This window comes from Polypterus senegalus, chromosome 7 (genome assembly GCF_016835505.1).
Source record: "Polypterus senegalus isolate Bchr_013 chromosome 7, ASM1683550v1, whole genome shotgun sequence".
NCBI classification, from domain to species: Eukaryota; Metazoa; Chordata; class Cladistia; order Polypteriformes; family Polypteridae; genus Polypterus; species Polypterus senegalus.
The window spans coordinates 130,338,031-130,410,119 of NC_053160.1; positions in this window are offsets into that span (position 1 = coordinate 130,338,031).

The window sequence follows — 72,089 nt, forward strand, 5'->3', positions numbered from 1 at the left end:
CTCCCGGGGGGAGAGGAGAGGTGGCCCACGGACACTGAAAGAGAGACCCGTGTGGAGGGTGATTGGTGCTGGGAGAACTGTGTGCTGTCTAGGACTTTTGGTCAAAATAAACGTGTGTGGCATTCGACATCCAGTGTCTGTCTGTCTGTGGTCGGGCTGTTTATCACTATATATATACTGTATATATATATATATATATATATATATATATATATATATATATATATATATAGTCACGCTTGGGTTAGCGATTTACACAGAAACACAGGAGATTGTAGAGGCAGGAATTTTATTCAAAAACATGAACATATGTCTCTTTTAAAAGTTTAAACATGCTCCTTGCCAAGACAGAGATGACAATTCCGTCTCTCAATTAAAAGAATGAAAACATATCTTCCTCTTCATAGGGGTGCGCATCAGGAGCGGGACCCCCAACAGGAGGAGAGAGAGAGAGAGAGAGACAAGCAATCAACCAACAAGGACAGGTGCGGTTCAGACTTTTAAATATGTGAAGCGCCACGCGAAAAGCCTATAAGGCAACAGAGCAGCCGCAAGTAAGGGAGCAATGTGAAGGTAGTCTATCAGCGTTTTTAAGAGGGGTTTTTTGAAGAGTGTCCGTTTCTTCTAGGGGTGCGTTCATCCCCCCTGCTCACATGGGGATGGGGATGATGAGACATTGGCAATGTTTAAACTGAACTTCAAAGAATGTTTATATATATATATATATATACTGTGTATATGTATATATATATATATATATATATACTCAGCAAAAAAAGAAACATCCTCTGACTTTCAACTGTTTTTACTTTCAGTAAACTTAATGTGTAAATATTTGTATGAACACTAAAAGAGTCAACACCATAAGACATAAACTAAAAATGTTTCACAATGTGTCCCTGAATGAAGGGAGGCTCAAAATCCAAAGTACCAGTCAGTATCTGGTGTGGCCACCAGCTGCTTGAAGTACTGCAGTGCATCTCCTCCTCATGGACTGGACCAGATTTGTCAGTTCTTGCTGTGAGATGTTACCCCACTTTTCCACCAAGGCACCTGCAAGTTCCTGGACATTTCTGGGGGGAATGGCCCTAGCCCTCCCCCTGCGATCCAACAGGTCCCAGACGTGCTCAATTCCTTCGACGATGAACACGAATCTGTCCATCACCCCTGGTGAGACAAAACCGTGACTCATCAGTGAAGAGCACTTTTTGCCACTCCTGTCTGGTCCAGCGAAGGTGGGTTTGTGCCCATAGGCAGCGGCGTTGCTGGTGATGTCTGGTAAGGACCTGCCTTACAACAGGCCTACAAGCCCTCAGTCCAGCCTCTCTCAGCCTATTGCGGACAGTTTGAGAACTGATGGAGGGATTGTGTGTTCCTGGTGTGACTCGGGCAGTTGTTGTGGCCATCCTGTACCTGTCACGCAGGTGTGATATTCGGATGTACTGTGCAGGTGTTGTTACACATGGTCTTCCACTGCGAGGATGATCAGCTGTCCTTCCTGTCTCCCTGTGGCGCTGTCTTAGGCGTCTCACAGTGCGGACATGGCAATTTATTGCCCTAGCCACATCAGCAGTCCTCATGCCTCCCTGCAGCATGCCTAATGCACATTCACGCAGATGAGCAGGGACCCTGGGCATCTTTCTTTGGGTGTTTTTCACAGTCGGTAGACAAGTCTCTTTAGTGTCCTGCGTTTTTAGAACTGTGACCTTAAATGCCTACTTTCTGTAAGCTGTTAAGGTCTTAACGACCATTCCACAGGTGCATGTTAATTAATTGATTATGGTTAATTGAACATGCATGGAAAAAATTGTTTAAACCCTTTACAATGAAGATCTGTAAATTTATTTGGATTTTTAAAACATTATTGTTGAAATACACAGTCCTGAAAAAGGGACGTTTCTTTTTTTGCTGAGTATATATATATATATACATACATACATACACAGATTGAGCCAAAATACAGTACCACATATCTGAGGGTCATTGCTCAGGGTGTGGGTTGTTGTGGGGGTCCTTTGATACACAATCTCTTGTAGTTTTCAATCGTCAACATGCCTTGGTCCAGTGTGCACCATGCTTTCACTGTCAAACTGTTCTTCAAAAACAACAAATCCATCATCGCTACACAACGCACCTTTTGAACGCACTTCAGTATTTCTCCTAATGGTGACGTCCCAAATCGGAAAACAATTCTTCAATGGGTGGCTAAATTTAGACAGACGAGTACAACATGGAACAGAAAATCTCCAGGCTGTCCTCGGACTTAACGGACACTTGAAAACGTCCAAGCTGTAAGGGCATCAATTTTGCAGTCTGCTAGACGTTCAGCACACAAACATGCTTCTGCCTTAGGCATTTCCAACACATCTTTGAGGAGGAGTTTCCATGAGGACTTTAATTACCATCCATACAAAATGATGGTAGTGCAGGAACTCACTGAGAGAGACTGGGAGAGCCGTAGAGTTGTGTACGAACATTTTGCCATTGTCATGTGCAGCAATGAGGCTGAAGCCAACCCTCAGGAATTTCATCAGAGACCCCTTGCACAGTCAGCGTGTTACACGTTGGTGTGCCGTTTCAGAATTTGGCATTGCAGGCCCCTACTTTTTTAAGGAGTGGGTTGCAACGGTCACCATCATTTCAGAACATTAAATTGAAATGCTAGAGAACTTTTTGCAGCCCAGCTGGAAGAAATGGATGTGGCGGAGGCCTGGTTTCAACAGGATGGAGCAACAGCTCATACGGTGTGGATATCCAAGCAAGTTTTGTGGGAGATGTTTCCGGAGAAGCTGCTCTCCCTGCACGGTGATGTCAGGTGACCTTCATGTTCGCCTGATCTCACTCTGTGCGATTCCTTCTTGTGGGGCTATCTCAGGTTGAAGGTATACACACACCAACCTCTAAACCTTGAAGCCATCAAGGATGCTATTTACCACAAATTTGTTGCTATTCCCCTTGAAATGGCTGAACGAGTCCTGCGAGCATTCAGAAATCATCTCGAAGAGTGTATCACTAATGATGGCCACCACCTTGAAGACATAATTTTTTTTAAAACACAGTGAAATACCCTTTTTTGTGTCATAATGACTAGTGATAAGCGAGCATGCTCGGCTGAACATATGTTCGGCTCGAGCATCACAATGCTCGGAGCATGGCGCTACTTGAATGAACACCATATGTGCTCGTGCACCATGCTCGAGTCTCCTCCTCGCACGTTTCGCGTGTTGGAGACAGCCAATCAAGGGGCAGGTAAGTACTACCCTCACTGTAATGCCAGTAGCCATGTCAGGTGCTGGCATTACAGTGATTGGCTGGCCGGAACATGTCATCGGGTGCTAAACACCATGCACTTGCATATAATGTTTTAGAGCGTCAGCTCACCTGCAGGCACTCCCATATCATGTTTTAGAGCAGTGAAAGGCAACCTTTTTTGAGCTGCGGCACACTAAGTCCAAAAATTTTCTTTCACGGCGCACCTGAGGGACTGCCTATAAATAAAGTCGTGACGACACAATCTATGGAAAATCGCCAATAAAAACAGTTAATTTTACAAGTTTGAAAGACATTTTATTAATAAAGGAATCAAAGGATAAATCTTAAATTTAATTAATGTGAACGTTGAGATTGTTTTTCATCACATATGAGATTGATGCTAGGATCAATTTTCGAAAGACAGACGCGCATTTCCTTGTCGATCATTTGAAGTCTCTTGCGTTTCTTAGACTTCATTTCCGTAAGTGTTCCGTTATCTGTTTTTCCAACATACATTTTTTTTTAAACATTATCTTTTTAATCAACCAAAAGTTCAAAAACACTAGCAATTTTAAATATTTTACAAAGGTTTTCGCGGCGCCCCTAGAAAATTCCACGGCGCAGCGGTTGCCTGACAATGTAAGAGCATCAGCTCACCTGTAGGCACTGGCATATAATGTTTTAGAGCGTCATTTTTCCTGTAAAAATTTTTTTTGGGGGGGTTTCGGCGTGTTTTTGTCTGTCTGTAAAAGTGGTGTACAACTTGGACAAACTGGTTCCCAGAAGCGACCTGGGAGTCCAAGATGCATACAGACATCGTCCCCATGCTGTTCCCGGTCCATTTGGGTGGTGTTTCTGTCACTTTCTGACCTTTTCCAATGGACCAGGCACCCTCCCCTCTTCAGAGCAGGGGGTGCCTGGTTGACTCCCATTGACTTACATTATACTCGGGTGCTCGGTAGAGCACACGAACATCACGATTTTTCAGACCGAACACCCGAACACTTTGGTGCTCGCTCATCACTAATAATGACATTCATTTTATCTTGTAGTGTTTTTGTAGAATAAATGTTTAAAATGTGGTACTTCTTTTTGGCTCACCCTGTATGTGTGTGTGTGTATGTAGCAAGACTAGTGAGTAATGTTTAAATGTCTGGGTATCCTGGTTAATCTCCACACATACCTTTTCTACTGATGTAATATATACATAATTCAGTCAAGGATCCAAGCTCATTCAGGATTGTGTGTGGTTAAGAATGTTCTAAAAAATGTGATTAATTTGCTTCCATGTTTAGTACAGCAGTTTCTTGACTGGAATTGTTAGATCTGAACTGAAATCAAAAGAATAGTCATTGAATAGCCGATGTACTTCACATGTTAGTTGCAATAGTAATAACAAAACACCGTGTTATCCCATTCATCATTCTTAATTGTCATTAGTGATAGTAACATCTACATTTATATTTCTAAATGTAAGCTTACATATATTGTGATTTTGGTCTTGGCTTTCTTTGATTTGTTTACTTATTCCTATTCTAATTCAGAACTTTGTCTTTCTTGTACTATATTTATCTATTAGTTGATGTTTAATGTTTGATATTACTTTGTATTCAGTGTAATTCACGGGGTCTTGTGTCTGTGCTTTCATTATTATTGCATTTTGAAGAGTTGTGAGGGACTTTGAGAAAAGAGCTATATAAATAAATGTACTATTATTTATTACTAATATTATTTTACTTTGATCCAATGCTTTGCTTGAATTTGCTCTCTGCAGAGTAGGATGTTTAGCATATAAAAAAAACATATGTTCATAGTCCTTGCCTTTGACACACATACTGGATGGATTTAATATTCTTTTATTATAAAGTATTATATGGGCCTCATTGAGACTTCATCTCAACAACGATATATTGGTATTTGCTTTTTTGATTATTATGGTTTTTAAGTGAGTGATTCTTTTTTTAAGCAGACTATGTGGAAAAGTATTCTTAAACAATGCCATTCAGGTATAATGCTATCCCACAATCAAAGAAAAAAAGTGTCCATTTGTTGCTGGTATTTTAATATACTGAAATTTAATATTTATTCTTCATAGCACCTCTCATAATGAATAGTAGTGCAACTAGCCTGAATCTTGCAGGGTACACTACCAACAGAATAGATTGCAGTATCTAATGCAGTGTTTACTAAAATTCTTTTCTTGGGATATAAACAGAACAAAATGTTTTTGTGCATATTTCACAGACCTTGCCTTTTCTGTTCAGGATTGTGACATTCTTGGAACCTATATTTAGATTAATATACTTACTAGCTGTAAGCAAAAAAAGACACTGGAACTGCAATAGAATGACTTCCAACTCTAGAAAACATTCTTTCAGTATTTTTCATAAAAAATTTAAATACTGCATATCATTTAAGGGGATGTTTTGTACAGAGTTGGTTTTTGCCTTTTACTTCTGCTGGTGCTCCGGTACACCCCTAAACTGTACAATATTTACAGCTTGTTCAGCTTTGTATGTGGAACTAGTAATTAGATTGTTTTACAATTCCTGAGTATCAGGTTCTATTTCTTAAGATGTCTGATTTGTGGAAGATTTTTAATGACAAAAACATGAGGACGGGTTTTATAAAAGTGACTGAAGAACCCCTAATTTGTTTTACATGATGTATAAGCTGTATCAAACCCAGAGGTGGAAAACAGTGACAGTTTAGGACATACTCTATTGTGGAATTTTTAAGGTTTTATTAATCTGCTCCTTCACTTCCTCTCACTAAGAAAAGATTCCATCTGGTATGTACCTGTATCTAAAGCTTATCTGTTTTTCTTCTACTCCACCTTACGCTACTCATATTCACACATAATTGATTGCACTCTCTCACTTTCTCTGTTGTCAATTTGTCCTTTCCGCACTCTTCCTGTCTCCAGTCCAAAATCAACTCTGAAGCTGTTAGTGGCATTTCCTTTTAAAATATCCAAAACGATACAACATGGTGCTTGAACCCTGGAAAAGATTGTTACAGTAGGCTGACTCAATCCTTATCTTCGGAAAAAGGTGTGTTAGAGGTTATCCAAGTGTAGATAAACACAACGTCTACCTATCAGTCTGTCATATGCTAGAAAAACTTTACACTTGTTTTGGTCTTCATAACGCTTATAAAACATCAGTAGATAGGTTATTCATCTGTGTGCAGTATGACATACTGACATGATGGAAAATTACTTAATATGAAGGATTCATTGGTCTTATACTAAATATGTAACCTCAGTTCAGCCATCTCAGACCAATACAAAGTGTAGTTTTATTAGTAGGTCACATTGCATAGATGAATAAGCACACAGTTGATGCTTTGTAAGTGTTACGAAGACCCAAAGAAGTGTATGTTAATGTCTTGTTACATTATAGTAAATGATTAATAGATGCATTTTTGCACTACCTGAACTAAACTGTTACCGTTACTTATAAATTGCTTTCTTTTTGCATAACATTTAACATTTTAGACTGTGGTTTACACTGCAGGTTAATTTAAATACATTAAGGTGTTTGTTCCTAAAGTACTTGTAATTATCATCACATATTAAAGCAAATGTGTTAATATGTAAATCAATTGAATCATCCCTGGGCTTAATCTTACCTGTCCTGAATATCTGCCCCCCTTTCATTATGAGGCTGCCCCCAAACTTATATAAAAGAGTACTATGAACTTAAAGTACACCATTTGTCTCACCTTTGTTAGATCAAACAAGAAAATCAGTGATTTTTACTACGTACCAAATCAGGCATTATCAATATCAAGTGCATATAATATTTTTGATGTTTATTAGGAGATTCTGTTCTTTTTTACATTTATGATATTCTAACTTTGTAAGAATAAGAAATAATGTAATAAAAAAGGCAAGAACTGCAGTGCCAACAGCCTTGCCAGGTGCACAATTTGATGTTGGATTTGGAGGTGGCTCAGCAGAAGGTGCCTCTTACACTCCAGTATCTGGATGACCAAAGACTGGCACTGTACACAAATAAAGTAGGGTGTGAAAATGGAACAGCTGCTCACCATGAGCTTTTCTTTCTGTTCTGCAGCAGTAGACTGGCTTCCACTGGCAGACTCTAAAATAGAGGGTGCAGGAGAGTTTGGGTGGGGATTCTGTACCCTTACTGTTTGCAAAGAGGTGAATAGCAGATATTGTTTGTTTCATTCACTTGAATGATGACGTTACAGATTAAGTCTGAATTTCAGTAGCCATTTGCAAAAGCTGTGTGCTTTATCTAGGGTTGTGGCATATCCTCATGGAACAGCAACAAAAAATGGAGTATTAGGAAAAAGTCTTTGGTTTTACCAAAATGGGGAATATCATGGGGAATTTGAATAAAGAAGGCAATTAAGAGAAGGTAAACTAAAGATTACATCAATAAAGCAAGTATATACTAGGCTAAGGTCGAATAGGTATTGGTCCACTTCATGGCATATCCAAGCTTCCTCCATCTTTCTTCGATTGAATGTCAGTGGATCTCGTTGCACTTTACAGGAAGCAACCACATCCCCCATCACCACTGTTCAATATCATATACTAGTATTAACGTGCTTCAGTCTTCAAAGACAGACCGCCCCCTCCCTGGTCTTAGAAGCCATATAGAACTAATTTACTTTCCAGGTGACCACCCGTGATTTGGTTCCACTGTAATATTGTTTGTAAATTTATTTTAAAGAGGCAAATTTCTCAGAGCGGGTGCCATTAGGCAATGTGGCCTAGGGGCGACATATACTCTTGAGCCAGCCCTGTAGTAGTCTTTAAGTGAATATGTTTCAGCTGTGATTGATGCAGATACACAATCTTTGCTTTGTCTCCAGTTAAGTCCCATTCATATTGACTATATGCCCTTGGTTTCTAAGAACTGGAAGGCACTGTAAAATCAGTATAAAGATGATTGACAGAAAATATGTAAGTAAGAATAAAGAAATGTTATAAAGTACAACTTTTCTATTACTATAATGCACCATTATGATTAAATGTTGCATTTTGTCTCCCACAATATATGACAGTAGCCCATTTCTGTTGTTGGTGATTTGACATTAACTTCACTGAAGGCTTTGTAGGCATGTACACCATGCAGATGTACAGTATGGACTTTATAGTATGGAGGGAAAATTCAGAAAGTAGGGTGCTACTACTGCTGAGGGACTGACTTTTGTCTAGTTAGTTATACTGCAGTATTGACAATTTTGCCATTTGATTAAACTAAGCCTGGTATTGTATAAACAATGCTTAAGTAATTCTATTAATACTAGGGTGTAGTACCATGTTAGCAATTACGAATGTACTGAGAAGTCAAGCAAAATGACACCTTTTACTGGCTAACTAAAAAGGTTACAATATGCAAGCTTTCGAGGCAACTCGGGCCCCTTCTCAGGCAAGATGTAAGGGTCATTTTGCTTGACTTCTCAAGTAATTCTATTAATAAATTGTGAATTTAAAAATGTGTGAACATCTTCGTTTTAATCTTTTAGTGTGGGTATTTTGAAATATCCTGTTCTGTATGTGGCTGGCAACTCTTGCAATTGCATATGAAAGTAAACTAGTTATAGTTGTAAATCAGAAGAAATTTATAACCATTAATTCTATAAGTTTAAAGCTTAACTATACTGCTTAAAAAAATTATAGGAACACTTTTTAATCAGAGCATAGCATTACGTCAGTGAAATGTCTGGGATATTGATCTGGTAAGTTAAGTAGCAGAGGGGGTTGTTAATCAGTTTCAGCTGCTTTGCTGTTAATGAAATTAACAACAGGTACACTAAAGGGGCAACAATGAGATGGCCCCCAAAACAGGAATTGGTTTTACAGGTGGAGATCACTGACATTTTTCCCTCATCTTCTTTTCTGACTGTTTTTACACTAGTTTTGTATTTGGCTACGGTCAGTGTTCCTACTGATAGCATGAGATGATACCTGGACCCTACAGAGGTTGCACAGATAGTACAACTTCTCCAGGATGACACATCAATACGTGCCATTGCCAGAAGGTTTGCTGTGTCATCCAGCACAGTCTCAAGGGCATGTAGGAGATTCCAGGACACAGGCAGTTACTCTAGGAGAGATGGACAGGGCAGTAGAAGGTCCTTATCCCATAAGCAGGACCGGTATCTGCTCCTTTGGGTACGGAGGAACAGGATGAGCACTGCCAGAGCCCTACAAAATGACCTCCAGCAAGCCACTGGTGTCAATGTCTCTTACCAAACAATTAGAAACAGACTTCATGAGGGTGGCCTGAAGGCCTGACATCCTCTAGTGGGCCCTGTGCTCACTGCCCAGCATCATGGAACTTGATTGGCATTTGCTATAGAATACCAGAATTGGCAGGTCCACCACTGGCACCCTGTGCTTTTCACAGATGAGAACAGGTTAACCCTGAGCACATGTGACAGACGTGAAAGGGTCTGAAGAAGCCATGGAGAATGTTATGCTGCCTGTAACATCGTTCAGCATAACCGGTTTGGTGGTGGATCAGTAATGGTCTGGGGAGGCATATCCATGGAGGGACGCACAGACCTCTACAGGCTAGACAATGGTACCTTGACTGCCATTAGGTATCAGGTGCAGTGGGTCCTAGGTTCCTCCTGGTGCACGATAATCCCTGGCCTCATGTGGCAAGAGTATGCAGGCAGTTCATGGAGGATGAGGGAATTGATACCATTGACTGGCCCCGCCTGACCTAAATCCAATAGAACAACTCTGGGACATTATGTTTCGGTCCAACCCGATGCCGCCAGGTTGCACCTCAGACTGTCCAGGAGCTCATTGACGCCCTGGTCCAGATCCAGGAGGAGATTCCCCAGGACACCATAAATCGTTTCATTAGGAGCATGCCTGGACGTTGTCAGGCATGCATACAAGCACATGGGGGCCATACAAACTACTGAGTACAATTTTTAGTTGCTGCAATTAAATTTCTGCAAAATGGACTAGCCTGCCGCATCATTTTTTCACTTTGATTTTGAGGTGTTTTTGAATTCAGCCCTCTTTGGATTGATAATCTTCATTTCCATCAAACGATATGGCATCCTTTTCTTCCTAACACATTACCCTGTCCATATCAGTATACAGTAGATATCCAGTATGAATTTTTCCAATTGAGGTCTGATGTGTTTTCAAAGTATTCCTTTAATCTTTTTGAGCAATTTGTAATTGTACATCTAATACTATTGATTTGGCTAGACTCAAGTGGCTGTTTAAAATGTCTATTTATTTTAAACAATAAGAGCTAAATTATTTTGATATACTTTTTTGAAATGTTCAATAATTAGTTTAAAAATCTACATTATTTGTTCTATGAATTCCAATCAAATGGTTTGTTTTTGAAGTCCTTGAAAATGACAGAAGTATTAAATACACAGTTGAAAATTAAGGCAAATATACTTTTCTATGAAAATTAGCTTACAATTTAGAAGAAACAAGTTTCATTGTTACTAACACTCTGTAAATACAGCATATACAGTAGAGACAGCCCTTGAAATTCAGTGATAATTTCATACTTGTGTTTCCTTGCGCAGGCATGTCATTTTCATTAACCTTGACTACATTATTAATTTATTGTAGGGCACTCCAGAACATTGCTTGAAAAAATTAATAAGATGTCCTATTATGTGCCAGTATTTTCAGCAATATCTAATGCTAGGATAGTCTTCTTTGCATTACTGTAAAAACCCCAAAAAGAGAAAAAAAATCCGAAAATTACCTTATAATGCCACTACAGCAAATTATTTCCTTAGTCTGTAAGTGCTACAGTTTAAAATTAACAATCAAGGATTTAGAGACACAATTAGATTATCATTTCCAGCCCATTATTATTAGGGTCATTACTGTAATGAAAGAGCTCTAGTGGAGTAGTTTTCATTTTCTTCTTCAAAGAAAAGTGGAACTAGAATATGAACTTATTAGTGCCACCTACTAAAACATTTACTGCTAATGCTGATCAAAATTATGTGCTCCAATTTCAAGTAAGAGTATTGTCTTAAATATTTCATACTTTTCATTAAGTGGCTCAGACAAATTCTCTTCCATTTGTGGCAGGCAACTCTTGTAATCAGATATTAATATATGGTATACTGCTTATACTTGTAAATCAGAAGACTTTTGTAAACATTAAATCTATAATAGCCAAATTTATAAAAATACAACTTTTCATTTTTCAACAAGAACTTTGAAAATAAGTTGCATTTTTCTTTAGTATGATAAAATGGTGCTGTGGAAAATTTGTGGGCATGCATTCTTTTATCTACTGTATCTAAGGTATACATTTCAAGTTTAAAAAACTGATTTGCAGGGGCTTCATTTATAAAACGTTTGTGTGGATTTGAGCTTGAAAATATACATATGGCAAAATAACAGGAAAATGCATGCACCAAGAAAAATTAGATTTATAAAACCTGGTGTATGCACTTTTCTACACAATTTACCCCAATACAGTAAATCAAAGTCACCTTATGTGCATACATACATAGAACACCACCCTGAAACATCCATATATGGAGCATGCAAATCACCTTCACACATATGCAATCCTGTGCTTGCACATGTAATGACGTGATTGCTGTTACAGTGAATAGTACAGGCTATTTGAAAAACTGAGTTCAGTCAGTTAACTTACCAATAAGCAAACCATCACATTTGTCAAAGCTACTGGGCCTCAAAATAGACGAATCAGGGGTTGACCCAAGCCACTAAGCCACAATATTTGTCAGTCTCATCTTGGCATCACAGATGACTTGTGTGTTAATGGAATATCCATGCTCATTGTTAACTAAAGCAACTTTATTCTTGCTAGGTTCTCTAACTGCAATATGAGTGCAGTAATTTGCCTTGATTACATTAGGAGAACTGGACACTTCTGCAAATTACCTTTTTATGTTGGCAAAAACATGTTATCTTTTATGTATGTGCACCCTCATCATATGAAAAGTGGATGCAGCTCTTTGCCAATTGGTTAATTGCCTTCAGTATACAGGGCATAATGAAGTGAAGCTTGGCTGAGATATTTCTGACCTGTCAGCCAGTTCCCTCTGAAGTGACAACAGGTAGCCAATATAAACAGATGAATAACCACAAAAGGTTTCAGTACAAGTATGCAGCATTGGCCCTTTTAAAAGAGAATGAAAATACAGTCTATATAATATTGATCAATTTTGAGGTGTAATATTTTTGGTATGACAACACACACAACAGTTTGGTGGTAATTATTATTATACGGGTGAGTTGTCATTTAGCTGGTTTGGCTGCATTTCACTACTTGACAAAGGGTGTTTTTATTTCCCAGTTCCCAAATCTTGAGTATGAATGGCTATAATATTTATGAAGTTTTCTTTTATAGTTCCCATTTATGTGAAACGTTGCACAGGCAAGCATTATAAATGAGGCACCAGGAGGGGACTCCCCATGAATACCTTACTGTACTGGTTTCAATTGAGAAGAAAAGTTGTACCTCTTGTGAAACTTGCAGAAAGAGGGTTGTCCCCATGAAAATATAATTAACTAATTTGATGAGCAAGGAGCAGTTATCAGGGCCCTCATGTATAAACGATGCGTATGTACAAAAATGTTGCGTACTTCCGTTTTCACGCTCAAATCGCAATGTATAAAACCTAAACGTGGCGTAAAGCCACGCATATTTTCATGCCAGCTAAATGCTTGGCATACACAAGTTCTCCGCTCGGTTTTGAAAACTGGCAGAACCCAGCGTCAGAGCAGTGCTTTTGTTCAAGTGTTGTTTCCCTTTCTTTTTTAGATGCACATCCCTGACGCGGCTTTATAAATACACTGAAATTAACCAAATATTATTTATTAATTTAAGGCATCTGATTGTAATTAACCTGTAACAATACAATGGTCCACGGAATGGCCAAACTATTCCAGATAAGATAGCTGCTTTAGCATTGCTCCTCTCAGTTCATCACTTAGACTATCCCACTGTATCTTAGTGTGGACAAGGTGTCGCAGCGCTAGCTAGTTCAGGGATTGTTCCTGCCTCACGCTGTATTCTTGCTGGGGCTGATGCGACACTGGAGGTATAGATGGATAGAATAATTAAACATATACTACGAAGATATTTCAATGTTAAAAGTTTTGGAGAATCTGTATTGTAAGCTTACAGATGGCTTATCATCTATTGCAGACCTGATTGTATGGTAATTGGTAACTTGGAGAAAGAAAAGGAAGGACAGGAATTGGAGGTTAGTACATTTGAAAGAGACAGTACTGCTGCAATAAATTATTTCATTGAAGGTCGCGCATGGTGCAGCAAGCATCTTGCGTGAGGCAGTCTCTGGACAGGGCACCAGCTCGTCACTATAACTGCGCCTCTGTGTTGCCATGTTTAATAACATGCTTTAACTCCTATCATCATGAAAATGATATCAAATATACATCTCAGTATTTTAATTATTCAGAGAGCTATAATATCATGAATGTAATGGATTCTGTGTCCAGTCGGAGGAAGAGAAAGCCCGTTTAAGAAGCATTTAGTGATTCTCACACACACAGAGCACATAGAAGAACACATACAAAACAAAGCATTTAACGTGCTACTTTAGTTACGATGGTATTTGAGAAGCTAGTTAATTAAACAATTTAAAGATGAAGTTTATGATGTTCTACTTTAATGACTAAACTAAATTACATAATTTAAAGTGAAAATTTCGAGATTAAAGTGACACTTCAAGCTTTTTTCTCACTGTGTCCCTGTTTTTTTTTCTTTTCTCTGTACCCTAATAAGCTTTCATATGACACTCAGACGGTGGGCTATGACTCGCCTTTTCACGGTGACTTTGATATCTGACAACTTCTTTTTTATTTCGGGCACTGTGCGACTTTGTGAACTTGAGCTTTCGAGTTTCTCCTACACTCTATGTCACTCAATCAGTTTCCTTTTGTTGTTTATACCACTGTTTAAACCAACAAATAGTAAGTTTTCATTGCCTCCACTTGGTATTCCCTGAAATTCTATTTTCCCCCGTGCTTTTGCCATTGTCTTTTCACAGAACGCTGATCTTAAGGGCTATTTATATTGATTTGCATATTCAAAGAGGCATAATTCTGGGAAGAGACGGGGACCGAGATTTATGGAGCGGAAGAATGTGGAAGTTGGTGAAAGCACAGATTTATGCATCTGGATTTTTTTGTGCGTATGCACATTTCCGCTTTTATTTTTCCGGCATGTTTTAGTATGAATTCTATGCACAGCGTTATGCAAAGAAGCCCCAGGAGAATAATGGAACTTCCAAGATGGTCATCTCGGGATGTCTGTTTGTCAAATTATGTTGCCTTTGCACTGGATTAAAAAACATTTCTTATTTACAGTAAATTAAAATTAATATAAATTATGATAAACATTCATGAATATACTACACACTACTTTTCTCACGGGGAGCTTTTACAGAGGAAATATGTGTGCTTGTAATTTATCAATGTCAGGATTAAATTCTGTTTTTATTTCATTTTTCACTATTCCTTGTTTCTTTTCATGTGTCATTATTCTGAGTTTTTTTTCCTATGGGCAATTTCTGCCATTCATTTTTATAATAATAATAATAATAATAGATTTTATTTGTAACGCACTTTTCATTGATAAGATCTCAAAGTGCTACAACAAAAGCAATAACCACAAAATTTTAAAGTTTAAAAGAATAGATTAAATCAACAATCACAGCAATTATATGCTTTCCTAAATAAAAAAGTCTTCAAATTTGCTTTAAAAATGTCCAGGTTTTGTGTATTTCTCAGTTCAACAGGGAGCTGATTCCAGAGCTGTGGTGCAGCAGAGCAAAAAGCTCGACCCCCCATAGTACGGAGCTTAGTAAGGGGAGTATGAAGCTGCATGCTGCCAGATGATCTGAGGATCCGATTGGAAGTTTTTAAGTGAATCAAATCCTGAAGGTAAGAAGGTGCCTGGCCGTAGATACATCTGTGGGTCAGTAGAAGAATTTTGTACTCAATCCGGAAGGAAACAGGGAGCCAATGAAGTGATTTGAGGATGGGAGTAATATGTTCAAATTTCCTTACTCTTAGTAGGATTCTTGCAGCACTATTTTGGATATATTGAAGCTTTTGTATGTCCTTGGTATGAATTCCCGCAAAAAGTCCATTGCAGTAGTCCAGCCTTGAGGAGATAAAGGCATGGACAAGTTTCTCTGCATCTGGGATGGTTAATAGGGGGCGAAGTTTGGAAATTTTTAGTAAATGGTAAAACGATGCCTTACACACATGTTTTATATGGTCACTGAAGGTCAACTGTGGATCAAACCGAACCCCAGATTAGTGACTGCAGAAGAAAGAGTAATGACCTGGCTGTCAAAAGTGAACTGGAGTATTGGAAAAGAACGAATCTGGTGGGGGGTGCCAACAAGGAGTCCCTCAGTTTTATTGCTATTCAGCTGTAGAAAGTTGGTGTTCATCCAAGCCTTTATCTCCTCCAGGCATGTAGTAAGATGTAATATGGCCTCTGAAGGGTTTGGGGCAGTTTTAATGTAAAGCTGCGTGTCGTCGGCATAACAATGAAAAGACAGTCCGTGTTTGGCAATGACATGCCCAAGAGGTAACATATAAATAGTGAAAAGAATAGGACCAAGAACTGACCCCTGCGGGACCCCACATAAAACAGTTGACAATCTGGAGGAGCAATCTCCCAACGAGACCTGTTCAGTCCTGCCAGACAGGTAGGACTGGAACCACCGTAGTGCAGTTCCCGAGAGTCCAGCTGTGTGATGAACACGATCCAGGAGGATGGAATGATCAACTGTATCGAAGGCGCTGACAAGTCCAGAAGAATAAGCAGGGATGGTGAGCCTGCATCAGCTGCCATCAGTAAATCATTTGTCACCCTGAGCAGTGCTGTTTCCGTGCTGTGGGTTGAACGAAAGCCTGACTGGAACTTTTCAAACAGGTTATTACATGTAAGATGACTCTGGAGTTGAAGGGCAACTGTCTTTTCTATAATCTTTGACAAAAACGTCAGGTTTGAGATGGGCCTGTAGTTTGCAAGAACCTCAGGATTTAATGAGGACTTCTTCAGCAGTGGGCGAATGACAGCTGCTTTGAGAGATGGTGGCATATGGCCTGTTTGTAGCGAGAGATTGACTAACTTTGTAATAGTTGGACTGACAATGGGGATAAATGACTTAAGCAGAACTGTCGGAATAGGATCCAATGTGCAGGATGATGGTTTCATTCCTTGCACAATTCCACCAATGTAGCTGCTGGAAACCTCCGTGAAATGTGTGAAAGATGACACATTCCCAGCTGATGGATTTGAAGCAGGCATAGGCGGAACATGTGGTCCAGGCATTAAGGAGCGAATGTTATAGATTTTTGATCTAAAGAAGTCAATAAAGCTGTTACAATGCTCCTTAGTAACTGGCGTTGAGAAAGATGGCTGCTGTGGTTCCATAAGTTGATTCATTGTAGCAAACAACTGCTTTGAGTTTCCTATATTTTTATTTATCTGATTTGAATAAAATTGGCCTTGAAAATTGGCCTTGCGCATCTTTTAGGGACTTGGAATAGGCCTTTTGATGGTCACGAAATGCAAGCTTATGGACAGTGAGTCCAGTCTTCCTATAGATGCGCTCCAAAGCACGTCCTGCCCTCTTGATTTGGCGTAGCTCTGGTGTATACCAGGGAGCAGAGCGTACAAACATGACTTCACGTGTCCTGATAGGGGCATGGAGGTCAAACACACTGCTCAATGATGTATTATAATGATCAACTAGCTCATCCACCGTTGTAACCGTTGGACAGGGAATTTGTTTGAGGTCTGCAGCCATAGAGGTTAAGTCAATTTGTTTCCAATTCCGGAAAGATATTTGGCGTTTAGGTCTTGTGACAGGCAGTAAAAATGTGAAGGCCATAGAGACCACCTTGTGGTCAGACACACCCAGATCATAGACTTCTAAGCTTTTTAAAAGAGCTGAGTCAGTGATGACAAGATCTAGCGTGTGCCCCCTGGTGTGTGTTGGGGCCTTTACATGCTGCTGGAGACCTAAACAATCGAGCACATTCAGAAATTCTGTTGAGAGATGGCAAGAAGGATTGTCCACATGAATATTAACATCACCAACAATGACAATGTTAGCTGACAATGAACAAAGTGATGTAAGCAAATCTTGAATTTCCGAAAGAAATGAGGAGTGTGATTTGGGAGGGTGATATATAAGCAGCACTGTCATTGAAAGGGGGGGTTTGCATTTAAAGGCTAAGCATTCCATGGAGGAAAAATCAGGTAGTGGAAGAGGAGAAAGTTGCAGATCAGCTCGATGGATAACAGCCAAACCTCCTCCCCGCCCAGAGCCACGGGCTTTCTCCAGGTAACAATATCCCTGGGGACAGGCTTCATTAAGCACTGAATAATCATCAGGTTTGTGCCAAGTTTCAACCAGGCACATAAAATCCAGCTTTTTGTCCAGAATATGATCACAAATAAGGAGGGATTTATTAGTGAGAGATTGAGTATTAAATAGTTCCATTGTAGTGGATGGCAGTTCTTTAGATGCGAGTCTCTTTAAACTCCTCAAGACACTGTGATCCACTCCGTGATTTCCATTTCGCCCAGCACTAGAGGCTCTCAGAGGAAGGAAGGGTGGGTAGCTGCTACATAGTCCAGATGCGCCAGTGCTCAGATGACGTCCCGCTGGTGCGCGATGTACAGCCGACGACCAGACGGAGGGAATCGAAGCGGCATCACGCTGGCGGTAGAAAAACTTTCTGCGGGAACATCTATGGATGTAGCAAGGCCGACGTAGAAGTCCGAGCTTTTCAATGGTTTGAAGACAAGGCGGAGGTAGCCACCGATTGAAGCTCAGCAGCTGAGAGATAGAGTATTTTAAAATGCTCCCAGACGTCATTTCACAGCTCCAGCAGTGGCTATCCAGCTGATATTTGCCGTCTTGGCCCAAACCGGTTGTGTGGCAAGGTAGTAAGGTTAACCAGCCTGTCGAACACCGAAACACAGCCGCGGATTTAAAGCAATTTTAAGACAAACACTAACTCAGTAATACCAACAAACACCACTAAATCAGAGGCAGAGAAGCGGCGAACAAACAACGCCTGCGTCCTCTCTGTCTGTTGATTTTGGAGAGTAAGACTCACCATAGATATATTATAAATAGATTTTTATAATAGGTTTCATTCTGAATTAGTTAAAATTTTTCACTTCTTATTTTTAGTTGTTGTATTGTACCATTTTGTTTTTTATCAATGCTCCTATTTTGTGGTCTGTTGTTAACAGTTACTAACCAGGTTGTGTGGAAACCATCAAGTGTGTAATGAGTGATGTTACTATTGCATCAGTATAAATGTTAGCATCATGCATTTCCAGGTTCTCCAAGGTTGTGGACTCCAACCAATGTATTTATGTGTTTATATACTTCATTCTAAGGTTACTAATTTCTGCCAATGAATTATGACTTTTGACTTTGGTTAGCATTTCAGAATATTGATGAAAGATTTTGATCACTCAGTTTTGGCCTAAGCCTGTCACACAATTATGTTTCCCCTCTCATGATCCATTATTACCTTTGCTGGTATTTTCTTGAGTTTGTCACTGTTTTAGAATGATACTAATAGTGCAAGTAAATACACTGTCACCTACAGTACCTCAGGGATTGGTGAGTCTCCAGTATAACTACATTTGTACCGGTCTCATTGTATCTGATGGTATTTACTGCAGACAGACAATAAACAAAACACAGAAACAAAGGGATGCAGAAGAGTAATGAACTTAAAAAACAAAAAAATAAACAAAATATGTTGGAGAGACAATGTGAAGGGGACCAAGCAATAAAGGTGCTGCATAAAAAGTATATGCTGAAAAATGAATCACATTTGTGATTACTTGCAAAAATTAGTTTTTAAATATTCTAGCTGAGTATTAGGAAATAATGTGCTCAATAAGCTCTGCATCTACAATTACTTAGTAATTTTGCATTCATTTTTATGCAACAGACGGAATAAACTTTAAACTAGTAATATTAAAAGTAGGCAATATACAAAAAGGGGATTCCAATAAAAATATATTATTAAAAATAACAAAATTAAACTGATAATGTTCTGCAGCAAACTTTATATTAACTAATTAAAAAATTACTAATCTGATACTTGCATGTAAGGGTACGAGGGAGTGCCCTTTCTGGGCAGGGTGTTTTTGGAGGATATTTTTGCTATACTTATTACTTGCCTATGCAAAACAACTGAATTAGTAAAGCTTTATGTGAAAACTGTCCCATGCTTTTAATCTTTAGCATAAACTGCTACCTGTAAATTGGTGGAGCTCAGTCATTCTGTCTGGAGTTTGTACATTCTCTTTTTTTGCATTGATGTTTCTCCAGGTATTCTTGTTTTCTTCTCATATCCCAAACACACATGCAGTCTATGTTAACTGCCATCTCTAAATTGGTCAGAATATTAACAGATGTGATGGTGCTGTGTGGTGCTGTCAGTCATCCCAGCTTGCAATGGTTCTTCCCTATGATATATCTAGTAGTTTTGAGATAGGCTTCCCTGCAACAGTGAACTTGAACCACATTAAATGGGTTTAAATCAGATGAATAACTTAATTTATTGAAATCCACCTCTACAAAAAAATATTTATTTTATATTTCATACGAAGCTTGTTATGTTCATATTACAGTATATGCATTCCAATTTATATTTTCTGAATACATTTTTAAATGTTCTGAGCACATTTATTGCTTAAAAATATGAATTTGTTGAAGAACATATTTTCCCAAAATTACATATCTGTTTGACTCTTCAGCTAAGTAATGAATTATTTGCTTTTCACCATTGAATAAAGATATTCAAAACATACAATATGTTTTAGATGATTAATCTGGATTTTGTGATGCATCTTACTTATACGGGCTAATTTAGAGTTTTTAATGAGCCCAATATGTAGGTATATATGCTGTGCAATCAATGAAGCAGAGAAGAAAAATTGCACAATTCACATAATTACTAGACTTGTCTGTTTCAGATGGTTTACTGGGACTCTGTGGTAGAAGAATGAACCATTGCACCATCATGCCACCCTAGATAAAAATAGGAAAGACTTTTGGTTACATTTTTTAAATTCTAATTTATTCAAAAACAGTTAAAAAGGCATTGCAATTGTAAAATTATGATCTCCGGCACTGGGGAACATTCATGTCTCATTATTTAGAGATGAACAAAAAAAACAAAACATTGTAATGCAACTTCCTTTTTATTTCATTGTATTAGTAAGTATTTGTCCTGTAAGCTTAATTGAATTGTGTTGTAAACGTCGTTCCTTTGTAAGTCACTTTTTAGTTATGTGTTCAAACATAAGATAAATCTTTAACAGTTTAAATACTGTAGTCTTTAAGTACAAAAAAAATATTCTGATGGCCAGCACTCTTGGTGCATTTATAGTGCTGATGCTTTGCAGTAAGAAGACCAGAGTTTGCATCCTAGGTCCTCCCTGCTTTGAGCTTGCATTTCTCGCCATGTCTACCTGGGTTTCCTCTGGGTGCTCCGGTTTCATCCCACTGACTAAAGACATGCAGGTTAGGTGAATTTGCAATAGCATATGGTTGTGGTGTGTGTTTACCCTGCAATGTCCATAGTTTGTTCCTTCCTTGTGCCATATGCTACCTGGGCTAGGCTCCTGCGACCCTGTTCAGGACTGAGTAGGTTAGAAAATGATTGACTCACATATACAGTAGTGTGCCTTTTTCTTATTGTAACTTCAGACTGAAATTAACCAAATGGTTTTATCCGCAAGGAAAGAGAACATAGTGTCAAGCTGCTAAAAAGAATTATTTAAAGTGGAACCTTAAAACATGCATCACTAAGGCATGTAATGGCATGAAGGCCTTCCAGACTGCCTTTTGCCTGTTCCTGCTCCATCTTCCCTAAACGGAATAAAGCAGAACAAGAAAATGGAGGGTGGGTAAAGATAAGCAACATTTGTTTTGGTTCTAGCTGATTTTGTGCACAATTTTTAAAAAGCAAAAGTCCCCGGCCCCACTCCATACAAACACCACCTGTTTTTTGCGCATTGCCATGTAATCAAGTGGCTTGTTTTTTTTTTTGTTTGCTTTCTCTGGCCTTCTCTTCTTCATGTCACACCATGTATTTATATTGACTGGAGTCTATAGTTCTCAAAATTCACTTTCTGTAAACCTATCAGAACTCATGTTCCTTAGAAGGAACCTTTCCCCTCAGTAGTATAATCATTTTTGTCAAGGAACCCTTAATTCCAAAAACTGCTTTTTTACTGCTCATAGAAAGGTGACACAGATCAGTTATGGCATATACAGTATCAAATTTTGCTGTGTTTAATAATTGAGTCTTTTATCCCAAGCTACAGAGTTATTTATATTTAATTAAAACATACATTTTTCATTTACATAAAAAGGAAATTTTCATGGTTCAATAATCGACTTTAAAAAATCCATCCATTTATTAGACCATGTTTTCATGACAGTTCTATGAAGATCCAAAGTATATCATGGCAGGATCAGGTGCTACACAGGAACTAACCTTGGAAAGGACATTAGTTTATCAGAGTATATGCATGCATACAACCTACAGTATATACTGTCCATCCATCCTTCCATTATCCAACCCGCTGTATCCTAACTACAGGGTCACGGGGGTCTGCTAGAGCCAATCCCATCTCATACAGGGCGCAAGGCAGGAAACAAACCCGGGCAGGGCGCCAGCCACCACAGAACGTGGACGCACACATACACACACACGGGGCAATTTAGAATCGCCAATGCACCTAACCTGCATGTCTTTGGACTGTGGGAGGAAACCTATGCAGACACGGGGAGAACATGCAAACTCCACACAGGGAAGACCCAGGAAGTGAATTCCGGGTCTCCTAACTGTGAGGCAGCAGTGCTACCCACTGCCGTCCAGTATATACTCTTCTATATATTATTACAATATTTATTATTTGGGCATAGAGTGCATTTTAAAAGGTTTAATGTAGCTTAACAAGGATTCTGTTGGCTTTTCTATGTTAGGTAATATTATTGGTTCAACAGAGTTGACTAGACTCAGTACTAGTTAAATGAGACTTGAATTTTGGAGATCTACGATCTTACAATCCAAATTTCTGATAGTCAGGCAACTTTTGCTACAAATCCTATCCAGTAGCCACTGGAACTCAGGAAGCTCTAACAATATTAGAGTGGATTTATCAGATTTAAATTGTAGGACATAAATGATAATAAGCCTCTCTTACTGTTGAATCTTACTTTTAGAAGTCTCTTTTCTTGCATGATAATTTATCGCTGTTTGGGTATTACTTTTCATGCATTTGTCTGTAACTTAGTTTGAAGATCAGAAACATTTCAAATATACAGTTGCAAGTAAAATTAATTTTGATTTGACAGAGGATAGTTACCTAGAATTAAATTTATTATTTGAGCGAGGGTATTCAATTTGGTTTATTCTTGAGTATCACTCTTCACTGAATATAGCCTCAAAGCACTTTGCATTTCTGTGGCAAAGTAGGAAAACTACCTTCTTCTAAGAATGATCTTGCTGGTAAAGAAAGGATATCTCCATTATTAAACGACTGGTAACCAGGATATGGATTTTATATAGGATCAGCATTCATATTGTCCTTCTGAGATGTGCAAGATGTCACATGAGGTGAGGTTTGTCATTTTAACATTCAAATACAAAAAACAATGTTTTGTTCTAACATACTTTGGAAGTGGCATTAACTGATGCTGCTGTGTCTTGCAGAAAGTATTGATTAATAGTCCCCTTTTGATAATAAATATTGTGCCCACCCCATTCTAAATTTTGCTACATTTGTATGTCCCAGTTACTTCCTTCCTTAATTACAAATATTTTATTTACTACTGCCTCTGTTTCAAATCACATGTGTGTTCACTTATATTTATATTTTCTATTGTGTTCTTTATGCCCTGTTCATTGGAGGTTTAATTTCTCTCTCTTCCAAAATGTATCTTTTTAGACAAATGAAAACAATTAATTTCTAACATTGCTTGCTTTGTAAAGGATCATAATTTTGTTTGGAGGCCTGAAGATTTCCTAACTTGAATTATACCCAGGTTCCAATGAATAAAAAAGAGGTAAAAAAAATGCTGAAGAAAAAAAAATATTTTAGACCTGCTTTTATAATTATATGCATAATTTCCACTTTCAATTTTGTTTTGTTAAAATTTAGAATGTGCCAAATCTTGTTTTGTTTATTACAGTATATGCTGTCATTTTGATTCTCAAGGAGGCCAACTGTCAGGAACCATTTGTTTATATATGCTACCCTTTTTGCTGCTATGGGACAGCCGAAGTGTATGGTGCATGATGTTAGTCTAGAAGGTATACAGGTCTGCACTGTGCACTCCAATGGTTGCCCAAGATTGTGGATACAGTGTTCAGTTTTCTTTTCTTTTTTCCAGCAGCATAAAAGACTAGAGGATTAAAATAATCATTGAGGATGGGGTTGTCATCATAGATAATTTAAATTAAAAAGTTCTATGATAGCATAGTAAAAATAAATGTCTGTAGCCAGCCAGATTTTCATTTATAAGCGACCCAGATGCACTCTGTTTTACATGATGATTTATTTATTTTGCTTGGAGAATGTCAGGACATCACCCAGGCTTGTCTGGCTCACCACCCATCCCTAAAGAAACGTTGAATAAGACTAATATAAATTAGTTATAAAATATACATATGGTGTAATATATGAGTGTACTCAAGAACTTAGATAACTGTTTTGAAGGTTGAATTATTTTTAATTTTATTTAGATCATCAAAATACACACATCATATTATTGTCATTTAAACATTTTTGTAACAATGAGTGATATTTAAAAATAATAGCAAGAATAGAGTGTAAAGTCATATACTAGTTGAGAACATAAAATACATGGATTTTTCTTAGCATTTTACAATGTCGTAGAATGTAGTTAAAAACAAGCCTAACTAAGCTTGTAATGGATGAAATGACTTTTATAGACACCATTACATCAATTGGTGTACTATTGTTAATTATTGGGTTTGGAGGATGTAAGGCTGATTTTAGCTGATATTTCTTAAACAGAGCTTGAATGAGAGTTTAAATCTAAGTTGAGATCTCAAGCTGAAATTGTTGACTGAAACAGTACTGACTGTGATAAATTATTATGGGTTATTATGGCACACTGCCAATAAATTATAGTGTCATTGAAATACTAAACCTATATCATCTGCAGATGATGCAGCCTTGAGGTTGTTTTTAACGTAATGTAATGACTCTACATGTTTATTCACTCTATTATTAACAACACAGCAAACCTTATGAGTTGTCCTCTTTCATTTATTTTTAGATAGGTCAATTGAGTTTGTTTTCTTTGCTTGCATTTTCATTTTTAAGGTTACAACAAACTTGAAGCTGCAGCAGAAATTAGTTGGTTTTATGGAGATTTGCACAAGCCGCATATGTGACTGTGACATCCCACTTGTGTGCAACTGTGCTGCTGCTTCAATAATCTGAACAGGGGATTTGTTTTGCTGTCAAGAGTGGTTTTAGATGAGAACAAGAGGGAAATTTACAAAGTTTACAAGTGATAAAAGCTTCTTTCACAAGCAAATGAATCATAATCAAGGCTGCATTGAATTTTCCTCTGTTTCTATTTATTTATTTTAACAGTTCATATAATTTAGGGTGTTATGGTCATTTAAAGATATGTTTTAGGATTTTATTTATTACGTTTATTTTATTTATGAAGTTTTTGGGCGGTAGTAGTAACACAATTTCAAATAATATGAGCGAGTCCGGCACGACTCCGATCTGAGTCCAACTCAGAGGTTGCTGAGACAAACTCATAGGAAGAACATGTTTTGTGTGACTCTGACAACCTCTGAGGTCGGCAGAACATGCTCGTACAGGAAATAAGTGCGTTGGCTGGTTTATGGGTTGTTTTATTTTATTACTTTTTAATATTAGTTTTAGGTTATTTTAATAAAACTAAGGGAGATATAGAATTTGCTGGGCCTCTGTCATCAGGAAGGGAGGGGGATGCCTGTAAGACATCACACACTCTGTTAAAACCTTCTCTGTGTCGTGAGCCTTAAATCTGATGAAACACCAATTGAAAGAAGGATACCCACCCAGTGACCTCATTGATTTTCCTGTGAGGCAGATGGTCAGCCAAGTCACAAAGTCATTTTAAGTAATGGCAGTATGGAAGGCTTGCTTTGTACACTTATAGTTCTGTTAGGATAAGGTGGGGTGGTTCCTCTGAGCCACCTGTTTGGTGCAATGCACTATGTGATAAAAAAAGACGGACAAATCTGAAAATTTTGCAACACTTTTTAAATAGGAGTTTTTGAAATTTTAAAATTCTTACAGCATGCTGTATTCAAGATATATGACCTAAACTGAACACACTGTCACACTCACCTTTCCTTGAAGAATAAATATGTTTCATGCAGACAGACACTGATACATGATGAAAAACTACTGTGTTAAATATTACTAAAACATGAAATATAGTGCCAAAGTAATATCTAAATTTAATCGATTAGATGTTGATACCTTTGTTGTTTGAAACACTCTCTTTGAGATAGTTAAATCGAACTTAGACAAATCACTTCAACGCATTAAAGTCCTGATTTTTTTTTTTATTGTAGTGTACATCAAGTTTTTTTTTACCAGCTGAGAGCATCTGGGAGATGGAAGTAACATTCATCTTTTATTAAGGGCAGATGCATATGAAAAGGTTCTTTTTTTTCCAGCTCCACCGGCTAAGTTGGATTAATTGCTTCCTAATTGGCATAAGTTAGCACTGGAGCACTAACAAAGTATGGAGTTGCAGAGAAACAGCTAGTTGTTTTTTTTTTGTTGTTTATAAAAAAGCATAAAAGACTTTTGAAAACTACTGCTGAATTCAAAAAAGCAATTCCGACACCTCTATCGTCATCAAATACTGAAATAAAAGATTAATGAGCAAACAATTAAAAGAGGCTACAAAAAGATGGTTCTTAAGCAGATCACCTGCAACGTGATGTAATGTGTGGATTGTTATTCAAGATTCTTTGAAAACAGAAAAACCTGACTGCTATATCTGTGCAGTTGAAAAGCACCTACAGAGACTTAGAGAATTTCAGGAGTCGCAGGTAGACCAATCTCTGAAATACCCATCTGAATTAAAGACAACAGCAAGACGACTATGAACAAAACAGACCAAACTTTGGAACAGGTATACTCCTCTACAAAAGCCCACAAAAATGAGTACTTTTCTAATACAAATTATAGTGAAAGTGGAGCAGAAAAAGGAAGTATTGGTTGTAGAAGATTTCATGCTTTGAAACACTGCCAGCTCTATCAGTAGAAAAAATCATGAGTCAACAGTGGTATGTTGCACAACACCAGCAAAAGAGTAGACCAGCAACTGGTGAGGGCTGGTAAAGACCCTCTTGTTCAATTGCAGGTTGCAACAAATTACACTGGAAACCACATGAATATGCCTTGTAGATAAAAAAAAAAAAATAGAGAACTTGAAAAGAAACCAAAACTCCAAACTAAGCTGGTTATTTTCCAAAATGAATCTGTAAAGAGACTACACTTCTTGGATAGTAGCTGCTTAGAGTTACACTGCTCAATAAATTGAATTTTTTTTATAGGAGTCTTTTGCTTACTTCTTAGTTACCGTATATGTTTGCTGCATTTTAGCTTGTTCCTTCTGAGAACTTCTTATTTAGGGGAATGACAATGACATAATTTCTCTATAATACTACATTGCTCAGTTCTGAACACTGTGCCAAATACAAATAACTAGAAATTGGGAAAAATGTTTATAAATAAATACCACAAACAAGTCTGCATTGCTGATGATTATTTATACTTTAACTATGAAAAATGTTTTCTTCCAAAGTGAATTTACTGTACCTGCAAAGTTTAATTTATAACTCGGTGTCCTTAAATTTGATTAAGCAATATGAGCAAAAGAGGACAGTTTTACAGCACTTCAAACACCAACTGATTCAATGAGTCCCTAAATGTATAAAACATAGAGACATATTCCATAAAATGAGGTATAAGGAAGCAATGTACAAAAACAAAAGGAAGAAAGGGTACACAATTCTGAAGTGTGTATGGGTCTATTTAAATAGTTTTTGATCCCTGTCTGCTAAGTTGAGTGCCTTGGTCACTTAAATAAAGCAATCAGTATCCTTCTCTGCTCCCACCTTTCTCTTTTAGATCTTTTAGATTCTCTTCCATCTCCCAGTGTAGTATTTTGTTCCTTCTCTCCTCCAGAATCTGCACCTCGTAAGCCACTGTGATTGGACTAGATTTATACTCAACAAGCTTCATTTCTGGTTTAGTTGCAGCAATACTTCTAGGATAAAGAGCAGCCTTGTTCTCTTAAATTTTTATTCAACTTTAAATGTTCAGGGGCCTCATGTGTAAATGGTGCGTACGCACAAAAATGTTTCCTACACCCATTTCCACGTTCACATTGTGATGTATAAAAACTAAGCTTGGCGTAAAGCCACGCACATACTCACAACAGCTCAAACCTTTGTGTACGCAGGTTTTTAGCTTGGTTTTGCAAACTGCCAGAACCCAACATCAAAGCAGTGCTACTGTTCTTGCATGGTTTCCCTTTATTTTTTAGATTCACATCCCTGACGTGGCTTTATCAAATACACTGAAATTAACCGCATATCATTTTTTAGTTTTGTAACCAACCTGTAAACATATAATGGTGCACTGAATGGCCAAGCTATTCCAAATACTATAGCTGCTTTAGCACTGTTACTCTCAGTGCACCACTCAGAGTATTTTAACCAACTCTATCTGAGTTTGGAATCACAGCTATACAGCAGCTGATCAGAAAGCTCTATGGCAGATTGTGTAAAGAGCGGAGAGAATTATGGGATACAACTTCTAGCACACGCTGCCTCAGCCATGCGCACAGTCATGTAGGATCCTCGCGGTTTCAAAAACAGTTTCATCCCAGTAGAACTGTTTGCACTTATAGGTACAATTACCTCACAGTAAACTTGCATTACAGTTGTAATATTACACAACCTGAGCCACTTATGCTTTCATATTGTATATTTTTCATTGTTTTTTACCGTATTATTATTATTGTTGTTATTATTTTATTATTTCATATTAAAATAAGTTTATGGAGGATTTGCATAGTGAATTTCATTGTAACATACAATAACAACTAAGGAATTTAATTCAATACAAGAGAGCACGAATTTACAGATGACAACGACTGGCTTCTAAGTCAATTTAGATTTCCAAGCGTTATATTGATGGAGCTCTTGACATCTTTTTTTAAGATAAAATGCAGCAAAGTATATATATTACATTATACAGATACATTTTTAACAATTTAAACAACGTATACTGTTAATAATTAAATGTGTGGACATGGTGGACAGTGGTAGCAATGAACTGGCACCCCATTCAAGGATTGTTCCTGCCTCGTGCTGTATGCTTGCTGAGACTGGTGCAATCCTGGAAGGATAGATGGATGGAATAATTAAACATGTACTACAAAGATATTTCAGTGTTCCTTAAACGTTTTGAAGAATTGGTGTTCTAGGCTTACAGATCTCTTGACATTTATTAAAGAGCGTATTGTGTGGCGATTGGTTACTTGGCGAAAGAAAAGGAATGACAGGAATTGGAGGTTTGTACATTTCAAAGAGACAGTACTGCTACATTAATTATTTTTTTATCGAGGGTCGTGCGTGGCGCAGCTAGCATCTTGTGGGAGGCAGGAACAATCTCTGTATGGGACACCAGCTTGTCACTACCATTGCGCCAACGTGCCTCCATGTTTTATACATGCTTTAATTCCTATCATCATGAAAATGATATCAAGTATGCATCTTACTATTTAAATTGTACAGAGAGCTGTAATATTATGAATGTAATGTATTCTGCACATAGTGGTTCACACACATAGAGTACATAGGAGAACACATAGAATATGAAATATTTAATGTGCTACTTTAGTTACGATGGGATTTGAGAAACTAGTACATGATTTTAAGATGAGATTTATGACATTCTACTTTAATGACAAAATTAACTACATGAATAAAGTGGAAATTTCAAGATTAAAGTTGACATTTAATTTTTTTTCCACTGTGACCCTATTATTTTTTTTGTTTTCTCTCTACCCTAATATGCTTCCATATGACACTCAGACAGTGAGCTACAACTCGCCTTTTCACAGTGACTTTAATATCTGACAACTTCTTTTTTTATTTCGAGCACTATGTGAATTTCTAATCTTGAACTTTCGAGTTTGTGTATTTCACTTGATCAGCTTTCTTTTGTTGTTCCGCATACCTCCGCATGGAGGTATGTAGCTAAGCTCAGTGTGTGCAAAATGTGCAGTGCAGTGGTGCATATTTTTTTATAAATTTTAGAGCATTTTATTTATTTTTTTGTTACAATTAAAAAGTGTGTTTTTATACCGTTTTCCATTTTTTTCTACCAAATTAAAATTTGGGTTAAAGATCATTCCAGAATAAAGCTCAAGAAACAAAATCAACTTTTCGCGCTTTAACACTTGCGAAATCTTTAATTAATGCCAAGTAATCAAGCGATTGGACAACGTCTCGCTCGATGGACATTAATGTTAGAGCATTCAATCGTTCTTTTAACATGGTTGTCCTGAGGTAATTCATGATTATCTTTAGCTTAGAAAAGCTGCGTTCCCCTGCAGCAACAGTAACTGGTATGGTCAAGGCGATACTTAGCGCTATTGCGACGTTTGGAACAGAATCTTGCAAGCTGTTCTGGTATATAAACTGCAATGTTTCAAAAGCAGAAGCATTAGGAGGCACCAGATTTGCCAAAATACGCAATTCAGAGAACAAGTCCTAAGCATCAATATCGGAACCAGTCATTTCATCTGTTAATATCACATTGAGAATCTGACAGGATTTAATCAAATCCGCATCACTTAGAGATTTTATTCTATCATAATTATAAAGAAAACCAAAGTACAGTGATACCTTGAGATGCGAGTTTAATTCGTTCAGTGACCGAGCTCGTAATTCAAAATGCTCGTATCTCAAATCAATTTTCCCCATTGAAATTAATTGAAATGAGATTAATTCGTGCCAGCCCCCAAAAAACCACTTAAATTTTTTGTTAAATGTTTTCAACATAAGCAAAAATGTATTTATAATGAACAAATATTGTATACTGTGGTCCATGGCCGGCCTTTTATCTTGGCCAGTACCCCCAGGCCGCCAGAGGGAGCCATTCCTATGACATGGAGATGCTTCAGATTCCAGCAGGGCATCATGGACTATGGAGTTTTCCTGTTAAGCCCTGCTGGATAACATCGGGACCACCAGGGGTCGCTCCAGGGAGAACCAGGGACTGCTATTTGCCCTATGCCCTGGAAGTACTTTGAAGTCACATGAACGGAAGGAATGATACTTCCGGGGTGAAAAAAAAGGACTTTTATAGTCAGAAACTATATAAGAACTTTGGGAACTCCCAGACGATGAGCTGAGCTGGGTGGTAGGAGGGCAATGCATCTGGGAGTCGGAGGATTGGTTATTATTGTATTGATTATTTATGAGTAGTGTGGAGTGGAGGGTGCTTGGTGCACATAATTATTATAATAAAAAGAAAAATTATTGCACTTTTACCTGGTGTTTGGCGTGGTACCTGAGGGTTCAAGGGAGCGATAGTGCCCCCTACCGCTACACTGACGTAGCCGGCAGGATTCTCAGGCCGTTGATTTGGCAGAGGGCCTGTTTAATAAAAATTGTGTGGGCAGAAAGCCCTAAGAAGGTAGCGAAAGCATCAAGAGGTAGAAACGCCACCCTCTACAGAGAGCGCTGCAATAGAAAGCCTCATTCAACATCGGTACGTGATGGGGAAGAAATCTGGGAAGAAGAATGGGGATCACCCAAAGAAACACACCCTAGAGGATGCCGCGAGTACGTGGGCCTACCTGACGGGAAGTGAGGAAGACTGGGCAATGATAGAAGCCAAGAGGGCCCAAGCGTTACGGCAACAAGAAGGCTGCCAGACATCGGACACGAAGGACTACCTATATGAACTTAAAAAACGTAGTTAAGGTTCAGAGGTAGGTGCCGGAAAAATGCCCGACGCGCCGGGACTTTACTATAATTATTTTTCAGAGGCCTGTCTTTTCGTTTCTGACGACGAGTTGGAGATATACTTCCCACCTAGGCAAGATGGCCGTGATGACGAGGAGGCTAGCCCATCTAGGAGTCGAAAACTGGGGATCCTATTCGACGAAAATAGTCTTGTGAACTATCCCGGAGAATGCTGGGAACACCTAAAGGACTACAGTCGATCATATGACCATTAAGGTTACCTTCCATTCACCGAAAATGGGCACGTGATTTCCCCAGATGGATTATGGGAAGGAGAAGGTCGACAACAGTCCAGAGGTAAGTTCGGCGTTTCTTCAATGGAATCGTGCTCCCTGAAGTGGAAGGGGGAGGCAAAGAAGTCAGAGCTAGCCATAAATGAAAGAAAGGAGGGACGGGACATGGCTAAACGGTCCACCTCTAAATTAGAAAAGGGCGAATCGCAGTCGGCCAGTGGCGCCACCCCGGCCCTCTAAAATGAGAGACTCCAATTACCAAGAGCCTTTGCACAACCCAGCCAAGCACGTGCCAGGAGCGGACTTGTTGATTTGCTCCCAGCCGAAAGGTAAGGCGCTTGATGATAGCAGCCTGCCTTTGGCTGAATTAAATGACATTGTGAGACTGTGGGATCTCGAGAAACTGCTCAAGGCCATATATAATTTCTTACAGATATTGTATTGGTGGATGTCAAGAAATGGGTGGAGGAGTTGGGAGCGACGGCCGATGTGCCGCTGAAAACGGTACAGGAATACCTACAGCATTTTGGCCGGGAGTCTCCCGTCATGCTTGATGCAGTGGTTCAGGCGAGTGGTACCGGTACCGTACATTATAAAGGGACGCAGTGCGATCCGGGCCCACGATTAATAAGTAGTGGGTGCCAAGTCACTGCAAATCCAACAAGGGAGTGTGGGGTGATGACAGAAGGAGCGGGGAAAGCGCCAATTGAACCGGAGCAGCTGAAAAGTGCTGTCTCTCGGAACGATGCGGTGCTAAAGACGCCACTTCAGGTTATAAATAAATCAAAGGGCTTGCAAACAGTGAAAGGGCTCTCTCTCTCCCATAGAGAGACTCAAACTGTAGACAAGCCCAAGAGTAAAAAGGAGATCCCAAGTGAGACAAAGGGGTCTCCTGATAAGGTAAAAAGGGGAGCTGAAGTAGCAGAGGCTGCTGGGGAGTCCTACTCAGCAGAAAAAAGGGCGGAGCCAGAGATGCCAAAGTGTTTTCAGTCCCACAGAGGGATAAGAACAAGGGGAGAGCAGCTGTGTTATGAATGCCACAGGCCGGGTCACGTATGGCGAGATTGTTCTCGGGGAAGAGGAGAAAGGAGGTCTCATTCATTTAATGTTCCCCCTAGGTTCTCCCGAGAATATGCAGAACATATGCAGAACAACAGCCACCTAGAGGAAGACGTCCCTCGCGGGGCTGGCCGCTTCGAACCCTGGTTCTTCGCTGGGAGGGGAGTACTGTGGTCCATGGCCGGCCTTTTATCCCAGCCAGTACCCCCAGGCCGCCAGAGGGAGCCATCTCTACGACATGGAGATGCTTCAGATTCCAGCAGGGCATCATGGACTATGGAGTTTTCCTGTTAAGCCCTGCTGGACAACATCGGGACCACCAGGGGTCGCTTCAGGAAGAACCAAAGACTGCTATTTGCCCTATGCCCCGGAAGTACTTCCAAGTCACATGAACGGAAGGAATGATGTACTTCCGGGGTGAAAAAAAGGACTTTTATCTGACCCGGAAGTGATAAGGAATTATGGACTGAAGATGAGAATCACTTCCGGGTCAGGAATTATATAAGAACTTTGGGAACTCCCAGACAACGAGCTGAGCTGGGTGGTAGGAGGGCAACGCGTCTGGGAGTCAGAGGATTGGTTATTATTGTATTGATTATTTATGAGTAGTGTGGAGTGGAGGGTGCTTGGTGCACATAATTATTATAATAAAAAGAAAAATTATTGCACTTTTACCTGGTGTTTGGTGTGGTACCTGAGGGTTCAAGGGAGCGATAGTTCCCCCTACTGCTACAATATAAACAAATAAAACCTAAAACATAAAAGAGAATCTAAAGAAATAAACAGATGTTGTAGAAGCCGATTAGCGTATTGTAATGTTGTTCACTTTTGCTTAACTCAATTTTCTTCTTCACTAGTTTTTTTCTTTTTTGGCACGCTTTCGTCATTTTCATTCTCAAGGCGTTTCAATAGAAACCTGTCCAAGGAGCTTTGTTTAGTCCTCCCCTTTAGAATGTTTCTGAAATGAGTTAGGCAAGTGTCATTAAATGGCACTGCTGCACGATCAGTTGCAGCTGGTGTTTCTTTTCAATAAAGCCAAATTTTAAACAAGTGTCATTAAATAGCGCCGCTGCACGATCAGTTGCAACTGGTGTTTCTTTTCAGTAAAGTCAAGTGTTAAAAAAGAGTCATTAAATAGCGCCGCTGCACAATCAGTTGCAACTGGTGTTTCTTTTCAGTAAAGTTAAGTGTTAAACAAGTGTCATTAAATAGTGATGTTGCACAATCAGTTGCAACTTTTCAGGGTGTTTCTTTTTTTTAAAGTTCAAAACTTTTTCCCACATTGTAAATACTTCCTTTATCTCACTTTAAGAGATAACCTCCTCCACGATACCAATCTCCTGCAGAACCTCCATATGTTGCCGTGTCTGTAGTTCCATCAACTCATTCGTTGTCAGTTCCTTGGAATACTCTTTGATGGCTCGTATTTCGAATTTTGGCTCATAACTCAAGGCAAAAAATTGACCTAGTGATGGCTCGTATCTCAAAAAACTCGTACGTTGGTGCACTCATATCTCAAGGTACCACTGTAATCATAATGACCTTTCATTTGGTCAAAGCGCTCAGTCATTGAAGATATCGCTTGGTCAAGCAATACATTTAAAAACTCAATGCAATATTTATCCTTTGGATCAAGTATTGGTTGATCTTGCGCTTCGTAGTCAAAATTTGACTCAAATTGTCTGTGCACTCTTTTTCTGTGCAAGTTTTCTGGTGTAGGAAAGCTAATTTTTTGTGGATTCATTTCCAATTCGTCCCTGCCCCGGGAAAGGGCAGTAAGATTAGCATTAAACTTCGTAGTACAGATACGTAGCTTGCGTCGATCTTACAAAAAAAAACAACCCTTGAATGATGGGGCCCCTTCTGTCTCGGGGCCCCGGGCGAATGCCGTGCTCACCCATGCCTAAGAACAGCCCTACACATACACTATATTGATGCTGACCCATTGACTACTGTATAGACAAGCATCAAAGATTTTAACTTAATTAAGATTTTTAACGCTAGAGGAAGCCAATGTGATGATCTGAAAACAAGAGTGACATGTTCCCACTTGCATTATCAGTCATTTGCAGCAAGTTCGTAACACATGCTGGTACTCCTGCCAGCAGAGTTGTAGTTGTCCAGATATGACAAGACCAAAGCCTAGAGCAGGAGATATGCTGCATACTTCAGTAGATAGTTATACAGTGAAATTTCAAAGCTGTAAGACAGTTGCAATATGGTTAGTGAAGGAGAGCTACTAATCAATTGTCGTCCCAAGGTTGCGTGCTGCTGTGATGGATGATAGCAATAGTGAGCCGAGCTGAACAGAGATGGGGTGTGTGAAATGATTAGACTCGACACACTCAAAAAGGTTTGGGGCAGCCACCCTTATAATTTCCTTGGCCGCAAAAAAGGGTTTAAAAATAGCAGTGATGTGCACTTGTTTTGTTATACTTGTACCTTTTGTAAAAGTGCTTATTTGATATTTGGACTTCAGTCTTCACAAACTATACACTTCATGTCAAAATTTTGTCGTTAGTACTAAAACCTGAAAAAAGTTTGTCTTTTAGGTATGTGTTCAACATTTCTGTCATGATACACTTACATAGATCTTTGAAGATACGGAACACACATGAAATGCATGTGTTCCAAATAATGATATATTATTTATGCTGTACAGCTCCCGGTACCTCACTCCCAGATAAACAAGGCTTGAGCTAGAAGAGGGTTTTGCCATTTCTACGGCGGTGTGAAGATGGGATATTAGCCTGCTTGCTGCTTGTGCTTATTGACACATTTACAACACAAAAGACGCTGATGGAGAGGTGCGAATGTATTCAAGGTGGGCCGGGTTTACGAGTTTTTTCGTAGGCTTTGCTAATTCTAGTGTTAAATGTCCAGACAGGAAGTGGCGTAGTGAACCCGGAAGCGATGTGCTTCTGGGGTTTCCACCAGACGTGATGTGCTTCTGGGCACCGTAAATGGAAGTGGCATGCTTCTGGGATTCGGAACTGGAAGTGTGTTTCTGGGTGCCAGGACTGGAAGTGTCATGTTTCTGGGTGCCACAACCAGAAGTGGTGTCCTCAGAGTTGGATCAGACAGGTTTTCCTGTTTTTTGTCTGCAGAAACAACAGAAAAAAAGTTAGCACACCCCTCCACCCCCTGGCCTGACGATGAATTATCCTCACTTGCTCCATGCAGCTCCCTCCTATTCACACATGTGTGACAGGTGTTTAATAGACAGACAAGCTGGGCTAACAAGGAGGTCTGTTTTTGCTAAGCTGAGAGGAAGATGATGCTCCTTCAGGAAGTTTACAATATCAGATAAATGTGCAGAGCTTCTAATTGATATGTATCTCTGTAGTGGAATGAGAGGTACAGCTGCCTGAAGTAAAATTAATTCAAATGTCTGTAGCCAGCGCAAAATAATGCTTTAATAGCAGCTGTTTATTAATATCTGCGGTGGGCTGGCGCCCTGCCTGGTGTTTGTTTCCTACCTTGCACTGTGTTGGCTGGGATTGGCTCCAGCAGACCCCCGTGACCCTGTAATTAGGATATAGCGAGTTGGATAGTGGATGGATGGATGGATGGATGGATGTTTATTAATATAAAAATTCACTGGACGTTTTATGGTTGATTGGCAATTCTAAATAGACTCCTTTCTGTTTGAGGGTGAGTGGGTTCTGCAAAAAACTGTTGGCCTGCCCAAGGATGCTTAATGCCTTACACCTGATGTTGCATTTAATAGGCTCTGGCCTCCCTCAAATATATGCCTGTATATATGTAGGTATAATATGTCCAAATTTCTTTTTGGTTTATAAATATAACACAGATTTTCTGCTGTTTATTATTATTATTTATTAAAATCATGCAAGCCAGCCAACAAAGTAAAACTTTATCGAGGAAAAATCTGACTTTTCAATTGTGCATAATAAGTTCACTTTCATCTTTGAAAAACACACCTGGTAGGAAGTGGCAGCCTTTACTCTGCATATTTTGTTAGTCATAACTCACACTTTTCTTTGGTCTAATTGGGTAGCCTTAATAAAAGTGGGAAATAGAGTTACAAAAAAAGAAATATAATTGATGACATGAGAAATGGCACATACAAATGCCATTAAGAAAAATAGATGAATTCATAAAAACAGAGTGTTATGGACACCAAGGATTTAGGATGAGAACTTGGAAATATTTGGTCTCAGTACAACATTGTGCTACATAACACGTGATTGATTTCAATTCTCCATGTTTGGTACTGTAGTTCTAATTATTTTCCTGATGCCACCTAACTGTTCCTAGTAGGCAAATGATCAAGAGTACTGGATAATTTCTTTGGAAAGGTTGTTATATTATCTAATTGCAGATTTCCAATATTTAGCACAAACATGTTAGGCAATGGCCAGACATATCCATTTGTTACTTACTACTTTCTATGTTTAAATCACAAACCCAAAACCAGAAAATTGCAGTCCAAATAATTATTGCAAAAGTACTAACATTAATTTAACTTCTTTTGTACCTTAGTCACAATATTTATACAGTATATCTTCAGTCTAATACATGGATGCATTCTGCTGGGCACTGACATTTTATACAGATAGAGTATGGTGAACAAAATTGGCAAAAGTACACAAAATTCTTTACTTAAATTAAAGTGCAAATACCCTTTGGAAGAAAGAAACCTCCGGAAAAAGTACAATTCAGTAAAAATTACACAAGTTAAAGTATAAAAGTGAACATTGTTACATTTACTTAAAGTATAAAAGTAACAGTAGCTCTCTTGGGATTTCTAATTATTACTTAATGCTGCCTTCCTTGTTATGCAGTTGAACTTATTAATCACTTCTCTAATCTCTAAATTATTGCTTCCATTTCTTTCACACCTTTTTTCAGTGGTCAAAAGAGAATGTGCTTATGTCAGTGTGTACATTTACATGCAGGCAATCACAGGTAAAATGTACATATGTGTGAATCCACATACTTGTATTAAGTGATTGTCCATTCACTTCTTCTTTTATCACTTCTGTTCATATGTAGATTTGTATTTGATGTCTAAGCGTGGAAAGTAAATTAAGTGTAAGTGGATACCCTGATGATACTTTTTGTAATTGTGCCGAGTAGAAAGTCCATCCATCCATTATCCAACCCGCTATATCCTAACTACAGGGTCACGGGGGTCTGCTGGAGCCAACACAGGGCGCAAGGCAGGAAACAAACCCCGGGCAGGGCGCCAGCCCACCACAGGGTGCACACAAACACACACACCCACACACCAAGCACACACTAGGGACAATTTAGAATCGCCAATGCACTTAACCTGCATGTCTTTGGACTGTTGGAGGAAACCGGAGTGCCAGGAGGAAACCCACGCAGACACAAGGAGAACATGCAAACTCCACACAGGGAGGACCTAGGAAGCAAAACGAGTAGAAAGTATAATATTTATTAGAAATGTAGTGAATCTTCTTCTTTCAGCTGCTCCCATTAAGGGTTGCCACAGCAGATCATCTTGTTCTATATCTGTTACACCCATCACTTGCATGTCTTCCCTCATCACATCCATTAACCTTCTCTTAGGCCTTCCACTTTTCCTCTTGCCTAGCAGCTCTATCCTTAGCATCCTTTTCCCGATATACCCAGTATCTCTCCTCTGTAAATGTCCAAATCAACACAATCTCGCCTCTCTAACTTTGTCTCCCAACCGTCCAACTTGAGCTGACCCTCTAATGTACTCATTTCTAATCCTATCCATCCTCATCACACTCAATGCAAATCTTAGCATCGTTAACTCTGCTATTTCCAGCTCTGTCTCCTGCTTTCTGGACAGTGCCACCGTCTCCAACCCATATACCATAGCTGGTCTCACTACCATCCTGTAGACCTTTCCTTTCACTCTTGCTGATAACTGTCTGTCACAAATTACTCCTGACACTCTTCTCCACCAATTCCACCCTGCCTGCACTCTCTTTTTCACCTCTCTTTCGCAATCCCCATTACTCTGTACTGTTGATCCCAAGTATTTAAACACATCCACCTTTGCCAACTCTACGCCCTGCATCCTCACCATTCCACTGACGTTCTGTCTTGTTCCTACTGACTTTCATTCCTCTCCGTTCTAGAGAATATCTCTACCTCTCCTCAACCTGCTCCCTACTCTCGCTATAGATCATTATGTCATCAGCAAACATCATAGTCCAAGGGGACTTCTGTCTAATCTAATCTGTCAACTTGTCCATTACCATTCCAAATAAGAAAGGGCCCAGAGCAGATCCCTGATGTAATCCCACCTCCATGCTGAATGCATCTGTCACTCCTGCTACAAACCTCACCAATGTCACACTTCCGCCGTGCATGTCCTGTACAACTCTTACATACTTCTCTACCACTCCCAACTTCCACATACAATATCACAACTCCTCTAGAGGGACCCTGTCATATGCTTTCTCCAGGTCCACAAAGATGCAATGCAACTCCTTCTGGCCTTCTCTATACTTCTCCATCAACACCTTTAGAGTAAACATTGTATCACTGGTTCTCTTTCTTGGCATGAAACCATACTGCTGCTCAGTAATCATCACCTCACTTCTTAACCTAGCTTCCACTACTCTTTCTCATAACTTCATGCTGTGGCTCATCAATTTTATTCCCCCTACTGCAGTCCTGCACATCCCCCTTATTCTTAAATATTGGCACCAGTACACTTCTCCACTCCTCAGGCATCCTCTCACTCTCCAAGATTCCATTAAACAATTCGGTTAAAATCTCCAGTGCCATCTTTCCTAAACACCTTCATGCTTCCACTGGTATGTCATCTGGACCAACGGTCTTTCCATTCTTCATCCTCTTCATAGCTGTCCTTACTTCATCCTTGCTAATCCATTGCACTTCCTGATTCACTATCTCCACATCATCCAACCTTCTTTCTCTCTCATTCTCTTCATTCATCAGCCTCTCAAAGTGTTTACATCTTCTCAACACACCCTCCTCACTTGTATGTTTCCATCTTCATCCTTTATTACCCTAACCTGCTGCACATCTTTCCCAGCTCAGTCCCTCTGTCTAGCCAATCTCTAAAGGTCCTTTTCTCCCTCCTTAGTGTCCAGCCTCTCATACAACTCATCATATGCCTTTTCTCTAGCCTTCACCACCTCTCTCTTCACCTTGCGCCTTATCTCCTTGTACTCTTGTCTACTTTCTGCATTTCTCTGACTATCCCACTTCTTCCTTGCCATCCTCTTCCTCTGTATACTCTCCTGTACTTCCCCATTTCACCACTAGGTTTCCCTTTCCTCCTTCCTCAGTCCAAATGTCAAGCCAAGCATACTTCTAGATGTCACCCTTACTGCTTCTGCTGTAGTTGCTCAGCTGTGTGGTAACTCTTCACTGCCACCCAATGCCTGTCTTACCTCCTCCCTAAACTCAACCTTGCAGTCTTCCTTCCACCATTTGATCTTTGGCTCTGCCCTCACTCTCCTCCTCTTCTTGATCTCCAACGTCATCCTACAGACCACCATCCTATGCTGTCTAACTACACTTTCCCCTGCAACCACTTTGCAGTCTTAAATCTCCTTCAGATTGACTCTTCTGCATAGGATATAATCTACCCGTGTGCATGTACATAACCCTATGTTCCTCCCTCTTCTTAAAATACGTATTCACCACAGCCATGCCCATCCTTTTTGCAAAATTCACTATCATCTGACCTTCTTCATTCCTCTCCTTGACACCATACCTACCCATCACCTCCTTGTCTTCTCTGTTCCCTTCACCAACATGTCCATTGAAATCCACTCCAATCACCACTCTCTGACCCTTGGGTAAACTGTGTCACACACATGCGCATGGGAGGCAGCTAAAGGGCTTGAGTGAAGGCAGTTCGGAGGCATGCCGGGGTGTGGCAGAGTGCACTGACTCTTTTTCTCCCTTGCCTGTAGACCATTTCCGGGGGATTTCACCTGGCTCTCCTGACATCACTTCCGGGACTGAGCCAATGGAAGTCGGCCACACCAGCTCCAGTCCCTCTGATGTCACGTCCGGCTATGAACCAATGGTGGAAGACCACGTGCCGGATCCATATAACCTCACTTCCTGTCTCCCCCTTTAAAACCTGCCCCTTTTCCTTTGTTTCCTCAGTCTTGGTTTGGACTCAGTTGAATGCACTTCAGTGCTGATTATTTGACAAAACGACTTTTGCAGCCAGGATACCACATTATACGGGTGGCTGCCCCAACCCTTTATCTGTCCATGTCTCGTTCTTGTGACAACTGTCTATCACTTCATCCAACTTACTCCAGAAATCTTCTTTCTCATCCAACTTGTGGGGCATATGCACTAAAAACATTCATCATCACACCTTCAATTTCCAGCTTCATAATCATTACTCTGTCTTGACACTCTTTTCACTTCCAAAACGCTCTTGACATACTGTTCCTTAAGAATAACCACTACCTCATTTCTTCTCCCATCCACACCATGAAAGAACCATTTGAATCCACCTCTGATCCACCTGGCCTTACTCCCCTTCCATTTAGATTCTTGCATGCACAATATATCAGCCTTCCTTCTCTACATCGTTTTAGCTAACTCTCTCCCCTTACTGCCAACATTCAAAGTTCCTACTCTCAGTTCCACTCTCTTTACCTTCCTGCTCTCCTCTTTCCTCCGGACACATCTCCCCCCTCTTCTCCTTCTTCAGCCAACAGTAGCCCAATTTCCGCCAGCTCCCTGTTGGCTAACAGTACTGGTGGTGGCCATTATTAATCAGGGACTCGACCGATCAGGTATAATCTGTAGTGTTGTCCACATGTTGCTCTGGCAAAATTTTATCCCCATTAATCTGGACTTGGGACCGGCACGAAGAAACACACTGGTTTGTGCATCCCTAGTGGCTGGGTTATTAGAAATGTAGAGAGTAAAATTAAAAAATATTAAGGGGGAAAAATCTCAAATAAAGTACAGATAATTTCCAAATGAATTTAAGTATAGTAACAAAGTTGTTTGATGCCATTACTTCCCAGCTCTAATGATGACACAGAAAATCACTTGATCTCTGCATTATGTGTCTGACAAAAGGCACAGCAACAATAAACAACATGGCCAGCAATTCAAAGACCATAAAAAACAATTCACAACGGTATTGTCAGAATAATGATAAATTTACAAAAATAAATGTATACAAATTGTAAAAATGAACAAAAAGGATATCCATCAAGCATATTCACAAAGGTGCTTCTGTGAAACTATTTGAATTAAATGATCTGTGCAATTTAAATTTATAAACTGTCTAATGCATGGAAAGACCCAGAGAAAAATTACTGGGGAGAGGGTAGGGTGTTATTTCACTCAAAATGGAGCTGCTGCAATTACTTGATTTTACTTTCACTTCCAATCCCAATAAATAGTGAAGTAACAATGCTTACTACTAAAATGTTGTTCCACAATAAGTAATTTTTAAATATTCTGTTAATAGCCCCTGCTCAAAACCACAACCGTATAGGGCATTTAATAACACTATGAGGTATAAAGCCTCCTAGAGGAAAAACATGTACACAACCTCTTATGCTGATGGTGTGTCTCATTATCTGAGTGGTGTCAGTAAGCTGTTGAACCCAAATTGTGATTGCAATTGTTCCACACGAATGATGAATTAACAGTGAGTGTGGGTCATATGCTCGCAATCCTGTTTGGGAGTTCCTTGAACCCGCCACCGTCAACTATATCTGAGATGAGCCAGGCAGATGATGACACATACATCCAGACAAGGGGTAGATGCAAAAATGAATCAGCACTTTTATTAAATCTTTGAGGGCTGAATATTTTTTCCAAAAAAACTGTTTCTGAAAAGCAATGGTTTCACACAGAAATCAACATAAAACGTCTGTTGCTGCATGCTGAGAAAATGCGTCAGGCTTGCTGCCAGGCTGTCTTTGCGTGGCTGGAACACGGTCGCTGTGCATTGCAATCTGGTTACTACCTCTTATCATTGTTAAGTGGCAGTCCTCCCTGGCGAACATTGTCAGTACAACGATTAACTGGGGACCAATCAGCTGGAACCTCACATTCGTTTTCAATAACTTTTATCAAAATCTGATTCAGTCAAGTCATAGTCTAGTTCAGAGATGACAGGCAAAACGTCGTCCACAGAGTGTTTTGCTTTATGCATTCACTTTGACATCTTGCCAGATGTCAGTGCCATTTTTGCCGTAGTTTGCACCTTGCTACTCACATGAGTGCAGGAAATCTCAGTCAAACCAATGAATCTGATTTTCTGTCTAGCAATGAGAGTCCAACTAAAACATAACAGTTCATTTTGTCACAGTTTACAGTTGATTAACATCGTGAACTCCTCCTTTTGACAAAAGTCGACATCAGCCCTGAAAGAGTTAAAATCCAGAAACAAATCATTGTCCAAATAGTGGAGTGCCAAAGTTCTATAAATAAATAATCCACAAAAAGTCAAAGTGAACGTGGAGTTTAAAATCCAATAAATAAATCCATAAAAATGAAGTTAAAACATGGCAAGAATCTTCTTATAAAAACCTCAATCCCTGGTGATTCCCTTTAACACAGACATCTCTCCAGCTTACCCTGCTTAGGTCTCACAGCACGGAGAGGCATCATCCGTCTCCGCCAGCAATCCACAGGGCATTGCCAAGTGCATCCCCTTTGGACTCCTGCTGCCATTCCCCGGCATTGCAGGGGAGTCCATCCAGTGTAATGTTGTTCCAGCTCCAATGCTCCAAACTTCAGCCCTTTTTTACTTTTTAATTGTGGATTCTGTAGTAAGGATATGGCTTATGGATTTTTGATTTTAACTTTGTACTTAAAACTACTTTTGTTTAGGCTTTTTCCTTTCACTTTATTCTTAGGTTTTTGGTATTTTCACTTTTTTGAGTTTTCACTGTTTTTGAGTTTAGTATTCTTCAAAATCTTATTCAAAGATTTTAATAAATGTGAAATAAGTCACCTAAGAATAGTGTCTGATAATCAAACTTTTCATGCCTTAAATTCATTAATAAAAACTGTACTAAAAGTATGCATTTCTTATATTACACATTAACTGGCAACTCAAAGTTAGTGTTATGTGCATGAATGGGCCCTTTAATGGAATGGTGTCTTGTCAAGGATTGATTCATTCCTTGCACTCAATGCTGCATGCCTGTTTCATTGAAGGACAACACTGCAAGCACTTAATTTGCTCTATACTGTATATTTGTTGGTTTTCTTGGGAAGCTAATAGGTAAGACACCAGGAAGAGAGTGAGAGAATTGCAGCCTGTAACCCAGCAGGTGATAAAAATGTGTAACTTACTAAGAAAAGTAACAGAGAGGTCAATGAGGTGCAGCAAAAGTTTACAGGACTTCCTGGCCCACAGATGGCAGCAAGTAAACAACCAGCTGGGGAAGTTTGGATGAAGTTGCTTGTTTTAGAATGCGTCTTAGGTATTAAGTACAATATGGAAATGTGTTGTCAACTTAAGGAATGTGATTTGAACACATTTTGCATTTTAAAAATTATGTTTTAATATTATTATCATCATTATTATCGATTTTTCCCACTATATCATACAGTTTATAGCAATGGGCTAGTTGCCAGGGATGTAACTTTATGTTGTGTGTGCGTGGGTGTGATAATATTATGATGAAATATTTAAAAATAGCTGCGCACATTATTTGGTTCCCAGGTTCTTGAATTAACAAAAATTTCTGTTTGATGGGTCTGTGATTTAGAATACTTAGGGAAAGGAAATTTAGTGACTGTAAGGACTTCTTTGCTCTCTTTTTACTTGCTCATATACAATGTATAGGGAAAGTATTGTAATCGTCCAAAAATTTGACCTCGAGATTTTGATGAATCTCGATGCTTTAGTCCAAAAATACCAGTTTTGGAATTATGTCTGTATGTCTTTCTGTGTGTATGTATGTAAAACACAATAACTTGAGTAAGCTTTCAGTTACGCCAACCACATTTTGCATACAAGTATTAAGTACAAAACGTAGATTTCTATCAACTTTTGAGCTATTTCTGCTAACCAGAAATGGTACTTTTTTATTCATGCAGCTTTATTCAAATTTACTTTTATAATAATTGTTCAATATATTATTAATATATTTTGATTTGTTGTTGATGCTTCTTCCATAATATAAAAATATAAAATTAATAAAAAGTACATTATATAAAACAACAAGGGAGATTCACTCGAAAGAGGCCCCAAATATTTTGTTGTAACTTCCGTTAAGATGAAGCAATCTGAACCAAAAAATACGCTATACACCTTGAAGTATGTGTAATCGATTGCATTACATGCGATGCTGAAAGTGGCTTCCATTTTCTTCCAGACACATTTCAATGTGGCTCTCCATGTGCATATGAACGTATCGGCAAGAGTCTCAGGGAAATAGCAGCAATTTCACATTGGATTTTTTTCATTTTTTTCTTCCACAGTGCAAGGCTTGTTCCAATAGACTTTTCCTTTGTCCATACCCCAATGGATGAAGTCTGGTGGTGTCAAATCTGGCCAAAGCCCCTTTGAAATAACCCTGTTGCCGAAGAAGGACTCAATTTCTGCCATGTTCCTTGCCAATGTGTGACACGTTTCTCCACCTTGCTGAAAGTAACCTTCCATTAATTCACGATCATCCAGTTGATTTTAACATTGCTTAAACGCATTGGTGACCCATTAGGTTTGCACCATGAAGACGCACTGCTTAATACTGTACACCACCATCCTGATGAGCAGTCGAGTGACTGAGTCAAGGGTTACAGGCAGTATGCACCCAGAAGTTGCAAACAGAGGTTAAACGTTGCGATGGCTGTCCGGCGCCTACCTCATCGCTCTGACGCTGGGGAATCAAGGCTTGTTTGAAGCTCCATATACTGAGGAGCGCATTGCATGTTGTTTCGTTCAGATTGCTTCATCCTAGCGAGAGTTATTACAGAATATTCAGAGCCTCTTTCGAGTGAATCTCCCTGTATAATCATCGTCTTACGGTTTACTCCTCAAATATCCACCCCTATATCTGAGTATACGAGAAAGTCTAGAGGAAACCACTCCCGATTTTTTATCAAAAATTTTGCCACACATTTTGCTTTTCCATTGCTGGCATTTTTACATTTTGGTTTTTACCTGTGCCTGAATTTTTGGACTGACCATTTGGGTTTAAACATCTTCATCTTCTGTTACATTTTCGCCTTTAAGAATTGGACTGTATTCTAACATTCAGGTCCCATTAAGGACTAGGGCTGCAGGAAGCCTGCATTTAAGAAGTTCTAGTCAGGTGTTTCTATAGCCAAACCAAGGTATGCCAAGAAGCTAGAAGACTTGTTGCCTTAATGAGTAAATATAATGCTCTTTCTCAAAATGACTTAAACCTTTTTAAAACATTTTAATATGTTTATACAAGTTACCATTATAATAAAAATATTGCTATATTAGATGTTATGTATGTCAGTTAAAATAATATACTGTACATTATACTGTATAGTAATATTTCATATTTTCCTGCAAATACATAATGTGGTAATTTCTTACAAATAGGTTTAATAAAAATATGGGTTTAAAGTTATTATTATTAATAGAATATCTAGGAGCTAGAATTATTGCTTTTCAGGTTAAATATATTTTTTAAATAAAAAGACTCACCATCTTGCAGGAAATGAAGGTATGACAAGTAAACACCTCTGATATGTAGATTGTGTGTTTTCTTATCCTGTATTCATATTATAAAAAGAGCGGTTGCCAAGGATTCCTCACTGAAAAGTCTCATTTTGTGTCACAGAATACATTTTTTTCTTAATATACATATCCATATTATTTACTCTTTCAATCCAAATCTCCAAATTGTTGCAATATGATTTTACACAGCCAGTAATCCAGGAGTATGGGGTAGAAGGCATTGAAAGTAATAACTATAATTCCAGTAAGCTTAATCAAATGTTTTATTGAATACTGATTTTAAGGGAAATAACTGTGACATAAACAAAAGTTATCATTTGAATAAATTTCCTGGAAACAAGATGCAGAATGTCAATTAGATGAAATTCGGGGAACTCAGTTTTAGCATAACAATTCTGACAGGCATCTCAATCTTCAGCAGATAATATGAGTCTTCTAATGTTTTTTGCTATAGAATAAACACCTTGCTGAATATTTACAAGTGGAAATTAAGGTCTGTGCATTTTTTCTTAAGCCTTGTGCTCCGGTCATTTGGTGATATACCTTATTTTCATCTTTTTAAATGAGGCTGTGATGTAGCTAGTTTTATGTTAAGAATGTGTATTAATAGTATCATCAAGTAAAAGTTTGCAAACGAAAAAGGATATCTGCTATTTCCATTAACAAGTGATTACTGCACCTAATATCCATTAAAATTAGGAATTGTATGTCTGCCTTACAGGTTTTGTATCTGTCAGCATCATGTTTTAGTCATTCATACGTATAGCTTGATAGTATCATGCTGCATTCATCAATACAATAAATTTTTAGCCTTTGTAGGACACAGTTCTTTTGTATGAGTACTTTGGTATAAAATACTATAAATAAACTAAGCAAAGGTACAACTGTTTCACAGAAGAAAATGAACATTAAGACCACAGTTTAAATGCTGTTCCTCCCTTCATTATGTGATGTGTGTTTTATCAGGTGAAAGTATTCACAAAATACTTTCACGTTAACCACAAACATTTTTATATTGGTAGACAGGTTAAGGCTGGAAATGTCTAAATTATCAGCCTTAATTTACATGTACATCCCTCAGTACTTACCTATTTCTCAAACAGAATAGTGGTCAAAGGCATGTCACTTTCCCTGCTGGGTTACAGATCAAGTACAAGGCAAGAATACCTCAGCCGAGGCCAAAGGCCTATCATTGCCCCAGGTCATTTCTTTTGACAAGGCTACACTAATTTAGCAGAATGAGCACAGCATGTATCTAAACAAGCATGCAAGACATACACCAATAAAGGCCAGGAGGGTCTCCTGTCAGGTTGTCCTGATCGCTAACTTTGACAGAGCCAAACAAATGATGAATCACTCAAAGAACTACACTAAGGAAGATATTATCAATAAGCGAGGCAAGTTTCAGTTATTAACAAGGCATTAAATACTAGAAGTCAAAAGAACACAAAACATACAACCTGAACAATTCAAGTCGATGTTCATAAAACAAAAGAGAGATGTCTGTATAATTTAGAGTTCAGTCTTCTTAATTTAACTGCATTCTTTAAACATACGTATTGTCTTCATGGCGCCTTCTTTGTCTGGGGCTCATTTTAGGTGGCACTGCACTTTCGTTCACAGGCAGCATGATGTTTTGCTGCATCCTCAGAACTGCCTACGCCATATCTCTCTTGTACCAGCACTTCATTCTCATATTAAAAGCTCCATGTCATCCCTCATTTTCATCTGCCTTGTCACTGCCTCTCTTAAATGCTGTACTATGTTTTATACATGGCTTGATGGCTATTTTTAGATAGTTTTAGCAGTAAAAAACTGGACTGAGGATTTACCTTTGAATATGATTATGGGGTGCAGTACAAGGTAAAAAACAATGTATTCTAACAAGAATTGCAATCACCTGAAAAACTTCCCAGAATGTCTCTTTTTATACAGCCACAATTGTAAGGGGTAGGGCCTTCTCTGCACACTTTAGACAGGGTCAGAGGTCCTCACTGGGCATCTTCTTGGAGCTGCGGGTGAACGAGAAGAAACAGTTAGTGGCAGCCCTCTTGACCTGGAGTGGTATTACTTATCTCCAGCCACCCTGTGCGCATCCCCATCTCCATCACCAAGTGCACATGTGTGACAGGATACAGATAATTTACCTTAGCTGAAGCATAAACATTCTAACACACAATAAAACTTCTTCCTAATGTGTTCCTTACATTTGCATATTTCCTGTGTTCTTGGCTGGTCTGAATATCTGTTATGCATCCCAGAATTCAATACTCTGTTTAAGTACATTGTTACTCATGCCAATTTGTTTATCTGATAGTTCAAAAGGCGAACAGATCTAATGGATCCCTTTTCTAAATTGGTGTAAAGCTTGGCCTACAATGTCTTCTAAAATGTTTTCCTTTCTTGCTAGCCTTTAAACCTTGTTCTAATTCACAATTCAGCGTCTCCTGGTTCTCTGCCCTTTGCAAGCTATCCCTGACAGCATGATGTTATTGAGCTAATCACCTGCTTGTCAGAACTTCCTGTCCTGTGCATGCATTTTGCTTCTCCCAAAATTCTGCTCAGCTTCTGTTTAAATGCACACAATTACAAGTAATGCAAGGTTTCGCTATAATATAGTCATAGTTTTGGTGACACAATTCATTCACAAACAGATACACCAAGAAAAGATGCTGAGATTCTTGACCAGGCAAACTGCAAAGTATTTTCCAGCAGCTGCTAATTCTTTCAGCATATGTTGACTATTGTCATTTCATGGATCAATTATGTCATCTTTTTGGATCATAACATTTGCAAAACTTAATAAAGAAGCTAAAAAAATAACACAATCAGTCAGGTACAAAACCCTTTGTATTTGAAGGAGTGCATCTCTTAAAGCATCACTCACAAAGGATAAGTGCACTAAAGTGAGAAAACATCTAGTTAAAATCTAAAGAAGGAATGCTGCCTTGTTTTCTAACAGCAGCACCAAAGCCTTGATCAGTAATAATATCAACTTGCTTAGCTATTATTATGGCTACAACAAAACACTCCAAATGCAATCATAAGTGTTGTTGTCTATATATCAGTACAAAAAGTGGCACATATAAATAGGCAATTTTATAAATTGACAGTTCCAATATTTTATAGACCCTTCAAGAGTTCAAGTATCGTCTTTAAGATTACTGGCAGCATAGTATGAATTACAGGGAAGCCAGGGAAGCTGCAACTAACTTTAACAATACTGGCTCATGGACAAAGGCTCATGGTTACAAATGTAACACAGGAAAACCGTGCTCAATAATGTTTCGACATTTAAGAAAAGTTAAACTGTAAAAATTTCTCTATTACATATACAGTACACATATAAATATAATTTTTATTTTGACACATAGTTCTCTTGTGAAATGTAATTTTACAATATCTTTTTACCAAAAATATTGTATTTTTCATAAAAATTAAAACAAAGATATGGATAGTTTTGCATGCACTGTGAAAACCTGATAAAAAAGAACATGCACGTGATTTGTATGTAGATAAATATATACACTGAAAGATCAAAGATGTATAAAATGTACACATGATAATGTTATAATGGCAATGCCAGGGAGCAGCAAAATGACGATAGTACCAGAATCACAAACATAAATATATGTTTCGCCCTAATCAGTATTTTTAATTTAAGGACATTCTAAATTTCTGTTATTGAGGGCAATAAACATCAAATCGAGTGCCCTGCAATACTTCTGGAATTCTGGAAAGTTTATCAGATGGAGTCAGCAGATTTCCTACAATAATAAAGTCGCTTACTGCTGACATGTGAGTCTCATATTCGACTGGCTCTTTGGCCAAAAATGTTGTCCTTCCTTCCATCCTTCCTTGGGAGCTTTTGCTAAATCTTTTCATATTTTCTTCTTTGCTAAAGTCCTCATAAGCCTCTTTATGTGCACTTTTTTGGGTGCATTTTCAAGGTGGTGGTATTCTGCCCACTGAGTTCTTTCAAACACATACACACACATTCCCTGTACCAAGGAGTACTTCAAATATGTTTAAGCCGTGCTCTCTGTAAGTCACTTGGCGTATATATTTCAAACACTGAAGATGAAATGAAAAATGACAAATCCATAAAATATGGGTTTAAATAAAAATGATGACATGCAGTTTGCAAGAAAGTTTATAATGAAGGCGTAGTAGACAAGCTGTAAATAAGCAAAAACAAGTCATGCACAATGCCTGTTCCCAATAATGTAGTCCAACCTTTCTGTCTCGGCTAATGCTTAACAGACTAGCCTCCAACATGCCAGTCAACACCATAATGTTGTCACAGCAGCATATTCACTGTCTTTTATACCTATTGAACCCTTCTACAAGATATATCGTAACAATTCCTTCAGTGGTATTGTGTAGTTGTCATGTTACATGCCCAAAGTACCTTAGCTTACAAGTTTTAATGTGACTCACCAGTTTGCTTTCCATTCGAGCCGGCCTGAAGACATGATCAGTGGTTATCAGCTTCATCCATAAGTTTCTTAGCAACATTTCTATGCATTTGTTTATGAAAGCCTGGATGTGTCTCTTTGTTTTCTTCAGTGCCTCAACCTTGCATCCATATTCCATTACTGGTCATACAGCACAGCATGACCTATTGTTCTTCTGGAGACGTGACCAGTAAAACAATGTCATCAACATACTTGAGATTACTGATAGTCCAGTTCTGAATTCTCCAAAGAATCTGTGCAAAGCTTTCCGCATCATTTGTTCTGTTAGGGTGTTGGATAGTCATGTAGACAGCCTATATCCCTGATGGACTGCTTTTTTGACATGAAACTATTTTGAAACAAAATTGGCAGTCCAGACAGCAGCACACTGTTGTCTGTACAGATTTTGCAGTTGTTAGACCAGGTGTTGTAGGAAACCCATCTTGAGCATGCACAATTAGTAAGAACAAAAAGACAAAAAACAACAAAAGGCTGCATCGGCAGCTATAAGATCTAAAACATTTTTTAAGGATTGTTAAAAATCTATTGTTAAAAAAACAAGAGGCCTGTTTACAATAGCATGTAGCAGGGTGCATTCATAGCATAACAAAACTGCTGCCACCTATCAGACTGCAGGGTTTTCTATCTTATTTCTGTGATCTCCAGGGCCACTCCATCCTCTTTGTGCTCCTAAAGGATGAAGTATTACCCTCCCATCATGCTTCTTCAGTTTTAATGGAATGAAAATATAGGTCTTTATAGTAAGATATCCATTATTTTCAGGGCCATGTATTAACCCTGTGTCACCTGCCATTCTGGCTCTATCCTAGAACCTCATTACAATGTGTGTGATCCCCATCTTTATCAGCATAATACATTCCTGAAAAATGTCTAGCAAGGCAAAAATAAAATTGAAAAATAAAATCATTACCATTCATTTTAATTTAACAATCAATGTAAAAAGTCCCAAAACTGACACCCATTTTTTTTCTAAAATAAGACATTTCTGTAAAATGAACAGTATCACTCAAATAATTACAAGTAGTTATCAAAACAGACTGAGAGGTATATCTCTTTCATGACTCAATTAATGGTTCAGCAATACTGGCTTAAGTTAATCTTGTTCATATCTACTGTATGCATCATACACTAATTCTTACATTTGCAAGCATAATGTTCTCTATTTATGTGCAAAGTAACACATTATAGTATAGTAAAGACAAAAAAAATATCAATGTCACACTCATTGAAGAAATTGAAAGGATGATAGAGAAGGAAAAGATGAAGAAGAAATGATGCCAGGTTCTCCTGGTACCTTCTGCCTCATTTTCTTCCACTGCAGTGAGAAGATGTGAGAGGCCAGACATTGAAGGTGAGGGCACAGATGTGGTAGCAGCAGGAGCAGCAGCAGTAGGTGGATTAGCTGCAAAAAAGATCAATAAGATGCTGGTCTGCTCTGAACCCTTTCTTAAAGCTGTCTGTAGCAGTCAATAGAAAATACCACATTGATTCTTGTAACTGTGGAAAATGTGTCTTATAAATAAAAAATATATAACCAAAAAAACATAAAAAATCAAAAAAATGTAAATGAGAAAACAAAGAGCAAACTTTCCTATCTGTTTCATTTGATAAATAAAACAGGGTAACTTGGTGATTAGCAAAATTAATCTGGCCCCAGTTTGAGTGAGTGCAGTGTGTGCATGAGTGGGCTCTGCCCTGCTTGGAGTTGCTTCCTACCTTGTGTGCAGTGGCACTAGGATAGGCTCAAACTCCCTGGATTAAGTGGGTATGAGACTATCATGTTACTTTTCCAAATTTTGCTGTTAGCCATAGTCACTTCAGTTTGAATTCATGTTCAATTTACCCAAAGTGTAGAAATCATCGAAGGCATAACATTTTATGTGCGTTGCTTAGTGTAATGGGCTATAAACCAGTGTTTTAAAGAAAAGGCAAAATTTCTGGAAAATTCTGCTACCAGTTATTGTTGACGGCTATCTATAGGACATTAATATTTACCTGTCTTGCAAAAGAGTCACCTGCTTTAAATAATCAGACTGGTTTGATTAGCATCTCATCCACACTCAATGTGGTGATACAGAACTGCCTGCTTCGATTGAAAATTAATGAGTTCTGGGACTATAGTTTCTAATCAGGTACTTCTTGATAGTTCACAATAATGCTATTGTTGAACCAAAGTAAATGTGTTTACAGTATTATTCTGCAGAGAAAATTGGCATGCACTATTATTTAACTGATTGTCATGTTGATGTCTGCAGACATTAAAGCATTTATATATTTCTGGGTAAATAAGAATTAAGAAGAACAGAAACGTATGGTCTGAGACTTGTGACTGCTGCCTGCTTCTTTTATGCTTTTTCACCATATCGCTGTGGCTACACCCTGTAGTAAAAGTGGCTTGTACCTGGCCCAGATTCCTCTAGGCCTGAGGCTGGTAACACAATGCCCAAAGTAGTGGTATACTCTAGCTAGCTATACTATTAGGGAATGTAGGTAAACATTTTTAGGTACTGTGCACATATAGTGGAATTAATCATATAAAATAAAGTGATTCATCTTCATCATAATTACTTTAGTTGAGTGTGTCAGGTAAGAAACCTTTCTGAAGCAAGGCAGTATCATATTTCTATAAGAAAAAATTATTCTGAATTATAACTTATGTAATTATTTGTGCAGGTATGTTTCTTTGCACTATGCCTGTCATCAATCATAATTGTTCAACACCTAATGCATAGACAGAACAGGCTGACAAAACCATCCTCTACTTCAGTACAAAGACTGAAAGTATGAACAGCATCTGCAAAGGTTATTGAATCAAACAGGACATCAGAAGAGAAGTAGAGGGAAAAAAAACTCCTATGTGAATTTACTCAGTTTAGGTTCCATTACCACTTCAAGTTTGTCAGTAGAGATAATTTCTTTAAACTAAAACAACTAGAGACATAAACAGATTTCATAGCCACTATAGGGCTAAGTGGGCACTGCCCATTCTGTTAGGCTTTAGTGGCACACTAGGTCTGTTAAGAAAGCAGATTTAACAGGGATGCTGTACCTTCCTCCACTTTCAATCCAAACGAAGTGACTGAACTCCAGCTTGTACCAGGATCTGCCTGGATTTAGACGTGATAACAAAGGTGTACATTTGCACTGACATCTCTCCAAAGGACCCTCTACAGACATCTTGAGCCAAAAGGTGTGAAAAGGACTCAAGCAAGAACAAAGTCCTATAATTTAAGGGATGACAACTGAGATTGACAGAATAACTTTGAAGACAATTATTTTGTAAATGGAAGTGACTTTAATTCAATCAGGAGAAGGTTCAACCTTCCTTTAATACCACATGCACCCTATCTCTCAAAGGGAGGAAAAACTTGGAGAACTGGGAATTGAACACACTCACTGAAATTCTTTAGGGAATCCTAAAGAACTCTGGGACTCTTCCCTGGGGCACTTTGTGCACATTTACCAAAATGACTTGTCTCAGAAACTAATAATCTGTAAACTCCCATCTCCACGAACAACTGAAAATATGAAATTCTCTTCTCTTTGTGGAGCAGGAGTTAAGACCCAGTCTGTCAAGCCAAAGCTGTGTGCCAGTAGTCTGATAAGGCCAAGAAGCCATTACTTCAAGAAGAGAACTTCAGCATCTAAACTCTTTGGCCATAATAAATAATTCCTTTTCCTAATGAATTAACAAATGACATCAGATGGCAAGCTGAGGAAGCAGCAACACAGCACTGACAAGGAAGATCCAGCAAAGAGAAAGATCAGACTTTAACGCTTGAAGAATCCTACATTTGGACCTGGATCAACAACAAACCAATAACTCAACTCAATATTGAAAATCATCCATAAAGACCTAGTATTGTAAAAGTAATTATCTGTGTCAAGATAAGTTAACTGTTAATAACCAGTAATAACCAGCCAGCCTGCATGCAAGTTTATATGTCAATATACTGTATATATATGCATTTATCATACTTCTATAATCTTTGTGTTTATTATTAAATTGTATTATTCTGTTTCTTAAAATGGGTGTGCCTCAGTTACCTAGATATATATTTAAGTCTAAACCGCTTCCTTTAACAGAGAAAGGTAAGATAAATAAAGTAGGAGGCTTGCTGAAGTTTTTGGCTAATTAGTAGGTAAGACTGATGATTAATTAACCAACTTAAAATTCACTCAATTTCTGCATTATATTGACTGTCCCAGGGTGGAAAAATTTAAAATTCTTTTTCAAACCCTACACCACTAATAGACTGATGAATTTACAGAACACATTGATTTGAAACAAAGGTGAGGGTGGTGTTTCACTGCCGCATCTTGAGTTATACTGCTGAGCTTTTGCATTGTGTCCAGTATGGCAGTGAATGCTCCACCCAATGACCTTTCCTCACAGTTGCTGTGTGACAGTGCGGGTTGGTACCCATGCTACCAGGTGTCTCCAGGAGCCTCTTGAACGTGACACTGTCAATATTCATGACCGAGTAGAGCTGAGCAGATAAGGACAAATACACCAAGAAAGGAGTTGGTGAAAAAATGCTCAAATGCTTTTATTAAAACAATTCCACAAAACAAGGTGTCCAAAAAGGTAGCAAGCACACCCATGGAGAATGAGCAATAAAATTAATCCTTTCTTTTCAAAAACTGGCCTTTTTTCTGAGCTGCAGACCTGCTATACCAAATGCTGCTGTGGTCCAGTGGGGTATCCCTAGGTTCTATTTCTACCCTCCACTTCTCTAGTATTAAGATTAGGGTTCCCAAGACAGGATCTCTAATCACTTATGCTTCAGAAATATGATCTAAGGTGGAGAGGCATCTTGTCCTTTGTTAAGTGTGGAACATACACTATCCTATTTTTCACAACTTAGCCCTGGGCCTTGGAGGTGGTCCCATTACATTCATGTCCTGGGTTAGTAAAGGTATTCACATCCTGGGTGATATATTTGATAAGTCAAGCTTTCGAACAAAATATTATTTTTCTATTTCCTCATCTTCCCTTTTCTTTTAGTGACAACTTTGATCTGTTATTAAAGGTTGTGGGGTTCAAATCTCTCCTACCCTTGCTGCCCACCCTTTGTATAATTTCTCACATACTCTCTCTCCTCGTTGCAAACCAGTGCCTGCATTATATACAAAGCTTTGTAAGACATCATATCAACCACTATCAACTAAGTTGTGTGGCTCAGAGATTTTTCTCCAACTCATTTAATTTTATGGAATTTAGTTCTTAAAAATGTCTAATTGGTTTCAAAGACATCTAATCATCAAAAATCCAATTTAAATTGTTACTTTTTCTCCATGAACACCTTAGGTACATTTATGAATATGTTTTGGGACTGTCCTTCTGTGTTTAGTTTTTGGGCTGGGTGTCTGATTTTCTTACTGCAATACTCTATATTAGCATCCCCTTGCTTCTGCACATTTTGCTACTTGTAGACTTTTCCTCACTTCATTTATCTATTTTGCGTTAGGGACAAGCACTAGCAAAGATGTCCTTGCCTCATACTTGATATCTCCTGATTTTTTTCTTCCCAGCCTTTTGGAGTCGTCAGTGGCAAGAAACAATGTGGCATCCAGCTCTTATATTAATTAATGGATGAATATGGTACAGGTCCTAATCTTTATCTCTTCTTCTCTTTAATAAGGTTGATGCTGTGCTGTTACCTCACTTGCTATTCCTCATAAGTTCCTTTTATAACTCCTATCAAAATGGCTATTTCCCCTTTAAAGTGTTGGTTTTGTATTCCAATAAAAATTAGATCACAAAAAAGACTGGTAAACATTTTTCTAAAACCTATCACTAATATTCCAATAATTATTAATGAAGATTTAAACAACAAGCAGCATTCAAATAAGAAAACAGAAGAAAAGCAAACAGAGAAAAAATAGAGAACACAGGAAAATGTAGATCTAATAGGACTGGCTGACATTTCTTTACTCCATTTCTGAACAAAAAAAGTGATCCATAGACCCTGTCACAGGCGGCTGGGCGTGGAGCACAGCCGGGACGCCAAGGGGACAAGAGGAGGGCTGGTGCCTCCTCCCGACCACAAGGGGGCGACCGCCTTGGTTTTGTTGGTGGCCTCGGGTAAGGGGCTTGGAAGCCCAACCCTGTAGGGGCTCGTGGCCACCGCCAGGTGGCGCCCCAGTGCCTGAAGAACCCTGGAGCCCAGCACTTCCGCCACACCAGGAAGTGGTGGGGGGAAGAAGAATGGGGACACCCGGAGTGCCGGGAAGCAGCTGAAGCCCATCCGGGGTGGCATAAAAGGGGCCTCCTCCCTGCATTCTAGAGCAAGTATCGGGTGGAAGAGGACGGAGCTGGAGAGAGGGGACTGGAGGCGGCCAGAAGGAAGGCATTGGTGACTGTGAGGCCCGGACTTTGGGGGATCGGTGCTGGAGGCACTGGGTTGTGCACTAACTTGTAAATATTGTAAATATAATAAATGGGTGTGTTGGGTGAGAAACCGTTGTCCGCCTGTCTGTGTCTGGGTCAGTTCCACACCCGAAACAATGGCGGTGCAAAAGTAAACATGAGGAATCAATTTTTTGCAGGTATAATCAATGTTAGCTGTCATAAAGACCACTAAAATAAGGTGTGTCAATACAACACTTGTGGACCCTTAAATATGGAAAAAAAAACAATTTAAATACAGTACATAACTAATACATGCATGTGGCTCAGTATATAACATAAGTAAATTGTTATAAGTAAGTCTGTTGAAAGCCATGCATGTGCTGTGATTGATAAATGATTTTTGTGAAAGAAAAAAAAGCAAAGATGACATTATGGAAAATAACATATGAACTCATTATTAAAATGTAAGAGTGGTGTTGTATATTTAATATGTTTTCTATATTGTTAACAACATATTTTTAAAGCAGCTAAGTCCAATTCAGAGTCATTGGGAACCATAAGCAATTTCCCCAAAACTTAGAAGTGACATCATAAATAATAAACCTACTTCCCTTTAGCCAGCAATGGGTTCAGTTTATTTCACCTCTCTCCTTTCAGTTCCAAAAACAAAATTTAGTGATATAAGTATTGTTGAAAGTAACTACTCAACAAAAGCAACAAAACTGAAGAAAACTATATATTTTTCTTGAAGGAATTCTTTCATAATTGCCAGGTTAAGGTTAACCTTCTTACAAGAGAATGCTAACAGCTTTTAATATTTAATGTTAGCTTCTCGGTTTTGACAGATGTCAATATGTTGTAATAAACAAGGCAAATTAGCTTTAATCATGTAAATTCACTGTATTTAATCTATATATTTTCCCAGTGAACATTTGTCGTCACATTTGTTGCATATGTAATTTGGTGTCAAATGTAGTCAATGATGAGGTGGTCAAGTGAGCGAGATGCCACTAGACCAATGAAGAACAATGACGAGCCACATACACTTTGGTTTGCTCTTTACAAAACATGCCTTAACAGTCAACTTGTGAAATGGGAAATTTTATGCTATTATGGCTACCAAATTTCATGGTGGATTTAAATGCTGTTCATAGACTTAAGTTCATCATTCAACATCATCATCCCTCAGAAGCTCATATGGAGTATGCCTGGGTACAGTACATCTCTATACTCCTGGACCCTGAACTTCCTGAAAGGGAAACCCCAGACCATCTACATTGGAAACATCATGCCCCCTGTAAGGCTGTGTACACAGGCCACTTCTCTTCAATCCACTGACTAACAACTGTATGGCTGCTTACAGAATGAAAATACAATGACTGGTGGGTTGGTGCAAGTGCAACAATCTGTCTCTTAATAGTTATAAAATGAAAGATATGATTGTTGACCATGTTGTCTACACCTCACTGCACATTGAGTGCTTATGCGTGGAATTGCTCAACAGCACTGAATTGCTTGGTGTGTACCTAACAGCTGACCTTACTTGATCAATTAACACCACATCCAATGCCAGGAAGGCACAGCAGCTTCTCCTCTTCCTTTGGCGGCTGAGAAGAGCAAGCTTACCTTACCACATTCTACAGGATTACCATGGAAAATGTTCTAACCAGCTGCATCACTGTCTGATTTGGGAACTGCAGTGTATCTCACCCCATAGTCCTTCAACAAACAATGCACAGAGCAGAAAAGATCATTGGGACCTTTCTTTATTCCATTAAAGACATTTTATCAAGCATTGAATCTGAAAAGCCTATAGAATTGTGGAAGACTGCTCATACCCCCTTCATGGTTTTTTTGTCCCACTTCCATTGTCAAAAGGTTCGGTAGAATCTGAACCAGTTTGCTAGATTATGCAACAGCTTCTACCACTTGCATGTCCGGACTCTGAATTCTGTGATGCCCTCCACCACTCAGATCTATTCCTACTATTTTATTTAACTTCAGTATATTTGTTAAATTTGCCACTACGGTTATTTATTTATTTAACTAATATCTATTTCCATGTATTACTGTCTTTATTTATTTGCTAATTTGTTTGTTTAATGTATTGTATAGTGTAGTTCGTTACTTGTCTTGCACTTGTCATTTGTTTATGTACATGTTGAACTACGGTCCTGAGGAATGTTATTTTCTATCACTGTATGCACTGTATTAACCTCCTGCCCTGATAAGTTAGAAAATACAACAAAATATGTGGTTTTAAACTTATTGTTTCATTTCAGTAGTTAAAAATTTTATTTACATATCACAGTTATGAAACCTTGAATATACTAACAAGAGAATTTAACACGGGGAACTGTATCAACGCAGTGAAACAGCAGTACCACACTGCCACCATGTACTGTAGGTATATTGAATGTCATTCATTATTATCAGTCAATAAGCTAACAGAACTGGCATGGTGGTTGTAGATTTACAGTAGATCCTCGGCTAACGACCATAATTCGTTCCAAAACTCTGGTCGTAAACTAATTTGGTCGTGACCCGAAGCAATTTCCCCCATAGGATTGTATGTAAATACAATTAATCCGTTCCAGACCATACAAACTGTATGTAAATATATATATTTTTTTAGTTTTTAAGCACAAATATAGTTAATTATACCATAGAATGCACAGGGTAATAGTAAACTAAATGTAAAAACATTGAATAACGCTGAGAAAACCTTGAACAACAGAGAAAACTAACACTGCAATAGTTCGCGCTATAGCGCTAAGAACCGCTCGCTAAAAACACTTTTTTTTAAAGTGTTAAGCACGCTGTAAACAGATATGAAAACAAAAACAAGCCCAGTGCATTCTTTAACTGCCTTCTCTACCTTATGCGTCCAGCTCTCTCTCTCTCGCACCTGTGTGTGTGTGTGTGTGTGTGTGTCTCTCTCTCTCGCGTCTGTGTGTGTGTGTGTGTGTGTGTGTGTGTCTCTCTTGCGTGCCTGTGTGTGTCTCTCTCGTGCGCCTGTGTGTGTCTCTCTCGTGCGCCTGTGTGTGTGCCTCTCTCTCGCGTGCCTGTGTGTGTGTGTCTCTCTTGCGCGCCTGTGTGTGTGTCTCTCTCTCTCGTCCGCCTGTGTGTGTGTGTGTCGCAATCTCGCTCGCTCGCTTGCTGCACAGGAAATGCACAGGGAGAGACTGAACACGTACAAACCAAAAGGGAAACTGGCTTGTTTGTATACCGAGTGTGTGGTCATGAACAGAGGCAAAAGTTTGGCAAACTGTTTGGTCGTAAACCGATTTGTACGTGAACCAAGATGTTTGTTGAGGTTCCACTGTACTTTATGCCAGGCTGTATTAAGTAAAAGACTTTCAAGAGAAACCTACCCTCTGAAACCTGTAACGTGCTGTGCAGTAAAAATTGAGTTTAGCTTCAGACCTCACCAGCTGCCCTCCTTTGAGGTCTGATGCAGAGTGATGATGTTTAGCGTCCATTTTGAGACATACCTCATGCTTTGTTCTCATAATATCACCATGATTAAGATTAGAGTGGTGGGAGAGGTGTCTTACAGGGACCATGTCATAGAAAACAACTGACTGGTGTAAACCATGTGACATAAACATGCACTCTGATTTGCTGTTCAGTGCAGCTCCTGAATCGCTGAGATGCGATGATCTGTAGCACAACTTTATTGAAATATTTACTGACTGTGCTGCATCTCTACAGATCAAGGAGTGATTTAAAATCCTTTTAAATGTAATAGACAGAAAGACTAATTAAATGACAAAATGTGTGGGTCCTAACCAGAAATTTTCCATTTTTGTTAATTTCAACTTTCAGTTATGAAGATCCAAACGAGGCAAAACACTTTACCTCTGTATTTTCCTATAATCTACATTGGGGTGAACAATGTCAGTTCTGGGGGGCCGCAGTGGCTACACATTTTTATTCCAACCCATTTGCTTCATTTGAAAACAATTCTTGCCTATAACAGGTCTTATTTAATTTCATGATTTGTTATTGTTTTAACTCTGCAATGTCAGGTCTTATTATATCATAGATTATTTCTCATCTAAGGACATCATCCAAATGATTTGAAACCTAAAATGGATGAGTAATTCTCAGTCCTTCACTTCTTTCCCTCCATTTTCCTCCTAAGTATTTTATTAAATCAACTAATGAACGATGAATATACACTGGTGTAAATGGAAACAAGCTAGATGGAGAACTTCTGCATCTTCATTAGAATTTTTTTGCAGATAACGAGCAATTAAAATCAGAGGATGCAGTTCTAAGTCTAAATTGAGAAATTAAGAGTTCAAAATTTTAACAAGAGAAACAACAAAAATGAGGCAGAAAAATATCACTTGAGTAATAAATGATTTGTCAGCAGTAAATGGCTTCTCATTAAGAACTGGGTTGCAACAAACACCTGCAGCCACTGTTGCTCACCATTGACAGAAATAAATTGGTATCCACCTTACGTCTACGTCTCTGTTACGCCAACAGATGGTGCATCACAAACATTTTTAGTAATAAAATGTATTGAATTTGTCATTCCAATGGATGGTACATCTCAAACAGTAAGCATTGCTTTTAGAAATCCCACCGCCACAAAACTATGAAAAATATAAACAACCTTCTTACTGGAATAATGACCAAAAGATAAAGTAAGCAGAATCCGAAAATAGTAATGTATATTGTGAGCTGGGGGGGCTGTTTGCACCCCCACAGGTTAAAAAAGACGCTTAAAGACTACCTTCACATTGCTCCCTTGATTGCTGGGCTTACTTGCGGCCAATCTATCGATCCACACTGTACTTCGCAGATTTAAAAGTCCGAGCAGCACCTGTCAGTTTTTGATTGTTTGTTTGCTTTTCTCTCTCTCTCTCTCTCAGACCTTCCCTGCTCCTGATGCGCACTCCTTTAAGGAGGAAGATATGTTTGCATTCTTTTAAATTGTGAGATGGAACTGTCATCTCCATCTTGTCAAGAAGTCCGTTTAAATCTTTGGAAAAAAAGAGGCATACAGTATGTTTGTTTGCAATGTTTGAATAGTTCCTGTCTCTACAGCCTCCTGTGTTTCTGTGCAAATCTGTGACCCAAGTGTGACAATATATATATATATATATATATATATATTAAATGTATAAAAGAAAACACTTTGTCATGTGTATAATTCTACTCTATATATTTTAAATAAAATAAAAGCAGCTATTATAGAATGGAGTAATGCACAATAAACAAAAACTATTTCAAGAAGTAAACGCAATACAATCAACATTAGAATGTCCATCCATCTATTATCCAACCTGCTATATTCCAGCTACAGGGTCATGGGGGTCTGCTGGAGCCAATCCCAGCCAACACAGGGCGAGAGGCAGGAAACAAACCCCGGGCAAGACGCCAGCCCACCGCAGGGCACACACACCCACACACCAAGTACACACTAGGGACAATTTCGAATCGCCAATGCACCTAACCTGCATGTCTTTGGACTGTGGGAGGAAACCCACACAGACACGGGGATAACATGTAAACTCCACACAGGGAGGACCCGGGAAGTGAACCCAGGTCTCCTTACTGCGAAGCAGCAGCGCTGCCACTGCTCCACCATGCCACCCACATTAGAATGTTCCCCCCAAAAATAGAATAGACCCAAATTTTATATTCCACATGTAATAAAATGTAGAAATAGCAAAACAAAACTCAAAAATAAATGTTCTATACATGCCAATGAACAACAGAAAAAACTATGAAGTACAGTACATATATTGCAAATACTGTACAAAAACAACCAAAAAAATATACAACAGAAATGTATATGTAAAAATAGTATAAATATATCGCAAACAATAGAAACAGTAATAGAAAAAATAATAAATATTTTGAGCCAACTAGAAAAAGATCTAACAGCCCAAGTTATTTACAATAATTATTAGAAACAATATAATGAAGCTTAAATAGGCATAACATAAGAAGTGTCACAGGATTCAGAAACTATTCAATGATAAAAGGTGTAGATCTGGCCAACACATTTCAATGAAAAGCATCTTTATCAGGGCACACCAAAAATATATATAGCTCATAAGTAGCTGAAAGATAAAACACCAAAAGATAAATGACACCTTTGGAACTACAGTTAGAGATATGTGTAAGATTGATGTCACCCTGTGGGGTAGTAATTAGACTAACTTTTAAAACATTTGCACAACAACTGTGATTTAAACAAGGATAATGCCCCGGAGTAATATGCTTGGAAGTTGTAGTAGAAGAACAAGTGATTGCCACACACAAATAATTCACAAGATAATTACGAAGATTATGACCAATAGAGAAGGCAAAGAGAGGTGGATCAGACAAACTAGGGTGTAATCTTAAAATGTGCCAATGTTTTAAAATGATACATCTTATCTGATTAGCATAGTGAGAATATGTAAGATTACACACTATTTTTTTAGTAGCCAAAGATTTCTCCTCTGATGTGAGTGTGAAAGGCACATTTGAATGCCCTTTTGAAACAGGTTTTAGAGTATCCTCTGTGTAAAACTCAAGCTTTCATACCCCTAGCGTGGTAAGTAAAATTATCCTGTTCTGAGTAAATACGACGAAAATGAAAAAACAAAGATATGGGTAAATTATTTATCAAAGATCACAGGTGAAAACTAAAAAACTAAAAGCATGTAGTAAAGTGTTACAATCAGTAGGTTTAAAAATTTAGAAATCCATAACAATACTGTATGTACTTCATTTGTCATTCTAACAAATGGTGCATTAGAAACATTTGTAATAATGCATTTTATTACCACAAATGTTTGTAATGCATAATCTTTTGGAATGACAAATGGAATGTATTTTATTACAACATGCATTACAAACGACAGTCTAAAAGATGTTGTACTGCAAAAGTTAGCACTGAAGCATACTTTGATTGCTTAGATTTCTACCTGTCTTAGATGGGTAGCACACCTAGCTGGAATTAAATGCATAGAGTAAGTACATTTCATGTAGAGCGTATATTAGCTGGAAACTTCTGAAATGGAAAAATGTGAAAGTGAACCTTTCATATTACCAAAGTAACCAAATCTAAAAGATTTTTAATTTCAAGTAGTTCTTTGATATTAGTAGAGGAGGTGTTCCATACAGAAATTTCCCATAGAGTAATTACTTGAAAATGTGAAGATAAAAAAGAAGTTAATGACTAATCTTGATGAAGACATTTGGTAAATGAATGAAAGGAATTTAAACATATATGTATTAAATTATATACTACATAATTTCTTAAAATGAAAAGGTTTGTTTTTGTTGTCAAATGTTGCAATAGTGTTAAGTGATTAAATGCACAGTAAATAAGTATAATAGAAGCTTACAATGTCTATGAACATCACACAAACAGAAAATATGTAATGTTACTGTTTCATATAATTCTCCACTAATACACTTTCTTATCAAAAAGAAAATGTGCTCAGCATGCAAATATTTATGCATAGCTAGTGTCGTTAATAAATCAATTGATTTTATATGAATGGTGATATATTTTATTAACATAAATGTTTAGGTGCATTGAACATCATTTCTATTTTTCACATTTGCCTAATTATTTTAATCAATATCAACATCAGATTAGATTGACTGAAGGCCGCCTATAGGAATTGTCACAAAATGGTGTTTTAATTGTTTCACTTTTTGTGAAATCATTTCAGTCTAATTCAATAGGGCAATTAGTATTGTCATTCAAAAAACAAGTGACTCTTAAAGCATAATTTTGCTAAATACATTTAACTGGCAAAAGAAATCAAATGAAAAGCTTTTGTTGAAAAGCAAAATTACTGAGTAGCTTATCCTTGACAGAAGCAAGGGGAATTTGGAAGGTTAGATCCAGGGACTTTTCTTACTTCTCTGTGAAGAAATTCAATAGTGCTCCAATAAAAATATATTAAGAAAAAAAATTGTATGAGGTGCAAATACTCTATTTCTTAGTTCATGTGATGATTCAAAAAGTATTCACACCGCTTCACTTTCTGCATACTTCATTGTGTTATAGATTTAATTTTAATAGCATAAATATGCTATTTTTGCCGATCAATCTAAACTCAAAAACCCATGATGACAATGCTAAAAAATGTTTCCAGAAAGATTTGAAAATGTACTAAAAATTAAAAACTTAAATCTCTCATTCATATAAATATTCAGACCCTTCCTTCACCTGTTTGTAGAAGGCTCTTTAGAGCAATTACAGCTTTGAAGCTTCATGGGAAAGTCTCTACAAACTTTGCACTCCGGGATTTGAGTAATGTAAACACCATTTTTCCTAGCAGATCTTCTTGAGCTTTGTTAGATTGGCAGGACTCACCACGGATATTTTATGGAGTTTAAGTCTTGACTTTGGCTGGACCACTCAAGGACAGTCAGAGATGTGTCCTGAAGTCAATCCAGATTTGTCTTGTCTGTATGCTTGGGACATTGTTGTTCTGAAAGGTGAACTATTGCCCCAGTCATAGATTTGTGTACACTGAAACAGGTTTTCTTGAAGGACCTCTCTGTTTTTGGCTACATTAATCCTTCACTCAATTATCCTGCTCAAGCCTGAGCCTGCCACTGAGAAGCACCCCCATTGTACAATGCTGCCACTACCATGCTTCACTGTTGGTATGGTATTAGGCAGATGAGGATTTCTGTCCAAACAGTTCAATTTGTGTCTCATCAGACCAGAAAATCTTTTCCTCATGCTCCTATATGCAATCCAAATGCAATCAGATGCCTTTTACTCAAGAGTTGCCTCCATCTAGTCACTCTAACGTAAATGCCTAATTGATGGAGGGCTTCTGAGTGGGTCTTCCTTCTGACAGGTTTTCCTATCTCAGCAGAGTACTTCTGGAGCTCTTTTAGATTGGCCATGTGTTTCTTGGTCACCACCCTGATCAGAGCCCTACTTGTCCTGACACTCTGTTTGGCTGTACTGGTGGTTCTAAACTTTACTGTGCTTCTGAGAACACTAAAAGCTTTAAAAATGGTTTTATACTCTTGTCCTAATCTTTGCCTCACCACAGTTTGATCAGTGATGTCTACAGAGTTCCTTGGACTTCATGGCTTAAGTTTTGTCCTGACATGAAATGTGAATTGTTGGACAATAAATAGACAGGTGTGTCCCTCTAAACTATGTCCTATCATATCATCTTACCACAGGTGGAATCCAATAAAGTTCTAGACATATTTCAAGGTTAATTAAAGCAAACATGTATCTGACCACAATTTGGAGGGCACAACAAAGGGTCTAAATGGTTGAAGAAATTTTAATTTTTACAATTTAATAATTTTGCAAACCTTTCTGAAAACATGTTTTCACTTTGTCATTATGAGTTATTCAGTCTAGCTTGAGGGGCAAAATGGCAAATGTATACATTTAAATCTACAGCACAATAAAATGACTGCATAAAGTAAAGGGGTCCAAACACTTTATGAATCGACCATATGTAAAAAGTCGGTCAAAATAACAAACAGTATTTCATTGATTTTAAAATGTTGATATGTTTGGTTTAAGTGAGTAGGAAAACTGTATAAATAATGGCTTATAAATTCCACCACTTTGACTTTCAGTTGCAGACTTTCAAGTTCAATTGCTATTTAACTTTCTGTCTGTGAGGGGTTTGTACATTTTAACTGTGTTAATGTGACTTTTCTTTAGTTTCTACATTCAAGAATGTGAAAGACTTTAAATTGGCTTGGTGTTTCAGCAAGTGTGCCCAGTGTCAGTCTGTTTTCTCACCCAGAGTTTCTTTTATTACAACTACTGTTGTAACCACAGTCTTGGGGTCCCTTCAGTGCTGTAATGAAAAATGAGATTTCACAAAATGTACCAATAATTAATAAGATATTGATACATATGTATTTATATACAAATAATATCTAAATGTTATATTTTAATGTTAACATTTTAAAGTTCATGAGGTCGATTGCATTGCAGTTGTGTTACACAGACTAATACAATTCAGCATGAACTATATTGTTGGTAATACTGATAAAATATTTAAAATTATAGTAATTGGATGTCATTCAATAAAAATTAATTAAACCAAGAGTTAAACAGACCTCTAAAATTTAATGACTTTATATTATCATTAAGCTTTAACAGATACTACAACATAATGCAGTATGTTTCACAAACTCATGGTGGGGGTGAATGGTATATAATAACTAAAATACTGCACCATATGTAGAGTTTCAAAAAACAATTTAGGTAACTGTATCATACTGAGAGATTAGTAAAGCCAAGTTTATTTATTTAGCTAATACCTAAGTTCTACCAACATTTGCAAGCAAGGATTTAGTATTGTACAGGTCATAATACAACAGTACATATCTTGATAAAAGCCAAAAAGCTCAATCTGTATACATTTGTAACAACCACACTCATGCTATGATGGAAACATGTTACACACTACGGCCGTGCTGGAGCAAAGTCTAGACTCGACTATGCCAAACCATACTTACTCTTCAATTTCTTACCCACCCAATTAACAAAATCAAGGTACCCAATCAACAGACAAAAAGAGATACATGAGTCAATGACATAAATAACATATATAATTACAAAATGAAGAACAAACATCCACATAAACACAAAGATTGAGAAATGGATGGAAGCATGCCAAGTCCCAAATGATGAAATGACAGCAGAAAAACAGATCTCATAAGGCTATTCAGAAAAGCGAACCAAAAAAATTTTACCGGTGAAACAGATTGCAGCTGTGGGTAGTGGATGATGAAAACTCCAAAATATCTTATTGTCTTGTGTAACTCTTTTGTTCCTTTTGGTGATATGATAGCAGTGTTTACTATGATAGATATCAGCCTTTTCTGATGTTTCCTTTACTTCCTCTTCCTTGAAATGTGCAGTTCTTTCAAATAATGTATGCAACCAGAAACCCAACAACAGGAAACCCTCCACCTCCAAAAAGGACGAGTGTTGTGATTGGTAACATCCTTGCAGTTTGCAGAGGTAAAGTCTTCTAAAGGTTTTTTTAATCCATATATATGAGAAAAAGGTCATACAAATGCAACACTCATAAACATAGAACAGACACAATCAATATGTTATATGTTACGGTACTCAGATAGTTAACTTATTCCTGATAATCACAATCCATTGTGTGAAGAAGTACCCTCTGATGTCCATCTTGAGTGTATGTCACCATTTCCACTGATGTCCTGCAGTTTGCTTTTTTATAGTTTAACTCTACCATCACTAACTGATTAATATTTTCAGTTTCATATAGAGTTGTGATGATTTCTTCATGATGCATCTTTGCCCCTTTTAGAAATCGAGTCTGTCAAAGAAGGGCAATTGCGGTAGTCCAAGAATGCAGCATGTTGCTCTCTTCTATACAGTGTCTAATGTTGTTTTATGTATCAGTATATTTGATTTCATTCTTCTTAATGGCATTTTGATATTACCAAACGTTTTATTTGCTTTTTCATTGCTTTTGCACTTAGCCAACACAAACCTCTAATTTTTGTTGATCAATGTCTACTATCTTACACTTGTAGTTAATATTGTAGTTAATATTCCTCTATGTAGTGTTTCTTCTGAATTAAAGTTACATTTTCAAGTCTTGGACCAGTATTCAAAACTGACAATATCAGTATGATTTATTTTTGCTATCCCCCTAGTATACTCATGGGTCCAATTTCGATTATTGTTTGGAAATGCTGTACTGACAAAGGTCATAGTTCAACTACACTACAAACATGGAGTACAAAGCTTATAGGTCTGCTGCCACCGTACTATTCCATTGTTAATCATAAGATCCTTAGGGTCTTTGCAGGGACAGGAGCTTCCCCAAACTGCATCAGGCACAAGCAGTAATCAGAGCATTGCAAAGGTCTTGATATCTAAACCAAAAAGATCATAATAATGAGCTGAGACATATCTTGGGCCTGCTTAATTCTATTTAGGGATAGAGGAAGACATAATTCACCACTTCATTATTCAGTGCAAAGTTAGAACTAACCCTGTTCAGGGTGCCAATTCATTTTAACATATTTAAGTAATCCACAATAAATTGAATAGCTTTCTTTATTTCTGTTCTGCTTGTGTTTCACCATATGAAATGCATCTAGCATATATGTACATATGAAAACTAAAGATTGTTAAGTTTCATGTTTCTCATCCACCACCTCTAGTTTAAATGACTAATATCTTGAAAGTGGAAATTTTTGTTTCTTTGTAATTTACTTAGCAATGATTAATTAGACAGTATTCTCATGCAATTAAAAAATCAATTGTATATACTCAGTCTTATTTATAGATAAAACAGCAGAATCTCAATAGTCTAAAAAGAATTTAATAAAGCTGGTATGAGGCTGTATAGAGACACAGTACTGCCTCACAGTTAATGAGACTGAGATTGAATCCTGACTTCGTCACTGTTACACCAGTTGCAATTATCTAAAGCAGCCCAGCTCCATCGAATAGGTCCACTTTATTATTTGGTTACTGTCAACCTCTCTGAATTACCTGTTGGCAGTGTAGATTATGAGAAATTGTACAAGTGTGTTAAAACAGACCAAAAATGTGCTGCAAGGAAATTTGATATCTAAAACTTCAGAAACCCCGTTTTCAAAAAATAAAGGGCTAAACTATAAACAAAGTCTAAACAAGAATTCCCAGAAGTCGTTAACAAAAGAGATTATCACCAGAGCCAAATCACTAAAGTTGTGAACTAAGTTGAGAAGTGGAATGCTATGTATTACCCAGTCATCTATCATTACCTGGAAAACCAAACACTAACCTCATAAGACTAAGGTTGATCAAGGTTTCAGTATATAATCTCAGACGCGTTTGAGTGTTGCACTTGGTTTTATAGAGTTTGTGACATGGCGTGTAGTGCCTCTTGGGAAGCAGCCTTTAGCAATAGTTCAGCACATCCTACCAACTTACTAACAAATGCAGCAGCTACAAAATAATTATGTGATTTATTTAAAATTAGTCAACAATAATATGTTTTTCTTAAATAAAATATATTAAACAGATATATTGTTATATACCTAGAGGTCTGAAAATTCAAAATATCCATAACAGATGGATAGAAAAAAAATTGTAACTAAGTGTCCCAGTTCTAAACAGTCACTGTTTGTGCATTTTTAAAATGTTCTATCTTATATGGGAGATACTGAAGAACCGTTTCTTCTGTCATATTCCAGGTAAGAGGCCTGAAAGTCTTGTCAAGCTGAACAGAAGTATAGTTTATTCTGGGAAAGCTTTAAGGCAAAGCAACATTCAAAGTATTTTACATAGTTAGGAATTGAAGGGGAACACTTGAATGTTTTATTTTATAGCCAGCCTGTTTCCAGCTTGATTTTGATTGCAACTTTTGATTCCCATGGAAATTGACCTTGAGTTGGTAATAATGAATCAATACCATTTTCATTGTTTTGAGGAAATGCCTGCTTTGCTAGCAGAAAGAAAGCCAGGTGTTTACTTTGGGTGAAAAGGGAAAGGGGAGAGTGTGGGTACCTTTTACTTGACTTTTTAACAGGAGTCTCTCAGGTAGTTTTGTTCACTTGCCACCTTTGTTGCAAAAGTGAAGCTTTCAGTTGCCTTTCTGACAGGTTTGTAAAGAGTTCAGCTCAGATGCAAATATGGACACCTAAATAGACCTTGCTATCCACTGCTATTTTATTTGCTGTACAAAAAATAATAGATCTTTCTCTCTCTCTCTCTCTCTCTCTCTCTCTCTCTCTCTCTCTCTCTCTCTCTCTCTCTCTCTCTCTCTCTTTCTCTCCATCATGGCTAGTTCTGTTTTCCTATTGTATTCCAAAGACAAGTTAGGCTGATTAACAGATTTAAATTGGCTTAGTGTGGGTGTGCGCTCCATCCAGGTTTGGCTTCTGCCTTTCAGTAGATGCTGCAGACGGCCAAAATTGGACAAAGTTGTCAGAAAATGTTTTAGAAAGTAATGTCACACAGTCCACCTACAATTAACTGATATGAATTGATTTCACAAAATTTTGACAATTTGCATCTGCTTTACATTTTGGTCTGTATTTTACTATTAAATTTAAGCTGTAGCAACAGCCAGCACCCCATCTTGCTGTAATGACACCAAGGTGGATCTTTTGTGCTATGTATTGTGCCAGTTACATAAAAGCTAGTGGAACAAGGTCATGTCCTGGAGCGTGCTGTGAGAACAACATCTCTTTTCTTTGCCTGCATTGCAATTACATTTCCATCCACAGGATGGAGTAGAGAGCTATGAGACCAAGTTAACACTTGTGTATGTACTTACATCACGTACTTGCGCATGAGAATGTTTGTAGTAGTACGGTGTATTTTGTAGAACATATTTATGTTGAAGTAATATGTTTTGTCATTTTCTACACATGCAGGGTTACAATAAAAGAGGGTAAAAATAGACAGTAAGTTAATAAAAAGCCAAGGTGGAGGAAAATGAAATCGACTAAGCTCCTGTCCCATCACTGACTGGATAATTTGTACTGCATTGTAATATTATGCATAACATATGAAGTGATTACACTGTATAACATCAAATCAAATCAACTGATTTCTGAAAGGCAAAATTGAATCACAATTGATCACAATATTCTTATAAATCGCCTTAGCCAGTAGGTGGGCATCTCTGGCAATGTCTTAAATTGGTTTGAGTCTTACTTAACAGGTAGAAAATTCTTTGTTAGTTGTGTTAATTATACTTCATAGACACATGATATTCTATATGGTGTTCCACAAGGATCAATAGCGCCTGATGATCCCGACTCTCTTTTTTCACTGACACAATATCTTACTTGTGTTTCTGAATGCATGAGTAGTAATTTCTCTCAAACTAAATAAGGAGAAAACTAAAATCTTAGTGATTGGCAAAAATTGATATAATGAGGGAATTAGAACTCGATCCAT